The sequence below is a fragment of the Manduca sexta genome, chromosome 9 (genome assembly GCF_014839805.1).
Source record: "Manduca sexta isolate Smith_Timp_Sample1 chromosome 9, JHU_Msex_v1.0, whole genome shotgun sequence".
NCBI lineage: Eukaryota > Metazoa > Arthropoda > Insecta > Lepidoptera > Sphingidae > Manduca > Manduca sexta.
Window position 1 is genome coordinate 9,028,568 of NC_051123.1, and position 66,654 is coordinate 9,095,221.

Genomic DNA, 66,654 nt, shown 5'->3' on the forward strand with positions numbered 1-66,654 from the left:
TATGTGTGTACTCTTTGTGAATTATCGCTTGCTTTAACGGTGAAAGAAAACATCGTGAGGAAACCTGCATACTTCAGAAGTTTTCTATAGGAATTTCGAGGGTGTGTGAAGTCTACCAATCCACACTAGGCCAGCGTGGTGGACTAAGGCCCAATACCTCTCAGTAGTAGAGGAAGCCCGTGCCCAACAGTGGGACAATATATAATACAGGGTTGGTATTATAAAGTTTGTACACTTTTCGTACCTTAGTACTATAGACTGCCGTTTATTTTAACGTGGGCGAAGTCGTAGGCAAACCTACTTTAACAAATATCAAATGTATTTAGTAAGATTCTAGAAATTTTGAATTTACGTAGTTAACGCACTTTTAAATACATAGTTGAAATTAAAAGAATGACGGGACCATACTGATGGTAGATCTCTCATATGAGAGTTAGCCTGGGTACGTAACACCGAAACGGCTATTCCTGCCGCCATGAAGTAGTGTGTAGTCACTGTTGTGTTCCGGTTTGAAGAACATTGCAGCCAGTGTAACTACTGGACATAATAAGACTTAACATCTCATGTCTCAGTATGGCGAGCGTAGTGGAATACCAAACAATACTTTGTAATTCAAGTTGTTGGATGGTGTTTCTACTGTTCAAGAGCGGTCGTATCGCTTACCATCAGCCGAAGGGCAAGCTCGTCTCGTCATTCAAAGCAAAAAAGGGTCTAATCCTGTAAGGCTTCTCTTTAATCTAGAATCAATCAAATTTGGCAAGAAGCGATATCTTACAGCACATATACACAAATACTTTTCTTTTTGGGTTAAGAGAATTTATTTTACTCATTAAGGCGATACCTCAAGGTCCATTTTCATACATTTTGTTTCGGCTTTAATCTGGGTAACTAAACAAGTATTGGCAAGTAAAGAATTTAAATTCACGTCTAGTTAGTGATTAGTTCTCGCAGTTGAAAGAAAAACGTAAAAATAATTAATAATCATGGATATTTCGGCCTTTAAAATTTAATATGACGAAATTTAAAGACAAGATGTCCACTTACAATGAGTGTTAGTAGTTTAAAGCTACTTAAAAACGATAGTTAGCTCAATAAATCTTTACATGTATTTAAGATATTTCTTCCCTTACAATTTTTTTTTCAATTATCTTTTAAAAAATAGCAGTGTAGTAAGTATTTTTAAATATATCAGCTAGGAAATAAATTCAGAAATGTTTAAAAATAAGTTGCCGGCTGGAATCCAGTTTACTGTCTTCTTTTTTTTTAATGAAAATGAAACAAAATCGTATACAATATGGAAGAATTCAAATCAACCAAACAGAAACAACGTTTATTTGCATGATCGCATTCAGTGGGGACTACAAAGCGACCGCTATATTTATCATTGTGACAACCCTAACTGATAAAGTTGACCCTAGTAAATCAAAGACAGATAAATTGGCTATTTATTGAACCAGATATCTTATAACCAAGAAACTTTAATTGAGTTTAATTTTGTTGATATTAACAATACGGTTTTTTTAATTATAACTTATTATGTGCTTGTTAGAAGTAAATTAAATATATTCTCTCAATTATCCTTTTCGTATTTTTTATGTATGTTAAAAATAAGATTTAAAATTTTCCTGTCAGTAAAAATAGAAGACATTTATTCTTGGTTCCACAATTATTTACCTTTCGTGGTTATTGAAATTGTTTACTTAAAAAGACATAGAATAATGTATAATTCAATTTGTGAAAAACACACCACAGACGTTTGTAATAGTGAGTCAGCGACATGTCAAAAACGCGCTGCCAAAATAAATATTATAACGTTTGAGAGTCCACAACTAAGTGTACATTATAAACTAAATAAAAGAATGTGAATTAAGAAGTTGAAAACAACGCTCAATATTTGTGAGTTAAGGAATATTAAAAAAATGAAGCTTTTTATTTTGTTACTTTCTTAAGATTGATTGAGCTAACCATAGTTTTTAATACAAACACTTATTGTAAATGACTAACACCTTTGAACAAAATTTCAAGAAGAAATTCAATGTATTGAACAATTTAAGGAGTCAAGCTTAAAAGCAGACACTCAAGAGCGTGTTCTCAACTGGGTCGGCGCTGGTACATAACTAAAAGGTAGCTCTCTAATTATGTCACATAGAGGTGACGTTAAGTTACCCTCTTCTTTTCCCGTCAATATTATGTTTTTCATGCAGTCGTTTTTCGTAGGCATAACTATATGACGTTTAATATTGCAGTTGTCAGTTTCAACCTGTAACTGTTCCTCCACGTTACCCCCTTGTCATACTCACAACCACATGACGGATAGCATAGAAAATACATAAAACCTTTAGTCGAATCATTTAAAGGAAAATAAACCTAATTTAACCCTTCCTCCCTCCCATACGTCTCATGCTTCCCACTTCTCCTTCGGGTCTCCGTTGTCGCTAAGCCAAGACGCATTCGCAAGGACCTACTGGTGTTGACAACGGGAAAAATTGAGGACTCCCATGGACCGTGCACTAGGGACATTCGGCACTAACAATGCTGAACTCCCTGAGTAATGGATATGGTGGGTACGTTACTGCAAGAAAAAATACCTATAACTATTACACCTAATATTACTTATTATAATTTTCAGCTTCAACTTGTAGCGTGGCAAAACAATGAGTTGGCAATATAACATAAAAACATAAAATTAGAAGCAATCAATATACAGTCATGGTCAAATATAGACGGACGCAATAAAATTATGACTAAACTTAAATGTTTTAACGAAAGGTATTTGCTATTGGTCTTAGTATATGTAGGTGAAAAAAGTCAGGATTGGTCTGTTTTTAATTAGCGAGTTTAGTTTGTTTTTTTGGATAAGCCCTAATTTATTGGATTGACTTTTTTTATTGTGGCTTTTTTGTTTTTTGGGAGTTTTAAATGTCAAAATTTCATTTTTATTCGTAAAAAGGCCAAGAGCTGGAAAAAGTAAGAATTTGGACTGTTTTTAATAATCGAGTTTCGTTTGTTTTATTTTCGGCTACATCCCAATTTAATAAATTTATATCGTAAGAAAATTTACAGATTTTTCTGTTTTTTTTTTTTGGGCAATTGAAATGCCAAAAAATTCAACAAACGAACCACTTCTACAAAATTTTATTTTAATTCGTGAAAAGTCAAGATAGTTTTCCTTACTGCTTCAATATTAGGAATTTTGTCTCTAATTTTTTAATAAATTTGGATTTTCTTAAGTGCAAAAATGAGACAATTACTAACTTCACAAAGTATTGAATTAACTTTAAAAAAAATTAGCTAATTTTCCCTTTTTGCTATGCGTTCTTTTAATTTGACCGTGAATGTATTTACTGGTCTCATAATTGTTGTAAATGATACGTTAAACTACTCTAATGGGACGAATTTAGAATAGCCACTTGGGGGGCGATTGAACGGTTATATTGGGGTCACCGTACCTTACGATACGGCGTTGTGCCGCCCGGATTTGATGTTGATCTTTGGGCGACCGTCGGGCCGAGTCCCTAACCCTATATACAACGCACGGCATATTACCGAATAAACCAAGAGCGGGGGTCAAATATTTTTCGTTATCAATACAGCCCTGGTTTGTAGAAGTTGCGAAAATTCCAATGTCACGGTTTGTGATTATAGTATAAACAGAATAAGTAAATAATCTCTATTATGTAGATAAATGGGGAACTCCAGGATGTACATTATTAAAGAATATTAGCATATTGTTATTTGTCCTTCCATATCCTATATAATAAAACAAGGTCCTCCTACCGCGTCTGTCTGTTTCAACGCGATAAACTTGAAAACTACTGAACGGATTTTCACAAGGTTTACATCAATTGACGGAATACTTAAGGAGGAAGGTTTATATATGATTTATTGAAATGAAATAATTTATTTGAACCTGTAAAATGTTATACATTATTATGATTCTGTCAATATTAACTCTACAACCAGTTCGGAAAGCAGTTCTCACCAGAGAAGAACGGGGAAGAAACTCTGGTGTAGTTCTTTCCAAAATCAGTTTAAGGTATAAATAAGGACATATCGAGAAAGCAAAAGAATAAAATTATTTTTTTATTATTGTTTAGAGCAGTTCATTTATACGCTATCAAAATGGGTAGTCATTTTTTTCCCCATACGAGTGCACAACCCTCTTAGGATTTCGTATTTTGTTGAAATATGATGATGATTGTTGATAATGTTGGAATTTTTTAAGCCGACTGGGGACTTTGTTTTATAATATGTAAGGATAGAATTATATGTAATAAAAATCACATACTGCTGCTGATGGTAGGATATATTTTATATCCGCCTGGATAGCGACCACCACAAGGTGTTAAAACCACCTATAGTGGCCCACGTAAGTGTCGCGTTCCGAGATCAGCCTGTGTATATCCGGTTCCAACAGGCCGGCATAATTGTGTCGACTGCCGAGGGGTAATCATCTCTCGTCAATCGACATTCTATTGGACCCCACTCCATTTACCATCAGGTGCAGTAGGTCACTTTGCCGTGACCGTATAAGACCCATACAGTAGGAGAGGTGGACGTGCTAAGCTGTTTACATACAGGGCGGACTTGTTATAATTTTTATGTTGTACATCACAATCTTACAAAGACAACGGAAACTTGACGTTAGTGTAAACATAAAATATAAGATACATTTGGCAATAAAATAACTGATAAAATACAATGATTTTTTACAGAAAATTTTGTAAACAAAATAAAATATTTGACTAAGATTTACAAATATATTAATTCGTAATAAGTTCCCAAGATATAATTGAAACAGTAATTTTTAAAATATCTCGGCCAAAATCTTATTTTAGTACATATACACATAGTGTCACGCCTCTTTTTTCATAGTTAGGCAGAGGTGAAACACTACAATTATACCAGCTATGTTAAACTCCATAAAATAAGGGTTAATATAAAACAGTACTAATTTAAAATTATCCTATAAATAACGCAAACGTGGTAATACTACATGTTTGATACGGTTCAACAAAATAATTTACTTTTATCACAGATAAGGAAAAGTTATGCAAAAATATGGTTTAATGTACAGAGATATAAGATACTCAAAATGTTTATATAATTTCAAATTGGCGGCATTGTTTATTGAACAATACAGATAAGATAGAGGCCTTACGTGGACAGAGCAAGCTGAGCAAATAAAGATATGAAGACAATAACGCCACGAATTGAAATAATTAGGGTTACGTGTTTTTAAAAGGAGATGTTCAACATATTTTGTCGAAGTGCGTGTGGAGTGGTCGCCCGGATTCGACCGAAAAAAAACCCAATTTGAACTACACTGGTGACCCGATTAATTAGGCTAATTGTTGTTAAGTGTATCCGCAATAGGCCAGCGTGGTGGACTAAAGCCTAATCCCTCTCAGTAGTAGAGGAGGCCCGTGCCCAACAGTGGGCATAATACAGGGCTGTTATTCATCATTTCAGCCGGGAATCGTCCATTGTTGGACATGGGCCTCCGCTATTGAGCGCCACAGGGACCGGTTCTAGGCCGCCCTCATCCATCGGACTCCGGCGAACCTTACCAGGTCGTTGATCTATCATGGGCGCCTGCCTACGCTGCGTTTTCCGGTTCATGGTCGCCACTCCAGAATTTTTCCGCCCCAACGGCCATCAGTTCTACGAGCTATGTCTATGGCTGATATTACATCTTCTAAACCATAAGAGATAGCGGGCTGAAATGATATACTAAAGTAGTGTGACCGAAGAAAAACCCAGTTCTTAAGATAACCATCTGTTTTTTTTGTGTGGTAATGGAAAAATATACTACAGTTTTTTATAGGTTATTTATTATTACTTTTTATAATACGTAGTGATATGTTGCAATTTAATCAAAGGTTATATTATTTAATGAAACCGTCTTTTGAAGATTTTCAAATTATATGAGATTTAAAGGGTTTCGTTATCTAAGTAGTCTTTATTCGCGGCTCAGCTCGCGTTCAAGTCCGTCAACGAAATTAAAAATAGGCTATAGTATTAGGGATAACATAGTTTTTTTATTGAATCAGTTTTTACATAGTTACGAAGAATATTTATTCCATACATACAGAATTTATATCTTTTCAATATTAATGTAGATTATGGCAGATGCCCTAAAAATAAAAAAAAGGCTCCCTTTATATAATGCAACTCCCCCAACAAAACAGCGCGTTAACCATATTTATAGAAAAATACAATACGTATAGAAAAAAAATTAAGCAATTAATTAGTTTTAGTTGAGAATTTTTAAAGCAATCATTCGTAAATCTTTGAATACTCCTAAATCGCCTAAATCCTTAGTACTCCGTAAATCTATGAAACGAATGCTCAAGGTTATTTACTCGGGGAAGCGTCTTAAAACAGTCTACATATAAATATACAAAAAAATAGAAAAAGTACGCCATTATATACGGAATATCGATGCAAATATTACATTCACGCTTGGATAGTATTTATTCTCTCTGCCTTCCGTGTTATCACGTGAATCGGGTATAATATATATAACCATTTCTGGTTCAATTTGGCGGCAAAACATTTTTTTTTTAAATGATATAGTTGGCAAACGAGCCTACGGTTCACTTGAACGTATTGCGCTTCCTAACTTTTTCTAAATTTCTTTCTTTTTTTAAACTTATTGCGCATCCTAACTCAGTTGTGTCACATTTTAAATTATTGTAATATTCTAAATATATTTTGAAAATATATGATGATAAGTGCCTCTCCGCCCCCTTTGAACATCTACAATAGCAGGGGCCTTAGAGATGTGTTGCCAGCCTTTTACGTGGGAATAGGCTATTTTTTTAATACGCCAGGTCGTATCTCTCTATATTGTTATTTTTGTTATAATTGTAATTAACCCAAGCCGAATTATAAGAGAGACCTACTGCGTAGCCAATGTCTATTCAAATGCGCTGGCTAGTTATAGTGAAGATATCGTGTTATCGACAACGAATTAAATCACACTTGACTTTTAGATAACCTTTTTGTGTATTTATTAATATTGGCAAATCATTATATAATAAAACAAACTAAATATTTACTTATCATTACGCTTCTTATTTTTCAAGGGTAGGCAGAGGGCACATATACACTTTTACGGTACAAAATAGGCGAGCGTGTTGACATTTACCGTACACAATCCCAAACCAGGTTTATTTTGAGATCACTTTACTCGGATTGAACCTGAGACAGAACGGCAAAGAAGGTAATGTATACGCAATAGTAATATATCACAAATATCGGACTTTTCATGTTCGCGAATACGAATACAAATATTTCCTTTTTTATTATAGTGATACAAGAATATTCCTTAAACTCAAATTTTACAAGCTGAACGCATAAGTATTCTATATAATAATCCCTCCTTTTTCCTGTGTTTTATTGTGGAATGAGGGATAAAAGTTCTGTAGTGTTGTGTTTATGCGTATATGTGGCCGGCAAAGGGTAGGACTAGGCAATCGCTAGTTGATACGATGGCTGTTAGATATGCTGTTAGCTACAAATGAATTGTATTGGTATTATATAATTATTAAATTTGTTTTAGCCTTTTATTTCACGGTTTTTTGCTATTTTTCTTTTTGTACTTGGCTTGTCGCAACATTAGTTTCATAAGGATTTAGTTTTATAAATAATAAATAAAATAATATCAGCCCTGTATTATATACTTGCCCACTGCTGAGCACGGGCCTCCTCTACTACTGAGAGGGATTAGGCCTTAGTCCACCACGCTGGCCTAGTGCGGATTGGTAGACTTCACACACCTTTGAAATTCCTATAGAGAACTTCTCAGATGTGCAGGTTTCCTCACGATGTTTTCCTTCACCGTTTTATAAATAAATATACATTTTGATCTACAAATATATTCGTGTAAAATTCGCACAATTTGATAAATACGAATATCAAAATAATGCACATATTCACAACCACGAAAATTCTTTACATCACTAATACCCAATACAACTTTGCACCCAAATAGATATCAGATTTGAAAAGCAATTATAATGATAAAAGGTAATAATTCGTATCAACACAATAGCGCACTTATCAAGCAATATAAAATGATAAATATATTTTGATCTTGTCATAATTATGATAACTATCGTAATGGCTATTGATTGATGTTATCAGGTACGTATTATTCGGGTATAAATGCTTAGACAAAAGGTACAAATACTGATGCAGAAATAACCAGACTTGTACGAAGATTCGAGTCGTGCATATCGCCTGCGGGATTGCGACAAGGACTAAGGGAATCATCGAAAAGCACCCGAGAAACGAGCAAAGAATTAGCAGACTATCAGTCCGACATTCGTCAGAGGAAGCCCGTAGCCGTCCCTAATGCGCCGAAGAGGCCCTACGCTGAGTTTTAGTTGGTATGCCGTGCGTTGTATACAGGTTAGGGACTCGGCCCGGCGGTCGCCTGAAGGTCATCATCAAATCCGGGCGGCTCAATGCCGGGTCGTAACGCACGGTGACCCCAACATAACCGCCCAGTCGCCCCCCACGAAGGCTGGGCAGTAGTCATAAGCACTTTCTCCGAGAAACGAAAAAAGGACTACCAGTCCAAGGGTCAGATGACATCACGACGTATGGCAGAAAGAAATGAGGTTCGCTCAGGAGTGAAATGAACGGCGTGATTTATTTATTTATTTATTTCAATTAGAACGGATAAACCAATTACACTAATTAAGTTAATAATAACAATATATAACTATACTAAAAAATGAAACAGATAATAACTACATGAAATATGCGGTATCATGAGTTAATTTCACAATAATGCAAACATTCATACTGGATCACGTTCCAATCAGCCGAAAAAACGTCAAAATCGGGTGCGCTATTAAGAAGAGCATTAAGAGCGTTGAGAGTTCGCGGAATCGGTGATCTAGAACGTGCTACAGTACGGCACCGCGGGACAGCAAACAGATTGTGCGTCCTACTACGACAATACTTGTATGGTACAAAGAGCCTACAGAGCTCGTTATTCAGACCGGGAGCGTCTATTAACCCTCTCAGTACTTTGCACATGGTTGTTATTTGGTCATACCATCTCCTGACTTCAAGGGAGTTGTATCCTAGACATCCCAGTAGGAATTTCGTTGGGTACATGTAAGGATAGTAGGCATAAATACGTTTGTATAAATATCTTAAAAGGCTTTTTGGACCTTCTCAAGCATGAGTGCATAAGTGCTCTCATAGGGATGCCAGACACATGCACTTGCCTCAATTTTGCTGCGAACCAATGCAGAAAAAATGATTTTGATCACACTAATGTTGTGGAAATCACGCGAATTACGAAGCACGAAACCCAAGCGCCGATAACATTCGTGTGTCAATGTTACGACACACGAATGTTATCGGCGCGTTATATAAACGCTACCAATAGCTTTTGTCTTTTTTGATGTATTTCAAAAATTTACCAATCAGAACAAAGGTTTTATTGACGTACTTACAAATAGGTTATTATTGCTTTGAATGATGAGACGAGCTTACTGTTCGCCTGATGAGAGACATGAGATGTAAAGTATTATGTCTAGTAGTTACACTGGCTGCAATGTTCTTCAAACCGGAACACAATAGTGACTGCATACTGCTGATTGGCGGCAGAAGTAGACATTGCGGTAGTACTTACCCAGGCGGACTCTCACATGTGAGACCTACCACAAGTTTTAATTAGTTCATTCTCGAAATCGAATTGAAGACTGAGATTGGGATCCTTTATTAAAATGGATTTTAGAGACGATATTTATATCTAGCAGTGGCTACCGGCATATAATATTTATAGCCTCATTTTTGCAGTAATCATACAATATTATTTATCAGCTAAGTTGGTAAAACCCACTCTGTTATTGGTATGATGACTAGAACCGCTTTTAGTGTAGGGTTTATTGATTTACATGACATGATCTTTAATCAATCATCAGCAAAACGAACATATCGTTCACTAACAATAATACGTGTTGAATGCATTTGGGGCATCGCGCTCTGTCATTTAAATCCGACCCTGATGCCAATTATGTCTTGTTGAAGAGAGATTATAATATGGAAGCGATAATACGTTAATTAAAATGCTGGTTTGATATTATTAATTAGCGATGATACTAAAAGATCTAGATGCAATCTACTTGTAGTGTGCAAACCGTGTTAAGTACGTTATAATATATATAAAAATGAATCCCCATTTTCCTTAGTTACGCCATCACGCGAGAACGGCTGGACCGCTTTCACTATTTTTCGTTGTGTTTGTTATTGTCAGGAAAAGGTTCTTAAGAAAGAAAAAATTCAAAAATTTGCGCGGAAAATTAGAAAATTAAATTTTCCGCGCCAATTTTTTGAATATTTATACTAAATTATTTTTATTTAATTTAATTTTAAAACTTAACGAAAATATTAATTTTATATAACTGTCAGCGATTGACAGAATGCGCGCTGCAAATTCATATAAATAAGACGGGACAACGTCTGTTGGGTCAGCTAGTACGTTATATAATGTACTCCGAACTCTATAAATATAACGTATATTAGAGATTAGGGTATTTGACTCATTTTGTTTATTACTCTTTTAAAATAATTACATCATAGTAATTCGAACAAGAATTATTAAAATACTGTAAAAAGTCATCAAGTTATAAGCCTTTGAATTTCGGTAGAAGGGGTAAGTGTCAAGAAACGAGAAAAGAAACGCAATACGCGCACGTGACGTCATCGAGAATTACAATTTACACGAAAGAATGAGACGAAAGGATATTCTCACTACTTGCTCACTCCTGCACATTACAATATTTGAAATATGAATTTCTACCCCATTTAAGCAATATTTATGCAGTTTCCATAGAATGCTTCTTATTCATGATATTTGCTGTAACATATAAAATAATATACCCAATTCAATAGGAAAATACTCTATTCGGACTGCGCACGCTGCGAGGGATCGTATTTGATAATTGTTTCTGATATAGTGGGGTTTTACACACTAAAGTACACACATACCTTTTGAACGTACCGCCTGAAATTATTGTCTTTCGATATTTATTATCTATAATCGTATATTTATATTGTACAATATGATCTAAGAGAGAAGGTATTAAATATAGTACTGATATTGTTATCTTGGTTATCCGCTATGTTTTCCTACCTCACTCGATTTTATTTATTTACTTTATTATATTTATTTTATTTACTTATAAACTAGGAAAGAAGCCAGAAGACGGGCTAGAAGACGACGAATCCCATGACCTTCCTTTGAATCCGTATTACGCCGCGGTGTTTTCCATGCGAAAATTATTCTCCTATATCATCTATTATCTAGTTTTAATCGTTGTAATATAAGTATTACTAAGGAAATAAAAACTCTTATATCTATCACCGTATAGAGTATAAAATGCTCGGATCTGCTGTTCTGGGGCGGTGGTGTCCAGCAGTGGCGAAGGATGTTTTCCAAAAGGGAATCTGACACATACTACTACTAGTAATATGCTTAAATGCTGTGATAAATCGTTCTAATAATTTGAAATAAATTACGAAAGGGAAGCCGACAGGAATCGGGTTATATGGACCCTTCGTTATTGGTGTCCAGATAAATGAACATTCTTACGGTGCGAATTTTTTAAATCGCATCGCTACTACTTAACGATCGTTAACTTGAGATCGCGCCTGGTAGCCGCGAATTTAGTTCAAAACATGTCAATGTCACGTAAAAATTTATGCTCATTTTTGCAAACATGGCTGGCAGATATTAGCATAGCCAATGTTTGGCGAGTGATGAAATTTCTGGTGCCCGTGTAAATATTAAACATATGTTCTTTATAAAAATTGTTTTAATTGAATATAGCACGAGTTATTATGTTATTTAGCGACTATATTTAAAAAAAAAACTGCATACTAAATTAATGAATCCCTCAGACAGGTACGCAGGAGATATTACAGTGCATAAGTGTGTGCGCAATACGCAGGTGCACTGTTTGTTCCTTCACTCTCATGGTCCGGTGAGACGTCAAGCCGACTTGACCGGAGAGAGATCAGGCGCAGGACCAATGGCTTTACGTGCTTTCCTCGGCACAGGAGTATTACACCACCTTTCTAACCGCAATTAAGTAATTTTTAAGATGGATAAACTCAGTCACACCTTCTGGCTCCACCCGGAATTCAAATCCAAGACCTCAGGGCTATAGTCATAATCTTACTGCTTACGCATTATGACTACGCCATCGATGCAGTCATAGTTCACACTGACTGACTGACCATATAGTGTATAGCCAAACACGGTGATTATAGAAGCATGTAATTTTCTGCACATAACGTAGGCACTAAAAAAAAATTATCCCCTTAGGGCAGCGGTCGGCAACCTTTAGACAAGCGGGGGCCACATGGCAGTAAAATCGGGCAAAGGCAGGGTCAGGGCCGGTCTTAGATATTTGGGATCTTGACCGATTTTAAGGGCCCAGCTGTATTTTTGTTCGTAAAACCATTATTTCTATGATGTCTTTTGAAATCCTGTCGCGGACTTCTAAGCGCCATCCTCCCTATAACCTAGCGCATAGGATGACTACCCCGGACTGGGGCGGGTCGCACTTGTCAAGTCGAAAAATATTTAATTTTTGATTTAATAGAAAATAAAATTTTCTTATGTTTTTTGGTATACATTATTCTATATGCAAACAGTAAATAGTTAGAAAAAGCCCTTTTGTGAAAATTGTATTAAAATAGTTTAACAAATAATACAACTATTGTAATATTGTCTCGATCAGTCGGCCAAAGTGGACGTGCCAATAGTTTTTGTTTTAATTTCTTTTATTTGTTCTGCAATTTGCGTATTCCTTAATTCGACCATATTACAAGTGTTGTGGGTTCAATATACCTTATCAAAGAATTGGAGATTTACCACCTTTCGCTACACGCCGCTAGCTGTGGACCCCCCCGCACCATCGGTAAATCTATGAGGAAAGAGTGCAGCTGCATTTTTTATCTCTCTCCACGCGTCGTGCCAAGTTTAACTAATACTTATCGTCACTGCGTAACCGATCAAGATGAGCGTTCTGCGCTCACCAAAGGCGCTAAATGACGTGTCTACGTTGACTGGCTCACATCCGGACCTTGCCGCATATGAATCTACCTCCTCGGATACAAAAACAACTCTTCGAAAGCGTAAAAAACCCGAATCGAATCATTTAGGAAAAGAAGATTTCTACGAATTTAAAAAGGAAATTATGTCGTTTCTGCAAGAATTTAAAGAAACGAACGACAACTTTATGCAAAACATGAAATTAGAAATAACTGAGTTAAAAGGGCAAATAAGTTCAGTGACCACGACAATTAGTAATTTAACCCAAGAACACACAAACATTAAATCGGAACTATTGGATCTCACCAAATCATTGGATTATTACTCTAACTCTTTCGATGATATAAGGGCTCATACACAATCCCTATCCATGGAAATGAGTCAATTCAAGCATATCGAAGAAGACTTTTCAAGTGTTAAAATTCGCCTTTCTACGATAGAACGTGAACATAACATGCAACAGCAACGAGAGCGTTCACACAATCTTGAGATTACTGGGTTTCCCGAAACGAAGAATGAAAACCTTCATGGGTGTATGCTACTGTTATGTGAAGTCATTGGTATACAAATAAGTGCGGATGATATAGTAGCCATCTACCGTGTTCCTACACGTGTAACAAACGCACAGACCCCCAAAAATATCATAGCAAAAATGAAAACCCAGGCAATTAAGGATTCAGTTATATCTGCAATTCGAAAGAAAAAAGGGCTAACCACCGATGACATTGGAGTAACAAAAAATAACGTTTCGCGACGCATTTATGTAAATGAGCATCTCACTCCTTTTTACAAATTGTTACACAGGAAGACCAGAGAAGCAGCTTCTACTGCTGGATATCAACATGTCTGGATACGAAACGGCAAACTTTTCGTCCGAAAAAAACGACACGTCCCCGTCTATGAGCATACTAGATTACGAAGATTTAAAAAAAGTGAAGTGAACGTAATAATATTTTTCTTTATATTGTGCTTGATATGGAATACAAAATCTGTTTCAAGAGGTGGGCCAAATGCATATAATGTAGTAGTATACAATATTATCTTACAATTCTATTACCTCTTTTATAACATACTAAAGTTTTACTTAAAATCTATGTATATATATGTACTATATATTTGTATATTATCTTTATTTGTACATGATATACCTAAACATAATTTTCGGATGTATTCAAATTCGTTCAGCAATAATTCATCCAGTAAAATACACAAATTAGGCCAAACACACACACATTTTAAGCCACATTATTTCTTACTTTATTGCAATAATGTATTCGTATATACGTGATCGTAACCTTCATTTATTGTATCAAAATGTTCGTGGCCTAAGATCAAAATGCTTACAATTATACAATAACATATTACTACATAATTACGATATATTACTTTTTACTGAAACGTGGCTTCATAAGAATATTATGGATACAGAATTGTGTGACGACAGGTATGACCTCTTTCGTTACGATCGTGACTGTCTATATTCTAACAAAAACGGGGGGTGGAGTAATGGTCTGCACGCGGCGTGAACTTACTGCTGAGTTGTATACGGAATGGCAAGGATCACCCGCAACTGAGTCCATATGTATACGTATACCTGGGCGCATACTTAATTCATCATCAAACCTTTTTATTATAGTAGCATATCTCCCGCCAGACTTGAACGATTTACCGACGCGTTTGGATTGCATTAAATTGAACACACAACATATTATTGATAAATTTCCATCGGACAATATTATTTTAATAGGCGATTTTAATTTAAACTTCATATTGTGGAGTGACAATTATAATTATACGTTGTCTAATTCCAACTCTCGAATGCTTACAGACACAGCCACCTCCTTTGTGGAACATATGTATTTCTTTGGTCTGAATCAGTATAACATAAATAGGAATGCCGACGGCAATACTTTGGATCTGTGTTTTAGTAGTTTACCTTGCACCGTATTACGTAGTACACAACCGTTAATAAAAGAAGATCGTTATCATCCCTCACTAGACATAAGGGTTTTAGATTTACACGTTGTCCCATTCAAAACTAACAAGGAACCTTATTTTAATTTTCACAAATGTGACTTTTCAGCTATGAATAATTATTTAAAATTAACTGATTGGAATGAATTATTGACATGTGACTCTGTTAATGAGGCTGTAGACGCATTTTATACTAAAATACAGTTATGTTTTTCTCTTTTTGTACCCACCTCAAGAGGGTCCAAAAACAAGTCGTTTCCATTTTGGTATAGTCGGGCCTTAATAAAAATTATTAATGAGAAAACAAAATTACATCGAAGATGGAAAAAATTTGGCAATCCTAGGGATTATGACGAGTTCTCCCTGCTTAGAGAGAGACAACATCGCGTACAAAAACTTTGCTTTTCCCAGTTTGTAGATAGCTCGGAAAAGCTTATTAAAGTATCTCCAAAATATTTCTGGAAGTATGTCAAGTCCAAGAGAGGTGGATCTAATTATCCTCAGAAATTTACGTTTAACGACAATACCTACACAGATGGTCATAATATTTGTGCAATATTTAATACATTCTTTAAAAGTGTGTTTATACCGCCAGCTGCGACTGGGTTCATATTACCTTTAGATGAGTACTTATGCACTGATACTCTGTCCCGCATTACAGTAACAGAAGATATGGTGTTAAAAGCACTTCGCTCGCTGGACAGAAGTAAGGGGGCCGGATGCGATGGTATTCCTCCTATATTTCTTGCTTCCTGTGCAGACGGACTCTCATTTCCAATTACAATTCTGTTTGTTAGATCACTCAAAGAGTGTGTATTTCCTACCGTCTGGAAAAAAGCTCAAATTGTACCAATCCATAAAAAAGGATCTAAATCTCTAATCAACAACTACCGTCCTGTATCCGATTCTTAAATGGAGAATAGGCAAATTGATGTGGTCTATACAGACATTGAAAAAGCCTTCGATCGAGTGGACCACAATATACTTCTCCGAAAGTTAGAATATTTGGGCATACATGGAGATCTGTTACGATGGGTTCGTTCTTATTTGACTAACCGTTCTCAAGCAGTAGTGCTGGGTGGATATAGATCTAATTTTGTCACAATTTCCTCTGGAGTTCCTCAAGGGTCGCATCTTGGACCTCTTTTCTATAACGCCTACCTGTTTGACATACATAGTGTTTTTAAAAATGCTCGGTACATCCTATATGCGGATGACAAAAAAATTTATATGAAGGTTGCCTCTGTTACTGAATGTGAGCGTTTACAAGATGACCTCAATAGACTAATTAATTATTACAATCATAACAGAATTTCTATCAGCATTGGAAAATGCCAATGTATTAGCTTCACACGAAAAAGAAACCCTATAATATTTCCCTACCATTTTAACGGAACTTTAATTGAGAGAAATGAAGTAGTGCGTGACCTGGGTGTATATTTTGATAGTAAATTGACAATGTCTACGCATATTGATACGATTATTAGCAAAGCTTACCGTAACCTTGGTTTCCTGATAAGAACTTGCCGTCCGTTTTCTGACCCTGTTAGCTTTAAAATAGTATATTATGCGTACGTACGCAGTGTATTAGAATATGCAAGTCCAGTTTGGTGCCCTAATTATAACACATATATCAATCGTATTGAAAGCATACAAAAGAAATTTGTACGGCATCTCAATTTTGTATGTAAAAAAGCCTCTACAGCAGCTAGCTATGAGAACATTTGTCAAACTTATGGTCTTATTACATTAAAAGAACGTCGCCAAGTACTCGATATGGGTTTTTTATATGATGTTATCCGCAGTCGTCTCGACTGCCCTGAAATTGTTGAACTTATATCTCTAGCAACACCTAAACGCCGCACCCGGCACACACCTTTGCTTCGGGTTCCACCTCATAACACAAATTATGGTAAAAACTCCGTGTTTGCGAGACTACCAAATACTTACAACGAACACTTTTCTTGCATTGACCCTTTTGTAGGGTCAAAACACAGTTTTCTGTGCCATGTAAAACGTCACTTTCAGCCTTCGGATTCCTAATTCTTTAATAATAATATGTTAGTAAATGCTTATGTTTGATTGCCTCTGTGGTGTAGCCGTTAGTGTACGCGGTACGTATGCCACACTGTAATTTTGGAATATTAATTGCGGATCGAACAAAATAATATTATCTTTATTTATTTATTTCTTTTCCACCGTGCTTCTGTTCTCTTCGGTATGATTATGATTATAACAAAAATATTCATTTATTAATACACCTACATGTATGGCAATTTATAGGGAATTTTACTGGTATGTATGTATGTATTTATAATATTTATATATATGTTATATATGGTATGCTTAATCCGTATATACGCATGTTACTATGACATCGTCTATTTATCGTTATATTAATTTGCCCGCCTTTTCTTTCTTTTTTAACTCTCCACAAAAACCGTCTGAAATGTAACTTAAGTTGTAAAATGAGTAATTGTTATTGGCTTTCAAATTTTGTTAAACTGTTATATATATGAAATTGTTAAACAGCTGTTATTACTCTATAAAATAAAAAAAAAAAAAAAAAAAAAAAAAAATGTGCAGGAGCGGGTGCGTAGTGGCATAATCGATTCATCTCTTTCTTTCGCTCGCGTCGTAATTCCTGATGACGTCACTTGCGCATATTGCACCTTTTCTCGATTTGAGTCTTACTCCTTATACTTAAATTCAAAGGCTTATAACTTTTTGATTTTTTACACGATTTTAGCATTCTTTCCGTATTATAATTTATATAACGTAAATATTTGATAAAAGTAATGAACTAAAATGACTCAAACTCAAAAGTGGTTTGCATTCGTCAGTAATTACGTACTTGGCATTAAAGCCAAATATAATATTACATACTACGTTTGACCCCCAAAATTCCCAGCCTACGACCCTGGTAAGGGCGACAGCCTTTTATTCCCTCTGGTTTTGATGTACGAGAGCTACCCGCTCGTAAACGGACAAAGGGACAAACTCATAATGGCGTACATAAAACATTAACAGTGGGATTTGGGTAGCAGTCGCAAAAACAAATCCATTAATGTTATTTTTATACTTTTTAGGGTTCCGTAGATGCAAATTTGTTCACATGTCGCAAAAACATTAAGTTCCTTATTACACTCAAGGGTGATAGTAAACGTTTTCATTTTTTTTCTATCTTTATTTAAGTTTTATTGTTTCTTTTTTCATACGTAAAGTAATCCCACTGCACATGATGGTAAGTGGAGTATAGATGTCGCAGTAGTCAAAGTTGCGTTAATGATGAAATGTGTATTCGTCTGCCAAGTTTGAATTTCCCGCCCTCTAAATTCGCCGCCCGGGGCACGGGCCCTGGCTTGCCCCCCCCCTAGATCCGGGGCTGACTGAGAGTGTTATAAACGTAAGAGTAGACAAATATAATGAGAAAGCTTCGAACTGCTATGCTATCGGGAGCTACACGTGTTATTGTGAATCAACCATAAAAGATAGACATATGCTGTCGTGGGATATGTTTTATATAATTTTAAGGCGAACATTTCCGTCATACATGATTTCTGTGTAGCTTTAACCATTAAGGTTGTACACGCGGCGGAAGCTTAAAAAATGGAGTAACTTCTCCCGTTTTCCCAACATTTCCCTTCACTGCTCTGCTCCTATTAATTGTAGCGTGATGAAAAGTATACTATAACCAGCACAGGAGTATGACAAATAATTGTACCAAGTTTCGTTAAAATCCGTCGAGTAGTTTTTGTTTCTATAACGGTTATACAGACAGACAGACAAAAATTTTACTAATTGCATTTTTGGCATCAGTATCGATCCCTAATCACCCCCTGATAGTTATTTTGGAAATATATTTCATGTACAGAATTGACCTCTCTACAGATTTATTATAAGTATAGATAGAATAGATAGATTATTTTCGAGAAGTATGCCAGGATCGTGCAAGTGGCAATCTATAGTCTCTGCCTACCCCTATGGGCTTAAGGAGTGATACTATATATGTATGTATGTATGTATTATTTCTAGTGGATCTGGCAGACGTTTCCTGCCACAAACTGCATTTTATGTAAACTACCTCCCAGCTTTAAAGTCTCGATAACAGCGCCACCTATCGAGTCCAAAATTATTTTATAATTCAAGCAGGGGCCTTATTCTCTATCCTGCACGTTATTTTGACAGTGCGTAACAAGCACGTAACACAACGCATCATGTTTAGGACTATAGAAATTTGGCTTACAGAATACCATTCCACGCACATTTCTCGAAGATAACATGACACTGCCGCGTTACGCGTTTACACTATCATACAGAATAAGGGCCCTGGAATTAACTAAACATACAAAAAATTTGAAGCTAAGTGTATACGACAGACAAGAATGGCGTAACTTTGTGTCAACCCTCTGACCCGCCGTGGGAACTTAGGACCAGAAGAGAGAGAGAGAGAGAGTGTATACGTAAAATGTTTAAAAAAATGTCACACTAATTGCTAACGTTTCCCGTTGATTTTGCAAAATTATTCATTGATACAAACTTTGTTCTGATAATTAGGAACACAACAGAAAAGCTGACTGGAGCCTTATTCTCTATGATAGTGTAAACTCGTAACGCGGTCGCGTTACGTTATCTTCGTGAAATCAGCGTGGAAAGTATATTCTGTACGCCAATTTCTATTAGGGGTCGCAATACCGGACCATTTTTCAAAACCGGTATTTTCGGTATTGACCTAAAATAAATTCCGGTATTCCGGTATTTTCGGTATTTCCGGTATTTGAAGAAATATTAGAAAAATAGGAAATATACATTTAAGTTAGTAATTAAATGTTAAATTTTAATGACAGCTTAGTGGTTAGTTAAAGGCTGAATGAAAAGAGATTATTTTTGTAAGCCAACGTTCATGCCGTGCCGTTCTGATTTCTGAGAGCTGACTCAAACCTCACCTTCATTCTACCCTTTACCCCCTCCCTGGTTTTATTTTGATTAGAAATGATCGAGTTGACAGGAGAAGGGGCGGAGTCGCTATATATTTACTTAGCGACCTGAATTATAAAACTGTTATATCTTTCTCTGCTTATGCGCAATTTTAGTTTCTTGAGGTTTGGGTTAAGAGAGTGAAAACTTTACTAGGTGTTATTTACTGTCCCCCATCTCTTGACTTATCCAGTCTGGAAACAGTTCTGGATTCTATAGGATCAGAATATGCTCAACACATCATCATGGGTGATTTAAATACTGATCTCCATGCCGGCCACTCTTCCCGATCTCGTAAACTCCTTACTGTCCATGACTCTGCTAAACTGCACGTCCTATTGCTGCAAGCCACCCACCATAACATGGATGGTCACGACACTTGGCTTGACATTATCCTCACCTCTGCTCCTTCCCCTGTTTTCTCCCACGGTCAATTTCCCGCTCCTGGCTTCTCTCACCATGATCTTATCTACATGTCTTACGCCCTAAAACCTCCCAAGTTCCCCTCTAAGATATTGCACTTGCGTAGTTTTGGTCGCATTGATGCGGATAAGCTGAAAGGAGACGCTGCTAACTTTAACTGGAGTCACCTATTGGCAGCACCTCTGTTGACGATAAAGTCGCAATTTTTAACCGCGCTGTCACTTCACTCTTTGATACCCATGCCCCTTTAAAGAAAATTAAATTAAAACGTCCTCCTGCACCATGGATTACACATGGGGTTGGGATGGCAATGAGACGAAGGGATCGGGCTTTTTGCCAGTACAGAAGGGATCGTTCGGAGGAGAACTGGTGCCTTTTTAAGGCTGCAAGAAATCGGTGTAACCAGATGGTACGTAATGCTAAACGCCGACACATTCTCAGTAATATTTCTTCTTCCTTGCCAGCCGGTATCTGAAGATTCCTCGGAACTCTGGGTATTGGCAAAGTTAAAAACATAGATCTCCATCGTGCGACTATTGGTTTGGATGACATTAATCAACATTTCACATCTGTTATTATGATTGATCACCAAACCAGGAGTCGTGCCATGGATTTCTTAGCGGGTCTATCCAGGCCTAACATTAATACTTTTCATTTTTCTTCTGTGCCGTTGGGTGAAATTAGAAAAGTCATCCTGTCTATTAAATGCAATGACAACATCAGTCGTCGCATGATAATCCCTATCCTGGACCAACTTATACCAATAGTGTCCCATATCATTAACGCCTCCCTCAGCACTGGTATCTTTCCGTCTTTGTGGCGGAGAGCTATTGCTATCCCTCTTCCTAAAATTCCTAACCCATCACTTACTAAGCATTTCCGTTCCACATCCATTCTTGCTTTTCTCTCCAAAGTACTCAAGGCATGGGCTCACAAGCAACTGTCTGAGCATGTCCACCGAAACAACCTACTGTGCCCACTCCAGTCTGGCTTCAGGCCTGGCCATACCACTATTACTGCACTCCTCAAAGTGACTGGCGATATTAGGCGGGCATGGAGGATTCCAAAGTCACTGTTTTTGCTTTGGTTGATTTTTCCAACGCCTTCAATACAGTCAGTCACGACATTCTTCTTGCAAACCTCTTACATCTTATAATCTCGCCCAAGGCACTGAATTGGTTCTCGTCATATCTTCAGGGACCCCAACAGTTGGTGCGCCTAGACGATTCTTCGTCTAGCTGGCGTGATATAGACTGTGGCGTCCCTCAAGGCGGCATACTCTCCCCATTATTGTTCTCTATCTTCATAAACCACTTACACAAAATCTTCAATGTGCGTACCATCTGTATGCTGATGACTTGCAAATTTATTGTCAGGAGCAAGTCGATTGTGTGTCCACAGGGTAGATAGAGTAAATAAGGACTTTACTTATATCAAAAATTGGTCCGACACTTTCGGTCTTTCGGTAAACCCCGCGAAATTGCCATGAAATACCAGGTCATTATTGTAGGCAGCTCAAGGCTTTTAAACAGGTTCTATTTTACATCTATTCCCCCTGTTATGTTTCTTAACTTTGTTTATCTGACAGCTTGCTGTTTGTTCAGCTTTGTTAATCTGACAGCCAATTCAAGTTGTATCACAATATTAACCAATTACAACGGCCCTACGTCTACGCACTGCTGCCATGCCGTCAGCACTGAAAAAGAGACTTGTTATCACAGCAATGCTCCGTCCTTAGGTAAATAACATCTATGAATTATGGGAATAGACTTTAAAGAACAAAAAATATTTCTAATATGTTCTAATAAAAATAACAATTACCAGTTAACACCGCTATGCTTAGAACAAAACAAAAGTAGCAATATAGCCATAAGCCATGTATTTTGCTCGCTCTTAATAGAATATACGCCTATACGAATGAAGGAAAATGCAAGCAGCTTAAATTTTTGCGATTTAAAACTCGGGAAATTAATAATTATACACACATTTTGTACTGAATTTTATTTTTATAAAATACCGAAAATCCCGGTTTTTGTAAAATCAATACCGGTATTTTAAAGTTCTGAATTTGGTCCGGTATTCCGGTATTTACGAAATCCGGGATACCGGTTTGCGACCCCTAATTTCTATTGTCTTAAACGCGACGCGATGCGTTACGTGCTTGTTACGCACTGTCAAAATAACGTGTGAGATAGAGAATAAGGACCCTGATTGCTTTTCTGTTGTGTTCTTAGTGGTCGGTCGTTCTCAAGTGATGCTCTTACATATACATGGCAAGTGATTTTTATTCATTCAGACAAATTCATAAATAAAGTCGAAAGAAGATTTAAAGCGGTCGTAAAGTCGCAAAGGATCTTGTCTGCCATAATAATTAGGTGATCCCTCAACCGCATACAAATAAGGCAAGAGAGACTGCAAATTAGTGCTCGAAAAAATGCCGCGCAATTTAGTGATTTGCTCTTGGTTAGAAATTTATTTGTTTTATTGTTTTTTTCGCTCGGTATCGGCCCGGAGTCCGAAATTTGTGTCCTAGAAGTATACTGTTTTTTTGTTAGTGGACTTACGTTAATTGGATAGCACATAAAAATATATTCAATAAAAATATGGACTATAGTTTATTTACCGCAAAATATAGTGTGTGAGCTCTATCTATATCACTCATTTTCAAGACACGAAACGTGGTCTCGTCTGAAAATAAAATGCTATGAAATCAAACTGCCTTTGTCAAAATCATGATAAGCGTATTAACGGTTATAAAATATTTGATTAAACATAGTTTAGACTGCCCTACACCTTACATTTGTAGAGGTTATATTCGTGACACCCTCGCCAAAACTAAGCGTATCGTATACGCGGTACGATTTGAAGATTCGATGCCTGGACAGCAACTTTAGCCGGGCGCGAATATTCGAACAGCAAGAATAAAGGTTCCCGATTTTAACTTATAGCGGCTTATAGGAAGTCGCCACTAGACGACCAGATGGTTGCGTTCCCATATAGAAGAGAAAGATCCGTAGTCACTTCCACTGCCCTCCATAGCAAAGCGGGATATAAAGTAAAATCCATAGATGTTGCACCTGACCGGCCGCGGTTACTCCGGCGGTTCCCAAAGTGGTATTCGAGTATATGCTGCGCGTCGCGCAAATTCTGCTGCCGCAACTCAGAAACAACTAGCGCTATCTATTGTTGTGCATTATCACTACAATTATGTTAATACTTAATCGATTATCTTACAGTTCTAGTGATGTTGACTAGATGGCGGTGTATATTAATATACAAAAATTTGCGGCATGCGTTTTTCACATCAATGTCTATTTTTGTCGCCAAGCAGCAGAGTATTGTCAAAAAACAAACAAAAATAATTTTAGCCTGTCTTTACAAGTTTTTATTTAACTTGCAATGTTTGTTTGTATGTATGTACTACGTATGTATGGTCAGGTTGAATCTTGCAACTGAATTTAAAAGTAGTTACCAACCGTTTGAGATGAAATTTTGCACAAACTTTTAGTTTGGATGACAATGCCTGGTTAGTTAAGTGATGTCATTCTAAATCCAATATGGCGGACGGTCCAAGATGGCGGATTAGTTATTTTCAAGGACTTCTGTACTTATATGAATATCAAATTAAAAGGATTGGTTGAGAAAATATGAGTAAAGTGACATTTCTGTTCAACCTTTCGAGGAGATGATGTACTACTGCCCAGCTCGGTAAAACTTATAATAATAATTATGTATATATATATATATATATATATATATATATATATATATACTGTATTATATACTCTACTACTGAGAGGGATGAGGCCATAGTCCACCATGCTGGCCCAGTGCGAATTGGTAGACTTCAAATACCCTTAAAATTACTATAGAGAACTTCTCAGGTATGCAGGTTTCCTCAAGATGATTTCATTCACTGTTAAAGCATGCGATAATACACAAAGAATACACACATAATTTTAGAAAAGTCAGTGTGTGCCCTTGAGATTTGAAGCTGCGGACAATCGTCTCGGCAGTCCGTTTCACACCTGGTTATCGCCGCTACGATAAGACTTATAGACACCTATAATCAAATTATAACATAAATTCGCCATTGTGACTCAAGTAAGTATGTAACGTTCCGGGATCAGCTGCGTATATTCGGATTTAAACAGATATTTTTTTTGATCTTACCATAAAATACTGTTTTTTTTATAGGTGTGCTATAGTTATTTTACAATTTATTATGAAAAATGCTTATATTTCATCAAAATAGTATTGGCAACCCTACTAGTCACGTTCTCAGATAATTTCAATTTTACAGATATGATTCTTATTGATCAAACTGTTAAGTAATACTGGTGAAATTGTTACATATTTGTATCCAATATGGCGAGAAACTTTTGCTACCAATATGAGTTAAGAATTATTACTTACTAATTGTGTCTCTGCTTACCCCGAGAATGATGGCGTGAACAAGATTACTAAAGATTATGCAGGATGTAATATAAGTTATAAAAAAAATACAAAAGATTACACCAACATTGCGTTACCAGCAACATCGTATTTAAGTAGTCGCCATTACTGTTTGTAATTGAAAAAAAAATACAACACATGCGCCATAAGTGACTTTTAATGAATACTTTGAGCCAGTATTAAAAAATATATAATTTGCAATAATAAGTACATTATTCTAAGAATAATAAAGGATTAATATAAAATACATTACACAGGGGCATTTTGAAATTGCGTTAATAAATGACCACATACTTACAAACAAGGGAATGTCCAAGTTATTTTCAAGAAGATAAGTATTTGGTTTCATTCAGTAACAAAATATCAAAATTACCCTGTATATTTTTTTTTCATCACAACCAGGTAAACGCTAAAGGATTTCACCTAATGTGATCTCAACCCTAACATGCGCTTCTGAAATCATAGACCATGGATCCTGTTGAAATTATACTCAGATAGATCTTGCAAATGGTTTATTCACCAACAACTTTTGAATTGGTACAGATATATAACCATAGAGTATACCTACACAGATAACCACAGACATGGCGTAGGCAACAAAACAGAAAACATTATGCCACAAATATAATATGTTTAATGTTCTTCCAACGGATCTGAACCGTCATGGGCGCCGCCAAGATTAGTATTAGCAAGGTGCATTTGTACATACGCACTTTAATACATATTATAATTTAGGTTTCTTTAAATTCAAATCACGCGGGCTTTTGAAAATGCTTTATCATAAATAAACCTCTTTGGTCGATAGTTCCAATCGTTGCAGATTTATTCAATAAATAATATGACACTATAGCGTCTTACTCATGTTTTCACAATGTCATTTAGTAGATTAAATATTTGGAACACAAAAAAATATGCAAAAACGACAAGTCACCAATCATAAAGCAGTATCATAAAATGATAACCTATTGACTTCGTATCGCCTATTTATTTAATATGAAAGTTAAATATTGCCTTCATGGCGTAATTGTTCGGTACGACTACCGAACAGGTCACGTGTTCGGTCCTCGTGTTGGGTAAATAGTTATTGAGTTTTTCCGCTTAGTATGAATTACTTTGCAGGCTGCAATTTGTGTTCAATATGGCGATAGGCTCGCTCCCTATTACAACATGGGACGGTATGGGACGAAATACACATGAGTTCGTGTAGGTACTAATCGCCGCTCTACTAGAATAAATGGAGCGTATTTGTACGAAGGTCAAAGATGAAATTGCGATCTACTGCTCAGTTAGGGTCATGAATATTCGATGCTCGTCCGGAGTTTGAGACCTTGCCCTATATACACGCCCTTTGGCGCACTAGGAGTATGTCCAATGTAGTTTACAGATATTTTAAAATGAAGATTGTTGATGTCACACTAACTTTTTGGACATCTTGGAGTCACATCATGACTAAAAGCTGAAATGTTAGGACTTGAAAATTATACAAATCGAAGATATCTTTTCAAATAATTTATATTATTTAGTCGCTTTTTGTTTAGTATCCGCTAATATTATTTGATATTGGCGAAATCACTAATAGATAAACGATGGAAGCTGCTATATAAAAGATGTTCTTAATCTTATTAAAAATCATAACGATAACATTGACGTATATTCTACCGATGAAAATTCGTATTTTTGTATTCCAATTTTTTTTAAGTCCTAGAGCTAATGTGTCAAGTAACTGTCCGAATGAAGTCAACCGAGTTGGGTAAAGAAAGGAGTAAACGTTGTACCCTATTGTAAGCACGTTGTGCGCACGGATGAGTGCGAAATTTGTCCTTATTAAAGTTCTTATAGAAGTGTATAACATCAAATTTACTTATAACATGGGTTACAAATATAAAATTCGACGAGTGAATGTCAACCATTGTTGAACACTAATTGAAAAGCGTGTAGATATTTCACTTTTCTTTTCTGAAGAAGATTCCATGGTAAATAAAACAGCGTGGATATTTTTTATGTTAGTAATAGAATTAAATATATCTATATATACAAAATGAATCCCTATTTCCCTTGGTCACGCCATCACACGTGAAGGGCTGGACCGATTTCACTATTTTTTTTCGTTGTGTTTGTTATTGTCAGGAGAAGGTTCTTATGAAAGAAAAAAATGAAAAAAATTGTGCGGAAAATTAGAAAATTTAAGAAAACTTAACGAAAACATTAATTTTATATAACCGTCAATTGTTTGAAATAACTGTCAGCGATTGGCAGAATGCGCACTGTAAATTCATAGTTAAGACAGAACAACGTCTGTCGGGTCAGCTAGTTATTTTATAATCAAAAAGTCTTTTATAGATCTCCGTAAATTTGTATCAATATTGCTGCGCGGTTGATCTCTAGCTGTTTGTTTTTAAACTGAGGTAACTGTACATGTCAATTTTACTGATAACTCAAGATAAACTTGATTTGTGTTTCGAACGGATTCTTCTACATGCGGCATTTTATGCAACATATGTTTTCGTCAATCTTAATATCTTACTGATATCCGAAATGTAAAAACTTGCAAGAATTCGAAACTGAAAGGACTTGGTTGTTCACCACAGTCTTATTTATAAAAAAAATCGCAAAGTTATGCATAGTTAAAATACAAATTTACTCGATCAGATGTAAGTCAAAACCCGCCGTCTTGGCTCTTAATAAGGTTTAAATTCGGAAGCTATTTAAGCAATTCTTAACCACCTCTTTTAGTTAAAACAAGTTTATAAGTAAGTTATTATGTCCCGGTTAACGTAAGGCTGTTTTTATTTCAAAAAAGTGCCTTAATTGCATATTTAGACAGTATACCATAGCTGGATTTTTGATGTCAATGCTGTATATTTATTTAATTAGGTACACCAACATCATACATATCCTTAAGTCTAGAAAACATTGAAAGTAAACAATTGGCGGATATGCGTGCCACTTACATAACGTGACCAGACGTCCCGTTTTTCCGTAATCGGTCCCGGTGTCCCCGCAAAAAACTCGGGGACACAAAAATTGTCCCGTTTTTCGAAACCGTGCGAAAATTTAAGAACCGACCGGGCTGCTACTTGACTACAATGCCTACGAATCTTTTCTATAATGAATAAAATGTGGACATCTCAAAAAACTCAGTTACAGATTCCAGTTTTGAAAACGATGTTGATAACTAAAGTCAATATATTAAAAAAAAAACAGCTGTAATAAAACAAATTTGTTCTTCAGGCAAATATAAATAAAACTTAACATGAATATATTATATAATATTTTAAATTTATAATTATCTAATAATATAATCTTATCTTATTTTAATAATATTATAAATGCAAAAGTTTGTAAAAAGGTTTGGATGTTTTTTATGTTTGTCAGAAGTAAACGCAGAAACAGCTGAACGGATTTGTATAAAATTTTGTATTTAGATCAGGTTTTGTTCTTAATTTTATCTTTATAGTTCGGGAAAACGCGATTCTCCCGAATAATTTTTTTCATTGTTTTTTTTTTATACTTGACGTAAATAAACCGATGTCCCGTTTTGAGACGAAAAATAAATGATCACGTTACACTTACAGGCATACTCAACATTCATTTTATTTGCTATTTTTAAGTGTTCCGTATCGCTAAAAGGAAGCCTAATAAAATTACTTTGTCGTGCTTCTGTCTGTCAAGAAACTTTTTCTCAGAAACGCGTAGAGGTATCAAGTTAAAATTGATATCAAATATACAGGTCTACAGTCTCTTTCAGCTGTGAAGAAATTAAACTTGCAAGTTAAAGCATTGACATAGATGTGTTCCGACTTGATTCTTTAGCCTCATTTAAAAAAAAAAAGTGTATTGCACTTTAGAGTCTAAGCAGGGATACCATCACTAATTACAAATCTGAACAGTATTTTGACTGACTTGTAGTAAACGCAAGCCCATTTCGCATGTAGTGTTCACATCTAGAAGGGCACAATGTTATCCGAACCTGGTTATCGCATGTACTATATATGATTTAAAATTAATATTGTACCGAGTTTTGTGAACCAAAATAAAAAAAAACGTAATATAAATATACGTCGCATATTTTGGGACTAGATAAAGGAACCAAAACCTTACTTCTTTTTAACCTGCAATCATAAAATCTAGCAAGAAGCACTCTCTACCAGTTCATGTAAAGAATAAATCTAATAACCGTAAATATGTGCATTCATATAAAAAAGCGAATATATTATTACTTATTATTTGCCAGTGGTGCATAGATTGTGTCTAGGGTCCCAACGGCATGATAAGTTTACCTTTAACCTAGTTTGTCTTGTGGTTAGAACAATAAAGTTAACGTACAATGTGTGCGAAGTTTGAACGGCACCCTCGGTGCGCAAGACCGACTTCTCACTTATCTGTTTTTATTTACTCTTACTAAAGATTATAAATCTGACAACAGCCGAATTATTTATAACTTCTGATGATATCGGGGTACAGATAAATAAGTTTTCATAATATGTTGCAATATGTTTAATTCCGGGTACACGTTTTGTGAAGAGTTTAATACAAAAATTGTTCAGCCAGTTTTTTTTTAACTATACTATTATATAAAGTTGAAGAGTTTGTTTGTTTGAATGCTCTAATCTGTAGTACTACTGGTTCGAATTGAAAAATTATTTTAGTGTTGGACTGCTCATTTATTGAGGAACGCTATAGGCTATATAACATCACGCTATGACTAATAGGAGCAGGACATCGATGAAAAATGTTACAAAAACTAGGAACATTTATTCCTTTTGAGAGCTTTCGTTGCGTGCGCTACGTATAATGGTTAGTTACGCGAAAATCATGTATGACAGAAAAGGTGAGAATGCTTGACTGTCTCGGTATAAAATTCACGACAATTTGATTTAAAGCATTCAAGAAAACTAAAAAGCTATTGGAAAATTGAATTTGAATTGAAAATGTTAAAGTTTTACAATAATCCTTTAAATAATATCTGTATTTTAAGCGAACAAAGTTGCTGGCAAAAGCAAATTACTTATATATTCACCATTCGATTACTTATGCATTATGTTGGTAGAATGAGATTAATTTCAATTTATCCCAATTAGAAAAAATGTTTACCTGATAATAACTTGCTGAAATCCAAATTTCCATTTTCTAAATGGCTAGAAGAATTATTTTTTTACATTACAACTAATTAGCTTCATTAGGGATTTATTTTTATAAATTTTGTTGATTTTCATCCATTGAGATTTTATCATTTGGCTACATTCCTACACCTAGACGGTATCCTCTGTTGCATGATGTAGCAGACTCATGACACACGAGACAAAATGGCGACAGAGTCAACATGTTGTTTTAAAAGGACAATGACTAATAATTCTAAAACAGTTGCTTTAACTGGATTGAGTAATATTACTTTATTTAATTAATTTAGCAATTTGACAACACGGTACTAAAAAAAGGTAATTATGATAACATGAGAGTTACGCAATATGTATATTAATTATGCCTATATAAAACACGCTTGATAATAACAGAAGCATATCCTACAAATAAAGTTTTGACGATAATCATAATTATGCATGCAAAACAATCTTCGTTAAAAAAGATCACTGCGCGCGTCACTCGCGACTGCACCGCGCACGATGAGCGTCGTCGTACTCGCGCTGTGTGTGACCATCTCCGCTCTGCTGTACTACCTGTCTGTGAGGAAGTTCAGCTACTGGAGGAACAAGAATGTGCCGCATCTCAAACCGCTGCCGCTGCTGGGCAACTATGGCGAATACATTTTAATGAAGAAATATGTCGGCCATGTCACCCAGGAAATGTGTCGTATATTTTCGAAGGAACCTTACTTCGGCGCTTTCTACGGCACGGAGCCGACCCTCGTGGTCCAAGATCCGGAGATCATTAAACTGGTGTTCACTAAGGATTTCTACTATTTCCACAGCAGAGAAATCGCAAAATACACGCCTAATGAAGTGACAACACAAAACCTCTTCTTTACGCAAGGAGACAAATGGAAGGTGGTGCGACAGAACTTAACACCTTTATTCACTTCGGCAAAAATGAAGAATATGTTTTATTTGATAGGAAAATGTGGGCATACATTGGAAAAGTTGTTGGACGAAGAAACAGCGATGTCAGGGGTGGTTGATGCAAAGTCCTTAATGATCAGGTATACGATGGACTGCATCGGCTCTTGCGCGTTTGGCATTGATACCGGTACGATGCAACAGAATCCAGAGAAAAACCCCTTTATACAAATGGGTGACATAATTTTCTCAACTTCGAAGCTAATGGGATTCAAGTTGGTTTTCCGCGCTATTTGGCCGAAAATCTTTTACTCTCTGGGATTGAAGTACTTCCCGACAGATATAGACAAGTTTTTTACCAGTCTTTTGATGGGGGTTTTCGAACAACGAGGCTATAAGCCAACGGCGCGTCACGACTTCGTTGATCTGGTGCTTGCTTTGAAGCAGAACAATCACATCGTCGGAGATGGCTTGAATCCGAAATCCGAGGGAAACAAGAAAATAGAAATTGTGGGGCGTAGGATCGGCACGGAACGCCTTTCCGTCCCCACAATGAGTGCTGGATTGCGTGAAGGGAGGTGGCAATGCCAATTAATAAGGCCCGGGAGGTTTTATAGCGTATATTCACTATTCACACGTAAAATGTTACAATGATCCGGCGGACACACAGTAGCGGCGTACGTTTCGCAGTGCGGCGTGAGCGGTGCAGCATGCACGTCGCTCTCTCCTTTTCTTGCACTGTTTTTCCTGGCTGGAACACTTCAGGGCTTCTTGTTTTCTTCCTTTTCTTGACTCGAACTGACTTGCTGGAACTGGAACTGTCGAATGCCAAAATTGCATTCGCTTATATATAACCCGGCTATCCCGTAGGAGAGCCGCCAAAAAATAGAAACCTTTTGCAGCCTCATTTTCACTTCCTAGCTATCACTATTTTATAAATAAAAGTTGGACCTCTGGAGTCCCCTATGCGAAATTTACACTGTTTTATAGATAAATCAATTACCTATAACTATACACAAAAATAATACGCCTATGTGCGATACGAAAAAAGTTATAACAATAAAACATAAGAAAATTGTCTACAGACGACGCACAAAGGCCTTAAAAACGCTATTTACTTTAATATGAACTTATATACACTACCCATGTTTACGGCATGGGGTAGGCAAAAGCAAAAACTATGTCTATGTAAAGTTTCTACACTGTCACTTCAATATCTCGGTCGTGAGATCGCTTTGTAACGTACCACTAAAAAACAGTCACACACACGTGCGCGGGCGCATTGTCCGTCCCTCTCTGGGTGTGTCGTTTCGCTCGACACACCTACTGCGCATGCGTGAATGCGCCGTCTCGCTCTTTTTGTGTGTGCGTCCTGCACATTCTCCCGCCGTGTATCGCCCAGCGTCCAGGGGGCGATACATTATGTAGACGTGCAGGACGTGCTCGCCGCCGATTGCGGCGCCGCCTCTTCGTTGCCGCCGCCTCGTAGCTCGGGTGCCGCAGGGTGCAGGAGGACGATTTTCTTCACGGGGCGTCGTAGCACGCCTCCTGCGTGGCTACGTCCACCGTGCGCGTCACGCCGTCAGGTCCCGGATGCGTAGCACAGATGCGGCCACGCACCCAAGTGTTTCGTGGGAGCGTCCGTCCACGATGCGCACGACGTCGCCGATGTGTAGCTCTGGTCCCTTGCTGCGGGGCTCCCGCCGGTTGCGGAGCTCGGGAAGGTACTCTCGTAGCCAGCGGGTCCAGAACGCGTCGGCCAGCTGCTGCGACGCTCGAAGGTCGGCATGTGTGCCGTAGCCGTGTTCGGCTGGAAAATTAGGTGCGGCGAGTGGGCCCTGACAGCCCAACAGAAAGTGGTTAGGCGTCAGGGCCTCCGGATCTTCGGGGTTCACCGACACATGAGTCAGTGGGCGGCTGTTGACTGTGAACTCCACCTCGGCGAGTAGCGTCGACAACGTCTCTTCATGTGGCCTCTGCTCGTGAAGCACCGTCGTCAGCGCGGTCTTGACCGACCGCACGAGTCGTTCCCAGGCGCCACCCATGAATGGTGCGCCCGGAGGGATGAAACGCCATCTAATCGCCCTCCGCGACGCCTCTTGTTCGGCGCCAGCGAGGAGGGTGTTGCGCAGCTCCTTTCTGCGCCGTGGAAGTTGGTCCCGTTGTCGGACCAGATCTCGGCAGGGCTCCCCGCGGCGCGCTGTCATGCGCCGCAGAGCCATGATCGCTCCTTGTGTGCTCAGGGAGTGCACCACTTCGAGATGCACCGCCCGCACTGTTAGGCATGTGAAGAGCGACATACCTTTTTTGATTACTCCGGCCCACGGTGACTGTGAGCGGGCCGAAATAGTCCAAACCGGTGTATGTAAACGGCCGGTGATGATGCGCCAGTCGACAGGGAGGCAAGTCTCCCGTTATCGGTTGCGGTGGAGTGGCCGCCCTCTGGCGGCACTTGAAGCAGCTCCTGACCACCGCCTTGACCGTCGGGCGCAGTCGAATGACCCATTTGTGCTGCCGACAGTAATTGACGACGCTCTCCACGCCTGCATGGTGGAGTTGTGTGTGGACATGTTCCACCCACAGTTTCGTCGCCCGATGTTCTCCATCGACGATCGGAGGGTTCTTTGTTGCGGCGCTTACTCCCGTGGCGGCTGAAATTCTGCTGTCGAGGCAAATGAGTTCATTAATAAATGTTATACTTAAAGCGTACAACCTGCTTTCCTTTGACACGGGTTTTCCTTTTTCGAGCGAGCGTAGTTCTTCCTCGAAGGCGGCCTCCTGACTCGCCTTTATGATTATACGCTCGGCCTCTTCCTGCAACTCGGCTGGGAGCGTCACGAATCGCTCTTCCGGTGCTTGCACGACTCGTTTCGCCGCACTTTTCGCGGCTTCGTTGCGCCTCCAATCCGGATTCTCGCTTGCGGCCGCCTTGGTCCTCTTGTAATGGACCGTGTTGACGCGTTGTTTGAAGCGTTGTACTGCTTGTAGTACGCGGGCGGCAGCTCTAACGTAGCGATTCCAATTTGAGAATCGATTCACGTCGGGCAGGACCTCCTTGTACTGTTTCTCCCGACGCTCTGTAACAGTGTTCACTCTTTCCTCACCCGTGTCGGTGCTCAGCTGTGTTTCCTCCGCAGGCCATAGTTCGGGCGGGTCGCGGAGGAACTCTGGTCCGTTGAACCACCTGTGTTCCCGCGTGAAGTTGTCGGGAACGTCGCGCGTAGCGTCGTCGGCAACGTTGTAGCGCGTAGGCACCCATCTCCATTGATTCGCCTGTGTGTGTTCTTCTATCGCGGCGATTCGATGCGCTACGTAGGGCTTGTACGACCTGGCTCCCGTCCTGATCCAGCACAGTGTTGTCTTGCTGTCGGTCCAGTAGGTCGTGGATTCTGGCTGCCTGGAGTGTTCCTGTGTCACACTCGCAGCCATCCGTGCGCCGAGTACAGCTGCCTGTAGTTCAAGCCGTGGTATGGAGGTTAATTTGAGTGGAGCTACCTTTGCCTTGGCCGCCAGTAACGTGACTGTGACTCGTCCGTCGTCGTCCTCGGCGCGCCAGTAGAGCGCGGTCGCGTAGGCTGACTCGCTGGCGTCGGTGAACACGTGGAGTTGGAGTTTTCTCGCTCGGGAGTAGCCGGGATAGCAGCGCGGCACTGTTACGCCGCTGAGTTGCTTCAAATGGGTGAGCCAGTTCACCCAGGCGGCGGACAGTTCGTCGTCGATCGGGTCGTCCCAATCGGTGCCGCGTCGCCACACCTCCTGTAATAGCTGTTTAGCCCGCACAGTTATCGGCGACACCAACCCTAGAGGATCAAACAACGACATTACTATTTTCAATGCTTCTCTCTTCGTGGGTGCTTCTCGCCTCAGTAGGTTCGACGGTATGCGGGCTAAGTCTAGGTTGAATGCCAACCTGTCTTCTTGTGGCCTCCAAATAAGGCCTAGAACTCGTTCAGTCCTTTCTATTTCCACCGCTTCGGTTGTATTGGGCGATTCGCCGAGCGCCTTCAATACCGCGGGCGAGTTACTCGTCCACTTTCTTAATTCAAAATGAGCTTCTCTGTGTATGTTACGCACCTGAGTAGCGATTGTTATCGCCCTGTGTTCATCTTCATAGCTGTCGAGGTAGTCGTCCATGTAGTGTTTCTTCTTGATCGCCTCGACGGCCTCAGGATGCGTGTGTCGGTGTCTCTCCGCGTTGCGATTCATGACGTATATCGCTGTCGCAGGAGAGCATGATGCGCCAAAGATTAATACCTTCATTCGGTACACCTCTGGCGGCCGGCTATCTCGGCGGTTTCCCCGCCAGAGGTAGCGCAGTGCGTCGCGATCTTCCTCGCGTAGTCCCACCTGCATGAACATCTCCGTGATGTCTGCTGTTACGGCGACGGGATGTTCCCGGAATCTCAGTAACACTGCGGGAAGAGGCTGTAACAAACCCGGTCCTGTTAATAATTCTCATTCAAAGTCGTACCTTTTGTTTTGGCTGCTGCGTCGTGTACAACTCGCAATTTGTCGGGCTTCAGAGCGTTCACGACTGCGAAATGCGGCAAGTACCACGTCCTTGTAGCGTGGGACGTGCGTGGCGCTATTTCCGCGTAGCCCTTCTTGACTAGGGCCTCCATTTGCTCTTCATACCTTTCTTTAAGGTCGGGATTCTTGTCCAACTTGTTTTCTATGTTGTGCAGCCTTTTCAGCGTGTTTTCGTAGTTGTTCGGCAATTCCACGCTGTCCGATTTCCACAAGAGGGCCGTCTGATATCTTCCCTCCGGCGATCTCTCCGTATGTTCGTTCAGTATCTTGAGCGCCTTCTCGCCGGGGTCGTTCTTGGGCCTGCGGGGTTCTATAAACAGGTTGTCGGATGTTATAAAATTTCGCAAAAGTTCCTCTGTGCGTTCGTCGGTCGTGGTTTGACCGACGAAATTCACTCTGTGTCCCAGAGTCCGAGTCCGGCTTCCATGTATCACCCAACCGAGCGGCGTGAGTGATGCGACCGGTTGATGTCTCCTACCTGACCGTGTTTTCGTGGCGAGGAGGAGATGCCAGTTATCCTGGCCTATGAGGATTCGGGGTTTCGCCTCTTCCGCTCGTTTAGCGGACAGTAGGCCTTTCAGGTGTCCGCAATCCCGTATCGCTTCGTCCGGGATGCGCTGCGCCGCCAACTGGAGATTGTCGACGGTGCGTGCTTCGATGCGAAGTCGTCCCCGGCTTCCTTCAATGTTAAACTTGACGCGCCGAGAATTGTTGCGTGTCTTCCTCTCCCCGTCGTACGTTGCTATGTGGAGTGGTTCGTCCGGCCCTTCCGCGCCGATGTCTCGAGCGAGTTCGTCGTCGATGAGGCTCACCGTCGATCCGTCGTCGAGTAAGGCGAAGGTGCGAGCCACTCCCGCCGGTCCTGAAATGCACACTGGGGCTATTTTTAAAAAGGACATCTGTGGCATCCATGTTGAGTTCACTGCCTCGTTCGCTGCTTCGCCGGGTGCGTCGGTGATCTTGTTTTTTCGCTCCGAGTGCAGCAAGCGGTGATGTAGATACTCGCACCCGTTGATGTCGCATTTCTTCGGCTTGCATGTGTGTTGTTTGTTCCTGAATTTCAAACATCTGAAACATAATCTGTGCTTCTTTGCGATGTCCCACCGCGCGTCTACGGCGGCGTCGCGGAAGCGAACGCAGTCACTCATCGAGTGCGTTTCTTTGTTACACACACTGCATGTCGACCGTTTATCTGCCACAGTCGTGTGTACCCGCTGTCGGCGTGGCTGTTCGCCGCCGCCGAATCTTGCCGGCGAAGCCTTGTCCGTAATGACTTCAGGCGTCGCGAACGGGCTGCAGAAATCGGCTTCTCTTCTTATGAAGCGACAAAACTTTAATAAATCGGGCTCACCTCTATGCTGTGCGGCGGCGAACTCGTACCACTGTCTTTTCAACGTCGGAGTTAGCTTCTCCATAACTGCCTTAGTTACCTCCGGGTTGTAGAGGTAGAAGGCACAGTCGAGCGCTTGTAGTGTGCCCACGATGTTTTCTATCTTCGTGGCGAATGTGCAGATGTCTCTCGGCGTATCTGTAAGACGGGGTAGCGCGCGTAGGCGCTCTATTTCGGCTAATGCGATTGAGTCCGGGCGCCCAAAGCGCGTTTCCAGACTCTTTAACACGGTGTTCGGGTCGGCGTTGGTTATAAGCAGTCCCTGTACTGCTTCCTTGGCGATGCCCCGAGGCTACGGCGTAGCCGGGACATGTTTTCCAACGTCGTGAAGTGGCTCATGGACTCTATGTAGGCCGCTCTATATGTGAGCCAATCGTGATGATCACCGTTGAACGTAGGCAACTCTGTGTACCTTAAAGGTTGCCTATGCTGTGCGGCTTGCACAGCTTGTGTTATGGCGGACGCGAGTTCTTGATACTCCGTCCTCGGTCGCGATGCGACCAACGCGCCGTCTTGCACTTGTTGCGGGTTCGGCGTTGATTGCGGTTGCTGCGAAGCTGAGTTGTCTCGTAGCCAGGCTGCTACGACGGGCGGCGGTTGCTTCGTAGCGCGGTGTTCGTCGCTCCGTGCGGCGATTACAGGCGGCGGCTGCGTAGCTTGTTGAGTTCGTTGCCACGATGCGGCTTCAATCGTTGGCACTTCAGGCTGCGCAGTCGGGTTCACTGAAAATGGCATAAAACGGACGGATTATTTGTTTCGGGCGTTGTGACGGGATGCGTCGGCGGGTGCACGGCACTGGCTCCCGCCGGTACAGTCGCCGGGTTGTCCCATGATACGGCAGCGATCACTGGGTCCGATGACTGTATAGGGGCTTGCTTTCCCGTCGCAACATCGGTCGGTCGGCTCTCGATCGCGAGTAATTGGCTAGTTTGAACCCAGCTATGTACTCGGCAATCTTGTCCGGCCTCCGTTATGACGGATTCGAGGTCGTCCTCGCTATCCTCCGCCTCGATTTCAGCTAGCTTGGCGGCCGCTAGCTCTATTTTCAGTGCGGTGAGTTCAGCCCTGGCCTGTGCCAGGCGGCGTGCCCTTGAAGCGTGTTTAGTTGACGACGCTGCTTTGCTTCGGGCTCGCTCTTGCGTCGATTGTTCCGTTGCGGCGGCAGGTCGCTCCTCCGCAGCGGTGCAAGGCGCGGCTTCCCGAAGCGTAGCGGTGTGTGTCGCTGCGCTCTCGGCGATTGTTTCTTCGGTTGCTTCAGTTGTTCCGGTGACGGTCGCCGACGTCGCTGTAGCGGACGTCGCTGTCGCCGAAGTCGCTGTCGCCGAAGTCGCTGTCGCCGAAGTTGCTGTAACAGACGCTGATTCCGCCCGCCTCCCGGTGGACCTTGTAACCGGCATCCTTCCCGTTCACGTTAATCCGGCTCGCGAAGGACCAAAATGTGGGGCGTAGGATCGGCACGGAACGCCTTTCCGTCCCCACAATGAGTGCTGGATTGCGTGAAGGGAGGTGGCAATGCCAATTAATAAGGCCCGGGAGGTTTTATAGCGTATATTCACTATTCACACGTAAAATGTTACAATGATCCGGCGGACACACAGTAGCGGCGTACGTTTCGCAGTGCGGCGTGAGCGGTGCAGCATGCACGTCGCTCTCTCCTTTTCTTGCACTGTTTTTCCTGGCTGGAACACTTCAGGGCTTCTTGTTTTCTTCCTTTTCTTGACTCGAACTGACTTGCTGGAACTGGAACTGTCGAATGCCAAAATTGCATTCGCTTATATATAACCCGGCTATCCCGTAGGAGAGCCGCCAAAAATAGAGCCTTTTGCAGCCTCATTTTCACTTCCTAGCTATCACTATTTTATAAATAAAAGTTGGACCTCTGGAGTCCCCTATGCGAAATTTACACTGTTTTTATAGATAAATCAATTACCTATAACTATACACAAAAATAATACGCCTATGTGCGATACGAAAAAAGTTATAACAATAAAACATAAGAAAATTGTCTACAGACGACGCACAAAGGCCTTAAAAACGCTATTTACTTTAATATGAACTTATATACACTACCCATGTTTACGGCATGGGGTAGGCAAAAGCAAAAACTATGTCTATGTAAAGTTTCTACACTGTCACTTCAATATCTCGGTCGTGAGATCGCTTTTGTAACGTACCACTAAAAAACAGTCACACACACGTGCGCGGGCGCATTGTCCGTCCCTCTCTGGGTGTGTCGTTTCGCTCGACACACCTACTGCGCATGCGTGAATGCGCCGTCTCGCTCTTTTCGTGTGTGCGTCCTGCACAGAAATAGAACTCACGGACGACTTGCTCGTGTCACAATGTATTGTCTTCTTCGCTGCTGGATTTGAAACGTCTGCAAGTACTTTAACATGTGCTCTCTATGAGCTTGCGAAAAACAAAGAGGCACAGAGACGAGCTCAGGAGGAAGTGGACGAGTACCTGCGCCGGCGCAACAACAACTTGGTTTATGAGTGCGTGACCGAGCTGCCGTACATTGAGGCGTGCCTGAACGAGACTACGCGGCTGTATCCCGTGCTGCCGGTGCTCACGCGAGAGGTGGTGGAGGACTACACGTTCCCTTCAGGCCTGCAGGTGGACAAAGGCGTGCGCGTGCACTTGCCAGTGTACCACCTGCACCGCCACCCCGAGTACTTCCCCGAGCCCGACGCCTTCCGTCCTGACCGGTTCTATGGGGACGCTAAGGACAATATCACACCCTACACTTTCTTCCCATTTGGCGAGGGTCCGAGACAATGCATTGGTATGAAACTTACTTAACATTATATATCGCCAGTTATTATAGTGTCGTAGATGACGGACATAAAGCGGTACTTTGTATTTCAAAGTTTTGGCTACAGTTACTACTCTAAATAGACAGATTTACCATTAGAATTATAAAAATTATATAATTGTACGGCAGCGATAACCTTGTTGAGTGTGGAACGGACTGCCGACTCCGCAGGTTCAAATCGAATGGGTACACACCGCTAACTTTTCTAAAATTATGTGTGTATTCTTTGTGAATTATCGCTTGCTTTAACGGTGAAAGAAAACTTCGTGAGGAAACCTGAGAAGTTCTCTATAGGAATTCTCAGAGTGGGTGAGGTCTACCAACCCGCACTAGGCTAGCGTGGTGGACTAAGGCCTAATCCCTCTCAGTAATAGAGGAGGCCCGTGCCCAGCAGTGGAATAGTACATATAATAGAGGGTTGATATTATTACTATTATATAATTGTAAAATGTAGGTAGATATTATAACTTTGACTTTTCCGACGAGCAACACCAAGTCCACTCCGTGACAACGAAGGCTGCAAAGTCTTCGAAATGTTGGGAGAAAATTATAAAACACCGCGATATAATACGTAAAATAATTTTATTTCAATGCATTTATGACTCTTCTTGTATTCTGAATGCGTTTAAGCTGTAGAAATTATATATCACAATTGATATATAAACACTAGTTTCCTAGTCTTTGAAATAAATAATCTTACCTTTTCTAAACTAAAAACGTAATTTCAGATTTTACCAAAATTACTGAAATAATAGCGAGGACAAGTCTACAGAATGTTTATGGATTTTAAAAAAAATAATTGAGAGTTTTAATGTATTTCCAGGTTTACGCTTTTCCAAAATGCAGACAACGGTCGCCATGATCACTGTTCTGAAGAAATACAACGTGGAGTTGGCTGAAGGCACACCCACCAAGCTGGATTTCTACCCGTCCACGCTCTTGACGCATCCCAAGATAGCTATGAATTTGAAGCTCGTACCACGCTATGATTGGGAACAGAGAGAGTTCGCTTCGTAAATCCTTCCGTTGTTACATCTATTTGTCGACTGACACGGGATCATCTCTCGTTGTTTTTTTGTATTTAATATGCATTGAGGTTTTTAAATATACTTAAAAAAATAACATTCAAAATAAAGTGAATACTTTAAGTACTAAGTCATTGTATTTATCTAACCAAATATAGGTAGATAAAGTAAAAAACAAAGTGTATTATTTTGCTTTTTTGTCGTTATCGCGTAATCTCCAGTGAAAATGTTTTTATTTATCAAGAGTTACTTGCATAACCAATGTAGATAAAAAATTGTATGAGCTACTGGTGATTCAATGCTAATTGCACTCGATCGTCGATAGAAGAAGTCTCTACATATAACGATAGATTCTACCGATGAGATATTTCCAAAGTTTACACACACTGACGCCTTAGAGTCTACTTCGAAAAACGAAATCCGTAGTTTCGGATGACGGACCGTACATTTTGGTACTACGAAGTGTTACGGTTCCGATGACGGATTCGACGACGGATCCGTAATCGGATTTTGACACTTATGACATTTTTACTTTCGTCGACCGCACTATGAAAACACATTTGACATAAAATACATCGTTTCTTCGTTCGGATCTTAGCGTCAATTTTACGAAAGCTCTAAGCCTTTCGTTTGATTTTCGTTTGGTACTCCAGAGGTTTTAAAATTGCTCAATAACTCCTGTGTGAAGAATTGTTGCGATAGGAAAGTGCGGGGCGAAGTTGGAAGCGTCTCTAACTGCGTAAAACCTTCGTAACATGGAATTTGTAACAACTTATAGGACTTTGCCACCCCTTTTAGAAACCATCTGCGAGGATATAGTTCCACTAATTCCTCCAAAAGAACATATACGGGGAATTGATACTACCACTAAGGTAAGCTACAGAAGAAATATTACTTTCTACCTTTCTCAAGAACCTAGCTGGTATTAGTATTGTAGTATTCTTAACGTCTAAATGATCTTGTTTTTGTTTTTTGATGCATTGTACTAAAATGTATATAATATTTTTCTAATTTCATATTTTGACTGCGCTACATTTTTATTCTAGGAGTTGTTAGGGAGCTGTGGAACTAAGTATAGATGGGTTCATGGCCCAGCAAACAGTCTCTGAGTGCCTCAGGTAAGTGTCTGAGTCAGCCTCATATATTGACTAAATTTATAAAATTTCCACAAAACCGACAAGAAAGGACTCTTATTAAAGAACATTAAGTGAGTTAATAGATATTAATCATTCTTAGAAAGTACCTAAGTATCATCCACATAGCATTAGCCTTTAATTTAAAATAAATTTAAACATTTTATTTACTTAGGTTAAACAAGCCATTAATAATTTCTCATTTTTTTATAAATATGTAATTCCAGGCAAATGTATGTGGGTGCATTGACTGCACCCATATAACCATTAGAAAACTTATGAATTTTATGCCATCCTTTGTACAAAGTGCCTATGGCTTTGAATTTATTAGACTTTAAACATAATATGTTTTCTTGTTTCAGAATCAAATAATTAAACAATTACTAACTCGCTAGAGCTGCTATAACCAACACTGCATCACGCATGGAAGATTAACTACCAAATACTTATATGTTATCGGAAAATAAAACATTATTACAATCATTTTTATATTGGTTTTTTATTTTTTTTTGTTCATTTCTATTAACTCTCTCAGAACCCCCTCCAGTACTTCTTTTTTTTTCAGTTCAGTCAATGCGAAGGACCCGATTAGAGGTCCGCCTGTGTCGCTGGGTGCACTCGTCGTCGTACTCTCCTTAAAACTGTTAGGTGGAATCATAAGAAAAATGTTAATTGTTTATTGTAAACATCCTAACACAGGGTACATAAATATATGGGTTCTTATTCCTACTGGGATGAAAAATAATAAAATTCATAGAAAGATTCAATAAATTTTACCGTAAAAACCATTGTGTATATCGATGGGCAAAACTAATGATTTCTTTAATAGATCAAACCAAGGAATTTACTTGTTATTACACAATAACTGCCTTTACAATGAAAAAGATCATTTGTTTAAAGCGAGTAAATAACATTTTAATAATAAACTTACCAATACAATAAATAATTTTACTTGTAAATTACAATTCCAATTTGCTGTGATTTTCGCCAGTCAACTTGTCAATGTCCATCAATTGTCAAAAATTCTAATATTCCACAGATTAAAACATAATGCAATACTATGCAATAAGACCGTAGATTGCAAAATCAACAAAAATATTTGTTATTTTGTAACTAATAAATATTTAGAGTTATGAAATAATAGTTATATTACAGAAAACCTTATTAGACATCGAATTTATAGGTTTTTTTCACAAGTATATGATAATAGATAAAAATGTACGGTTTTTGAAGATATACATCTCTAATCCGACACAATATTTTCATTCGAACGATTGTTTATGGTTCCAAAAGGAACGATGACGGATACGAAGTAATTTGGTAGTAGGGTTAAATCCGAAGTTCGTCGTTTCTTCGTTTCGGAACGACGTTTCCGTGTTCGTTTTTCGAAGTAGGTCTACTTGTCAATGTCCATCAATTGTCAAAAATTCTAATATTCCACAGATTAAAACATAATGCAATAAAACCGTAGATTGCAAAATCAACAAAAATATTTGTTTTATTGTAACTAATAAATATTTAGAGTTATAAAATAATAGTTATATTACAGAAAACCTAATTAGACATCCAACTTATATGTTTATTTCACAAGAATGTCATATAGGTAGAAATTTACGGTTTTTGAAGATACACTTCTCTAATCCGACACAATATTTCCATTCGAACGATTGTTTATGGTTCCGAAAGTAACGATGACGGATCCGAAGTAATTTGGTAGTAGGGTTAAATCCGAAGTTCGTCGTTTCTTCGTTTCGGAACGACGTTTCGATGTTCGTTTTTCGAAGTAGGGCCTCTTTAGTCTTCGAATGAGTAGGCAGGAGCGTAATTGGATGCATTCACTTTTCGCTGTATTTCGTCCCATGATGTGATAGGGGGCGAGCCTATCGCCATATCAGGCACAAATTCCAGACTCCGGGGTAGTACTGCGTAGAAAACCCAATATCACTTTGCCAGACCCGGGGATCGAATCCGAAACCTCAACACTACAGGCATACCGTAATATAACAACGCCACCAAAGCTTTCAACAGTTTAACAATTGAAAATATTGCCTATCTAATCATGCGAAATTAAAATTATAACATTTTTGATCTGACGATCCATTCGGGTACGATTTCCACTCCCAAAAACAATGAGTGTTTTTAGTGAAAAAATAAATAATTGTTCGACTTATTCGACGGATCATTGAATGCATACCATCATAGTTTTACATTAATACTCGAAACAGCTGTCACTACACACATGAGACTAGGTCTAAAATAAAAGTAACACGATTGCATACATTCATATCAGTAGAGGACTCGCGCACGCCACTCGCGACCGCACCGCGGCAAGATGAGCATCGTCGTACTCGCGCTGTGTGCGACCATCGTCGCTCTGCTGTATTACCTGTCCGTGAAGAACTTTAGCTACTGGAAGAACAAGAATGTGCCGCATCTCAAACCGCTGCCGCTGTTGGGCAACTATAGTGAATACATTCTAATGAAAAAATATATCGGCCATGTGAGCCAAGATATGTGTCGACAATTTCCAAAAGAACCCTACTTCGGCGCGTTCTACGGCACAGAGCCGACCCTCGTGATTCAGGACCCGGAGATCATCAAACTGGTGTTCACTAAGGATTTTTACTATTTTCATAGCAGAGAAAACTCTAAATACACAACCAAGGAAGTGACAACACAGAATCTTTTCTTCAATCATGGTGACACATGGAAGGTGGTACGCCAGAACTTAACACCTTTATTCTCTTCAGCAAAAATGAAGAACATGTTTTATTTGATAGAGAAATGTGGACATAGTTTGGAAAAATTGGCAGATGAAGAAAGAGCGATATCGGAGGTGGTCGAAGTGAAGTCTCTAATGAGCAGGTACACAATGGACTGCATCGGATCTTGTGTTTTTGGTATCGATACAAAGACAATGGAGAAATCTTCAGAAGTCAACCCGTTCGTAGAAATGGGTGACATCATATTTCAAACTTCAAGATTCATGGGATATATGTTAGTGTTCCGTGCTATTTGGCCAAAAATATTTTATGGCTTGGGATTAAAGTACTTCCCGAAAGACATAGACAACTTTTTCAAAAGCCTAATGTTGGGCGTTTTCGAAAGACGGGATCATAAGCCGACATCCCGTCACGACTTCGTTGATTTAGTGCTTGCTTTGAAGCAGAACAGCCACATCATCGGAGACAGCTTAAATCCGAAATCTGCAGGTAACAAGAAAATAGAAGTGGAAGTCACTGATGACCTGCTCGTGGCCCAATGTATTGTGTTTTTTGGTGCCGGGTATGAAACATCCGCAAGTACATTAGCGTGTGCGCTTTATGAGCTTGCAAAAAATCAGGAGGCGCAGAGACGAGCTCAGGAGGAAGTGGACGAGTACTTGTGCCGGCGCAACAACAAGTTAGTGTATGAGTGTGTGACCGAGCTGCCGTATATCGAGGCGTGCCTGAACGAGACTATGCGCCTATATCCGGTGCTGCCGGTGCTCACGCGAGAGGTGGTCGAGGACTATACGTTCCCTTCAGGCCTGCAGGTGGACAAAGGCGTGCGCGTGCACTTGCCGGTGTACCACCTGCACCGCCACCCCGAGTACTTCCCCGAGCCTGACGCCTTTCGTCCTGACCGGTTCTACGGCGCTGCCAAGGAAGACATTAAGCCCTACACGTTCTTCCCATTCGGCGAGGGTCCGAGACAATGCATTGGTAAGTAATTTATCTTATTTTTAGCGTAATTAGTGTTATCGAGAGGATAAGGTGATTTTTAAGGATTATAGATAGATAACCATATTTTTTTGTGTATCAATAATACCCTTGGACGTGCATTTTGGTGATAAAATACACAGAAAAATGGTTTAAATAAGATTTGTTATTAATAAATGAAAATAATCAATTCGGCTGAAGTTAATATTAACTAAGTGTTGCCAATGAGTCACAAAACACATCACGCCTTGACACCCGAAAGGGTAGGCGAATAATATTATAATAATTCTTTGTTTCAGCAGTAATGTGAACAAACATTACAAATAAAGGCATATAGAATGTATATAAAAAAATTGAACTAAAGTGTTTATGAACTGCGGTATTCAAATAAAGCCTTAACTCGTGTTAATGATACCGTTGCTCGCATCTTACAAGACTGAATTAGGTATGGTACAATAATTAATCAAAACGTTAGCGAAATAATGGCATTTTAATACAGTTAGAAACAAATAATAAAAGCAAATGTCGAAACTGAATGAACTTAACATGAATAAACATTTTTTTTGTTTATAAAAAAATATTTACCTCTCCGGTGCAATCTATGTATTTACTTTTTGACCGTTTGTGATAGGAGCTGATAGGAAGTGGAAAAATCCAATTACACTTTATCTGACCTGGGGATTTGAAGCCAGGATCTTAGAGCAAGAAATGAAAATCTATATTTTCGCCCCCCTGTTTAGGGCGCTCTTCTTAGAATGCGTAATGGCGCAAGTATCTAAAATGTTTAGAGCCACTGCAGTTGAGTTTATATTGATTACATAAATAACAAACAATATATTGACAACTCTTTTCCAGCATTCTAAGAAAGCATCCATTTCGCGCCAAAATGAAAACATGGTAAGGCTAATTTACATTTCTATTTATAGGACTGCGATTTTCGAAAATGCAGACGACGGCGGGTCTCATTACCATTTTGAAGAAATACCGAGTGGAGTTAGCTGACGGGACACCCACCAAGCTGGACTTCTATCCCACGACGTTCCTGACAAACACAAGGAATGCGCTTAATTTGAAGTTCATACCGCGCGAAGAATGGCAGCAAAGAGTTTTTGCTCGTTAATTTTAATACCTCTGTACCTGTATGACGATGAATTGTGAATTTATTATAATAAAAAGTTTAATGTTTTTGTTATTAAAATTGTACAAAAATCATGAGTATTTAGTATATTTTTTTATTGTCTGGTAAATATTTGATGTTGATTGGTGTGTGCAAATGTACGCGTATGTCATAGATTCTATAAATTGAAATAAAAACCAATTTGATTGATTACTTGCAATTTTTTTTTATCTTTTAAGTACTCACAAGTGATAAAACTCTGTTCCGTGATATAAAATAATATTTCAAGTGGAAAATTTTGAAACATATTTTGTTTTTAGTATCAGAATATAATATTACATATTATTTTGACCTTATTTTTATTTAATTTTAAACGGTTTTCAAACTTATAAACCACATAATTTCAAATGATTCTGCAAATCGTTCTGATGGTGGTTAGATTTTACATAAATTATGAAAGGGACGCCGGGAGCAATCGGGTTATAGGACCCGTCACAACTGGGCCCTTATTCTGTATGGTAGTGTAAACGCGTAACGCGGCCGTGTCATGTTATCTTCGAGAAATGTGCGTGGAATGGTATTCTGTAAGCCAAATTTCTATAGTCCTAAACATGATGCGTTGTGTTACGTGCTTGTTACGCACTGTCAAAATAATGTGCGGGATAGAGAATAAGGCCCCTGGTTCCTTCTCTTACTATATCGTTTATTGCTTGAGAGTTTTGAATCCGTTTCCAGATTTGATAGTATATTCTCGATCAGTACTTTCTATCTACGGTCTTCAAATATGCTTACAACTTGAGGCAAAAAAAACAACTTTGGAACAACAATTAGATTCCGCTCAGATGACAAGCGTCAGACGCGCGTTAATAACTTCTGTACTAGCTCGCGTTGGCATGTGAAGCCCCGATCAAAATACATTTACTGGTAGTAGGTCTCACATATGTGAGAGTCCGCTTAGGTAGGTACCACCGCAATGTCTATTTCTGCCGCCAAGCACCAGTGTGTAGTCACTGTTGTGTTCCGGTTTGAAGGACATTGTAGTCAGTGTAAATAATGAGACTTTACATCTAATGTCTCAGGATCGCTCATCTAATGTCTCAGTGGAATACCAAACAATACTTTGTGATTCAAGGTATTGGATGGTGTTTTTGCTGTTTATGGGCGGCCGTATCCATCAGGCGAACGGCAACCTTATCTCGTCATTCATAGCAAAAGGCAATAAAAAAAATAACATACAAAATATGTGTAGTTGTAAACGCGCGTGTGAACGAAGTCTTAGCCTGTTATTCCGAAATAGGCAATATTTTCAAAATCTTTCGCTTTCGTAATAAATAAGATGGAAGTAGAAATAAAGGTATTGTATTGAAATATGTATACATTTTTAAAATTTTGTTATACTCTCCCCTTAACACTTTATTTTCGCTTTGGAGCAAATAATAAAAATATAAAAGATATTGTATACATTTTTTTTAACTTAATTTTCAATTACCGCTTTATTATTACGTCAGTAAATAATGAAAAAACAAATTAGTACCAAATATTCAATAATAATGCGTAAGTAACCGCCCATCGGTAACACTATGACGGTTAATCCATTAAACCGATTTTCATGAAATTTGGTAAGTCTGAACCACAAGAAAGGACGTACGATTTCCAAATATTCGTTCCAAACTAAATTCCACACGGACAAAAAAAAGGCCAAAGCCGCGAGCAAAAGGTGAGGGACGTAATATTTTTTACTTGTTTATTACTACAGTAATATTCGACACAATAAAGTCATTTAAAACATTTAAATTCCCGCCTTAAATATATTAAATACCAACTCTTTGATAATCGTGCTTGTCGCTGGTTTCAAGAAAAATAATGTTATTCAAACTGCTAGAATGGTTAGCAACTCCATGTAACATATCTAGTTTTAATTTAATATAAAACGCACTCTTAATAAAATAATGACCTATTTCAAAATTGATAATTTGTGGCAGTCGTCGGACAACTAATTTTTGTTAGCTATCTTTTTTTGAAATTGCCATAAAATTGAGCTTATTAAAGATAAGTAGAAAATTAAACCTATAGCATGAAAAAATAGAAAAAACTAAAAGGTCGCAAACAGAAATTGGATGTTTGACGATTTCCACAAATTGGCAATTTTGGAATGAGTCATTATTTTATTAAGAGTGCGAAAATGTTTGGCTGCATCAAAATGCCTACATTCAGTATTAACTATTAATGAGATAAATTTACTTCTTAATGGCCTCTCAACCGTACATCGTATCAGATTATATATATTATACCTTGTAGTATTTAAATAAAAAAACATTTAAAGCTATGTCTCAAGTATATTTGTTACCTGGGATCTGTATAATTTGGGTATTCTTTAGGCAATGTATGTAATGAGTGGGGCGTTCAAGCAATGTATGAAATATTGAATATTGTCCATAACATACTGGATTTGGGATTACAATTCCTAGGGATTTTATAGAGCGCTTGCTGGTCTATCAGCAATGTATAAAAGAAATCGATTTTTGTATTGATCAATGTAATTATAAAATGACTGGATAAATTAAACAATTTATTATTATAGCATTTTAAACGCCTTCGGCTTACTCTCTGGACTTAAAAAAAGAAAAAGTTATATCCTCAGAACGATAACAAGCATAGAAGGAATCTAAATCATCCGCATATATTTTTCCTTTTTTTTTCAAATAGGCTAAAATCGTTGAAAGAACAAGACAAATATTATGTTGCTAAGATCGGCTTGTCGTCTACCGTGGTCACCTCTATGATGCCGAATAAAAAGCAAATTAATATCAAATGTTACAACTTGTTAACGCGCAAACACAATTTAGTTTCTTTATACTTATGTCAGAAGGAATCGTAACACAATTATTACTTCTGTGCTTGTTCTGGGGTTATATCATAGAAATTGTCAAGTCGGTTAGGTTAGGTTATAAACTGTACATAATTTATCCAGAAATAAAACTTTCCTTGATCTTGTCTTTTATAGACAATATCGGATGCGTATTTTTTATTATATAGAATATCTAGGAAAAGTATAAAATAAATTATATTTAATTATCATTTCATACATTACCTAAATGTTTCAAGTATTCTATACGTTGCCTAGGACATTAGAAAAGAAAACCTTTAGACAATAGTCTAGAATACCGAGTTATACACATGATCGATGACACATTTAAGTATATTAAACGTGTGGAGAGTGCAATGTGTATATAGGTGCTTATTTTTTATATGTCTTGGGCGAGTGTATTGCGCGTCACTTGCGACTGCACCGCGCACGATGAGCGTCGTCGTACTCGCGCTGTGTGTAACCATCTCCGCTCTGCTGTACTACCTGTCTGTGAGGAAGTTCAGCTACTGGAGGAACAAGAATGTGCCGCATCTTAAACCGCTGCCGCTGCTGGGCAACTATGGCGAATACATTTTAATGAAGAAATATGTCGGCCATGTCAGCCAGGAAATGTGTCGTAAATTTTCGAAGGAACCTTATTTCGGCGCATTTTACGGCACGGAGCCGACCCTCGTGATCCAGGACCCGGAGATCATCAAACTGGTGTTCACTAAGGATTTCTACTATTTCCATAGCAGAGAAATCGCAAAATACACGCCTAATGAAGTGACAACACAAAACCTCTTCTTTACGCAAGGAGACAAATGGAAGGTGGTGCGACAGAACTTAACACCTTTATTCACTTCGGCAAAAATGAAGAATATGTTTTATTTGATAGGAAAATGTGGGCATACACTGGAAAAATTTTTGGACGAAGAAACACCGATGTTTGGGATGGTTGAAGCAAAGTCCTTGATGATCAAATATACGATGGACTGCATCGGTTCCTGCGTTTTCGGGATCGAAACAGGCGCGATGGAGATAACCAAACAAAAAAACGTATTCGTTACAATGGGTGAAATAATTTTCAACACTTCAAAATTCCATGGCTACAAGCTGGTGTGCCGTGCCATCTGGCCGAAAATATTTTACGCGTTAGGGTTGAAGTACTATTCTACTGAAATAGATATTTTTTTCAAGAGCCTTTTGATGGGTGTTTTCGAAAAGCGGAATTTTAAGCCGACAGCGCGCCAAGACTTTGTTGATCTAGTGCTTGCTTTGAAGCAGAAAAAACACATCATCGGAGACAGCTTAAATTCGAAGTCTATGGACATCAAGAAGATAGAAATGGAAGTCACCGATGATCTGCTTGTCTCCCAATGTATTGTGTTCTTCGCTGCTGGCTTTGAATCATCCGCAAGTACATTATCGTGTGCTCTATATGAGCTTGCAAAGAACCAGGAAGCGCAAAGACAAGCTCAGGAGGAGGTGGACGAGTACCTGCGCCGGCGCAACAACAAGTTAGTGTATGAGTGCGTGACCGAGCTGCCGTACATCGAGGCGTGCCTGAACGAGACCATGCGGCTGTATCCCGTGCTGCCGGTGATCACGCGAGAGGTGGTCGAGGACTACACGTTCCCTTCGGGCCTGCAGGTGGACAAAGGCGTGCGCGTGCACTTGCCGGTGTACCACCTGCACCGCCGCCCCGAGTACTTCCCCGAACCGGACGCCTTTCATCCTGAACGGTTCTACGGCGACGCCAAAAACGACCTCAAACCCTACACATTCTTCCCGTTCGGCGAGGGACCGAGGCAATGTATCGGTACGTACGTTTTACTTATCTCATTTTTTCTTATGTCCATACTATAATTACACTATTGATTGCCTTGAATAATTTTCAATAACAAAGACAGATTTTTTTTTATAAAATACCATAATAAAATAAAAAATATAATACTTTTTGTTAAGTTTATGCTAGTGAATTATTTCATTATTCATGATGTTTCGCTTGTGGTTGAAATTTTACATTTATTTTCTCGCACGCTTAAGGCAAAGGAATTTTAGGACATAGTTATAATGACCTGGTAATCGATCACAAATACATAATATATTAAGTACTTTAGTAGAGTCAATGCAGCGGGTAAAGGCCAATGATTGTACACTTATTGATAAGCTGATCGATAGTTAAATGTACCAATCTGTAAGTGCACGATGATCTAGTTGGGAATGAAAGGGTCTGCCGAGAATTTAATTAAAAAAACTCAAGGCACACACCTCTCATTTAATTTTCTAAGTTACGTGTGTTTATCAATTATCGTTTGCTTTAAACTTGAAGGATAACATTGTAAATTTATTTAAGCCCGCGGTAGATGATTATCTGTAACCACTAAAAATACACAGTAAAATAAATGATTAAATGCTCCCGTACCTTTTTCCTAGTCATCTTAGTGGTCAATATGTATAAATATGACTTTTAAGTGGGATCCGTCTTGCCTTAATACTTTAACCTGGCTTATGAACAAAAAATGCTTATGTGCTAAAATTAACGTGGAAAATAAGGTTATATATTTTATATATATTTGGAAGAGAATCAAACACAGTATGCTATTCTTAAATATGTCCATCGATTTATATCGAATTTTTTATATCAACTTTACATATGATATAAGAATGGTATTTTTATTATTTAAATGTGCTAATCAATGGACACATTTTATTGATAAGCCGTTACGAGGTTATTATATTCCTGGTGGATAACAGTGCCATATGTGGAATATTTTTAGTATATTCGTCAAAATGAACACTCAATTGTTTTGAGCGCAAGTGAACTTGAGATGATTATTACTAAAGCATCACACAAGTATGAAATGTTCAAATTGTATCTCACGGCTATATCCGCAAAGGGGTTGGCAGTCTAGCACGAAAGCACCGACATTTTGGCGACTACATCCATCCTCCATTGTGATGGAATATGTTTAATTCATAGCTTATCGTTTTTTGTCAAATAAGGTAACATTCGCAAAGTTTTAAGTCTCCACGCGCCACATAAATTTAACGTCTTGGGAGATCATTTGAATTTCGTAAGGTTTTTATTAAAATATTTTCAAATATTTTTTTTTGGTTATTCGCAAATAAATTTATGAATATTTGGTACTAAATGATGAGACGAGGAAGCAGCTTATCTAACTCCCACGCCTAAACCTACCCTCAACTTGTACAAAGTATATTTATACACGTTAAGCATCATAAACCGTATTTTAATACAAATTCGACTTAAAACAAAATAGTTATCCGTTACTATAATTTTCTCCCGAGGTTTCGAAAACTTTGCAGCCTTCGTTGTCACGAGCGGACTAAGGTGTTGGTCATCCGAAAAGTCAAAGTTACAATATCGACCTACATTTTACGATTATATAATTATAATATAAGAATCGCGATAAAATCCGCAAAATAGTTTTGATTTTAATGTCTAATATTCGCGTAAACATAAGAAATAAATATATAGTTACTTCTAGAGTTTACAACACATTTATATCTTTTTAGGTTTACGCTTCTCCAAAATGCAGACGACCGTCGCCATGATCACTGTTCTGAAGAAATACAACGTGGAGTTGGCTGAAGGCACACCCACCAAACTGGAGTTCTGCCCTAGCGCATTCCTAACCCATCCTAACGCAGCGCTGAACTTTAAGTTCATACCACGCGACGGATGGGAACAAAGAGTTTACGTAAAATAATTATCAAAATTTATGTTTTTTTTATTACAATTAAATGGCTAAAAGCATGCCGTTCGCCTGATGGTCAATGATACGCCCGCTCTTAAACAGTAACAACATCATATAGAATTTTAAGTTAATAAGTACTGTGTGGCACTGTTCTTGTCGCTTAGTGACAAGTCGTTAAGTATCATAATGGGTAGTATTTACGCTGGCTACAGAGATTCAACTATATGTTAATTAACTGGCTACAATATAATTTAAAGCGGAACATAATAGTGCCGTGCAAAGCGCAAAATCGGTATGTCAGGGAAACCCTGTTTCTAGATAATCGAAGTTTTGTAACTATAGTTTTATAGTTATGTATGTATGTAAAACCGAGATAGAGAAACTCTTTTAAGGTTTTTTTTTCAAGTTCTAAATAGGATATCGTTGTTTAGGTAAGTTCATTGGATGGGTATTACTTTAAGCTATCTGACGACATAAAAATCAAGATTTTATTTTATTTTGAGATACCGCTTTTGAGCTTAGCATGGCAGTACAGTGATTGCACACTATTACTTCGCGATAGAAATAAATAATACAGTAACCAAACGGCCTCTCGCATACGAGTGACTTACCACCAGTAAGGTGTTAAAACCCGCCATAGTGGCTCACGTAAGTGTGTCGCATTCCGGGATCTACCTGTGTATATCTGCTTCCAACAGGCCGGCATAATTGTCGACTGTCAACGGCAACTCTCGTCAGTCGAAATTCTATTAAACCCTATTCCACTTACCATCCGGTACAGTGGGGTCACATTAAATGAACATGTATATCTTAGAGACATCTAAATATATATAACTCAAAGGTGACTGACTGACTGACAGTGATCTATCAACGCACAGCCCAAACCACTGGACGGATCGGGCTGAAATTTGGCATGCAGGTAGATGTTATGACGTAGGCATCCTCTAAGAAAGGATTTTCATAAATTCTACCCCTAAGGGGATAAAATAGGGGATGATGAAAGTTTGTATAAATCTTCTTAGATTTTCGACAGATTGAACTGAAATTAAAGATTGGAGCTACTATGATGAAGACGTTCGCTTAAATAGTATTTTGATTAATTCAACCCCCACGGGGATAAAATTAGTTTGAACCTTTCAGTACCGGGAAAATATGTAGCAAGACTTTTTTCATAGAGTGGACTTTTATCCCGAAAAACTCCTTCACACAGGCGAAGCCGCGAGCAATTAACTTATAAAGTGTGTACCTGCACAAGTTCCTTATACTTAAAACTAGCATTTGCCTACGGCTCCATCTTAGTGAAATTGTTTTTCCGTGATAAAAAGATGCCAATAGCGTCTGTGGTTATGTAACTTCCTATTAGTAAAGGCATTTTCAAAATCGGTCCAGTAGTTCCAGACAAGCCTTCACACACCTATAAACTATTCTTTATTATATTTTTTTTTTCCCAAATGATTCAAGTTCATATATTTAATTATCGAAATGGGTGTAGAATTTGTGTCTCACATAGGGTGAGGTGGGGGGACTATTTGATACGTAATTGGTCCCCCCATTATTATTATGAGTATAGAAAAATAACTAAGGGTTTCGGACGCCTAGAGTGCCCACCTAAAAGTCCGGTATGTTTGTATAAGCCTTGCCAAGCTAACAAACGTAGGGTCATGTAAAAAAACAATATAAATTAAATTTTTTTTTTTTTTTTTTTTTTTTTTTGTAATGGGCGGCCTTATCGCTACAAGCGATCTCTTCCAGGCAACCTTTGTATGGAAAGAAACAAAAAGCACAAGTATAGACAGCGGTGTACAACAAGAAGAAACAAAAAGAAAATAATAAATAAATCCTAATACTTATATAAAATATGAAAATATACTAATATATATATATATATGAATTAATAAATTAAAATGGTGTTATTTTGCACTATGTTTTGGAGAGGTAGTGGATTTTAACTAGTTTTTTAAACGTAATTAAAGATTTGGCTTGTTTTATTTTTAGCGGCAGGGCATTCCAAAGACGGATCGCTTGTACAGTAAAAGATCGGTCATAGAAGTTAGCGGTATGTGCGGGTGTCTTAAGAAGAAAGGTGTGGGAAGAACGCAGAGATCGAGAGTGGGAGTGATGCAAGAATTCAAAACGCTCTTTGAGATATTGTGGGGAAGTAGGGTTAAATAGGATATTAAATAACAAAGTCAGAATGTGCATATTCCGGCGAAAACGGAATATGCACATTCCGTTATATTATAATAAAATATTATTTTATTATTATCAATATAATAATACCATTTATCATTATACATGCACTCCTGACCCTTTTAGATAAGTCCATTTTAAGTCACCTATGTTTGCAATTACGACTCACTTTGGGTACCTACTTTTATTATGATACTAGCTTTTGCTCGCGGCTTCGCCCGCGTGAAAGAATTTTTAAAGTCCCGCTATATATTTTCCCGTGATAGAAAGTAGCCTATAACTTTCTCTGCGTCAACAATCTGCATATACGGCTGGGGTCTTCGTTTTATAACATATTTTTAAAAAAATTTTTAAGAGGAACAATTTCGTCATACATATTTGTTGCATAACTTTAACTGTTTACGCAGAACACGCAATATAATCTCTGAGAAGTTATAAATATTCCCCGTTTTTGCAACATTTTTCATTACTGCTCCGCTTCTTTTGATCATAGCGTGATGATATATAGCCTATAGCCTTCCTAGATAAGTGAGCTATCCAAGACTAAAATAATGTTTCAGTTCGAACGAAACTACCTCCCCACCAATTTTACCCAAATCGGTTCATCCGTTCTTGAGTTATAAATAGTGTAACTAACACAACTTTCTTTTATATATATAGATAGATAAGAGGCAAACAGGCATACGATTCACCTTATTGTAAGTGATTACCGTCGTCCATAAACATCTACAGTACTAGGGAGCATAGAGATGGCTCGGGGGTATCTAGAGAATTCTACCACGGCATATTCTTCCTGTGGTAGGTGGCGACTAAGACTTATAGAGAGTCGTGTGGCGTGCTCGCTCGACTATAGCGACTTCGATGTGGACGAAAATGCGGGTAGTCGATCTCCCGATGTAGATGCCAAAGGCGTTCTTTAGCGTACGGAGGCATTTCAATCCCCTAAATCAGAGGAAGAACCTTCCCGCGCAGCTATCTTACTGCAACAAGATACCACGGGGCCGTCCAGCATGCGCCGAAGGAGCCCACTGCGGGTTTTGGTTGGTATGCCGGTATAGGGTATAGGAGTTAGAAACTGTTCTATACTTGCTCAGATGATCCTATACTCCCCAGTATATATGTCCATACATATAAAGATGATCGAATAAATATAATATAATAATAATAATATCAGCCCTGTATTATATACTGTCCCACTGTTGGGCACGGGCCTCCTCTACTGCCGAGAGGGAATAGGCCTTAGTCCATCACGGTTTCCTCACGATGTTTTCCTTCACCGTTAAAGCAAGCGATAATTCACAAAGAATACACACATATTTTTTTAGAAAAGTCAGAGGTGTGTGCTCTTGGGATTTGATCCTGCGGACATTCGTCTCGGCAGTCCATTCCACAACTAACTAGGCTATCGCCGCTTTTCAATCGAATAAATATCCTATCTCTATTCTGCCTCCTCTCCTTAACCGTCTTTAAAAAAGGAGGGGGTTCTCAATTTGATTTTAATTGCCCTTTATTCGCATGCAATGAGTTAGCGATCATGCTTTTAAAAGCATGATGTACAAATACTGGCTTAGTTTTACGACCTGCCACCAAGATAATTTAGTTCCGAGCGAACGAACCTTTTATTTATAACATGCATGGTAAAGTGACCCCTTTTCACCTGATGGTAAGTGGAGTGTGGTCCAAAAGAATGTCGACTGACGAGAGATGATTATCCCTCGGCAGTTGACGCAACTATTTGCAGATAACATTCATAATCGCATAAGTGACCTTACGAGATATCTACATATATGTACACATTATAAAGACAGTCCCCTTTTCTGTCTGTTTAACTGTTATCGAATTTCTCAAAATACTACTCAACGGATTTTTATGAAATTTGTTATGGAGATACTTTAAGATTCTGGGAAAAATTTTGCGGGACTTTTATTCCGGAAAATGCGAGCGAAGCCGCAAGCAAAAGCCAGTTGTTAAAAAAAGAGCAAAACTCAAATACGTGTGGAATCTTTACTAACTAATTATAGAATTAAGTTCAGGCACCTGCATCAAGAATGTTATTTACTTAATCCTTTATTTGACTTCTGCATACACTTAGGAACAAGTATATGTGAGTAAGGATCTGTTATATTATGAGACGTTAATGTATTCCGATGTATTTTGAGGTTTAGTATGTCTTGCAATACTACTTTTTTTTGATTATTGCTGCACAAACCCGACAATACAATTTTACTTAATTCTATTCACACTCTGCTACTTATTTATATATATGTATGTCTTAAAGTAGTGTAAACGGCGTATATTACATTTAGGGCTGCCATCCGTCCGGGACTTCCCGGATTTGTCCTAGTTTGAAGGGCGTCCAAGAGACGTCTGGCAGGTGTTTTCAAAAATTATCCGGGTCCGGGGAAATCCAATTTTATTATAAATTTTATTATTTAACAATACCTGTCCTGTAGGTACTGTCTCACTGTTGGGTATGGGCTTCTGTTGAGATTTATGCGAATCCACGCTTTCCTAGTGCTTTTTTTTAATCCGTTTGTGGATTGCTTTAAGAAATCCGCACCCGGTCTAAAAAAAAAATACGATTATTATGACAAACAAATAATGGTGTTGTGGTACAGTACTCGGTAGCAAAATTTCACAATTCAGGCAACAGAAAAAATACAACACTCGGCAGTAATATTAGAAAGAGGTCATTTATAAACTTCTGCTTCGAAAAGCATCGTCTCCGTTTTCATTTGTTATTTTGTTGATTGTTTTTCTAACTCTCAACTTCTAATATTTACTGCCGAGTGCCGAGTACTCTATCTCAGAAGTCCTTTGTATTTTTTTATAAGTCTCGAATCACGTAACAATAACACCATGTTTATGCTCAGTTTACGAACCTATGCCAGTAGGCACTTATATCGAGCGCTTAAATAAAAATTTTGTTTGCAACTTGCAAAACCACTCATTGGTTACAAAATATACTGTCAAAATATATAAGAACGTAAAGTTTATATGCCTTGATGTATACTGATAAAGAAATTATGTCGACGCTGCGATACTGTTTTAATAAAGTGATTTTAATTAAGCTGTAATATACCTTCTTAATCGAGTCCTTTCACAGGGCCTTATTTTTCACGATAATGGAAACTCGTAACTCGGCCGTGTTACGTTATCTTCATGAAATTATCGTGGAATGGTATGCATTCTGTATGTTAATTTTATCTTGAAAAATGTATTATTATAATTTTCTTTGGTATGTACGATAATTAAATAAGAATAAGAAATTAGAGACAAGTGAGTGTGATTCTCAAAAAAATGTATAGAGTAAATGAGAATACGACAGAATAGGATCAAAGAGAATTGTAATAGAATAGGATAAATAATAAAATAGATATTGTCTTAAAGAGGAAATTATAACCAGAAAATTGTGAATAAAAGTATGTTAAGTGGAGTAACTTAAGTATAACGCTAACTTTAAGATATAAAAGATAATAAAACACATAAAAAACAAAGCAAAAAGCACAAGATGAAAGAAAAAACACGCTACGTGGCATCTGTGCTGTCCAAACCAACGACAGACTTCGGAGCAAGAACCCATCAATCGGGATAAGAGGGTAAAAGGTATTCTCAATAATCTGTTTATTTGGTTAACCCTTTTGCGGGTTATATAAACAAAAGTTAATAATAAAATATTGCTGATAAATTCAAATGAACAATGGTAGAGTAAAATTTGTACTACGCAAATCAATTTTAAACTTTGAATTTGAATTTGGACCTCATGTAAGAACTCGATTGTAAACCGTTTAACACTTTTCGTAACCTATATAACGTCAGCCCTTATTATATACTGTCCCACTGCTGGGCACGGACCTCCTCTAGTACTGAGAGGGATTAGGCCTTAGTCCACCACGCTGACCTGGTACGGATTGATAGATTTCACACACCCTCAAAATTCCCATACAGAATTTTTCAGGTATGCAGGTTTCCTCACGATGTATTCTTTCACCGTAAAAGCAAGCGGTATTTCACAAAGAATACACACATAATTTTAGAAAATTCAGAGGTGTATGCCCTTGGGATTTGAACCTGTGGACATTCGTTTTGGTAATCCGTTCCATGCCCAACCAGGCTATCGTAACCTAAACTGATAAAAATAACCTGGCCCAGACCTAGAAGGTAACCTTTTCGGTCCGTTCTTCGGGGTAACCACTCGGTTTTTACTCCATGTACTTACTACTAGCGGCGAATGAGCGAACGATACATTATAGTGTTCGTATTGTACAATTAACAATTTGTATATTAACGCCTGTAATAAATATTATAGCAATTGCTTTAGTATGCGTAATAACTTCTAAGGTAGCACAGGAGTAAACGTAATACACACTCTACCAATGTATAGCTAAAGGACACGTCCACTTTTTAACCGATATCAAAAAAAGGAGGAGGTACTCAATCCGACTGTATTTTTTTTATTTTCACTAGGCACCGACTCGAAAATTAGTAACCAGTATTGTGGTAATGTTGAATATTTTTTTGGTTTTTAGTGTTTTTTTAAGACGGTATAGTTATTTGTTATTTTTTTTGTATGGGCGATGGTTCTTTTTTTCGAACAAATTCCATCCAACCTCAAACATATTGGATAATAAAATGGCAGAAATGTGCAGCTTGGAATCATAAAAAGACTAATTTTAGACCCCTGTATTTATGAGAAAAATAAAAAATAATTGAATTGGCAGAGTAACTCGGAAACATTGATTCGTCAAAAGAGGTGGAATGAGTAATTAACTAGAATTTTGTTTTTTAATATAGCTGTCAATTATTACTTATCATGCGCGAATACAAAGGGAAAATAAATAAAAGAAAGGTAATTCGCGTTTGTTTTTGCGGATGCATTCCAATGTAGCATATATATTTCGAAAACGTTGATTTTTGGCTACAATAAAACTAACGTCTTTAAAATTAAATTATTAATTTAAATAAGCTCCTTTTTAAAATTCCATCCAAATATAATATATAAATTATCTCGCTTAAAACTTTGTCGAATAAAAATCAGTTTTATATGTGTAACAATGCGCCTCACAAGAAGTTAAGTACAAATAAAATTTAAGGAGTAAGAACTAATATTCTAAATTCTAATTTTCTATAATGTTTTGATGTTTGTTAAAAGTATATTGATATAGATGGCGACTTTTCACACGGACAAAGCCGCATGCAATATCTAGTTAAAAATAAAAGTGTACCAACCGGTATGCTTGTTTAAAAAACGCAAATAACTAAATAAAATAATGTTTGTGATATACAACTATTAAAGCCGTGGCGACATTACCCATTAGGGTGAGCCGCTCGGTCGCCCGTCGCGCGATTTGTGCCGGCCCAGTGCGCCGCAACGCACTGTCGCTTCGCTGAAGATTGCGCCACTGTTCATTAAATAGTTTACGTAGAGGTAAAAGTAACTTACATACTATGTTATACTGTAGTTTATTTTTTAAACAAAAGGTCTAAAAAGGGTTGTTTGATTACAAAAGTTGTCCATAACTGAAGCAACTGTCATGGACAGTACGAGAATCATGAGGTAGTATGACCAAATGAAGCCCGGTTTCTTATAAGAATCACCATTAAATGTTTTGTTTTTTAAGTATTGTAATTTGTAATGCAAAAATACTACATTATTTCTTAGTAATTTCATTAATAAATTTTATAATATATAGTAATATGTTGTAATTTAATCAAAGATTTTTATATTCTTCCGTGAAACGATTTTATGCGGACTTTATACTTAGGTGGGCCTTCAAGGTTTCTTTCACCTTACAACTTTGAAATGCAAAGCTCTACATGGCGCTGTTCTGCGCTCGTCATACTGATAATAGATATTAACTTTCAGGCATTATTTATTTATTTGCACTTCATATACAACAAAATATGTGTATAGGCGGACTTAATGCCATAGGCATTCTCTCCTAGTCAACCTTAGGGTGGAGCAGAGATAAACAAGGTAGGTGCATCTAAGAAATCTGTTGCGGTAAGCAAATACAACAGTAGATATAACTAATACGATATTATTCTCTTACAATACTGCAGCTCTGAGCAGCAAAAGTAAAGAACGCGATGGTATCTTGCCAGACACTCTCGTATATCAGAGAGGAGACCATACTAGAGCCTATAATATTAAAATCCCAGAGTATTGGCAGCACATTGCGTTTGTCTCTTTCTACAGAATGTACATTTTGTGAAGATATTAGTATCCATTACCTATGTGGTTTTGTGTAACAAATTTACAAGATGGCAACAATGTGATATCTACATGACATGAAGTAAATAAACGTGCCCATTAAAGCTTTTATTTTTCTTGATTTTGGAGCTGTTTTCCTTTTTTTTCTTTTTGTGTATCATGTACGGTAATATGTATAAACCAGTTTACACATTAAACTGGTTTTGAAAAAAACCAACACTAGAGTTTCTTGCCCGTTCTTCTCAAGTGAGAACTACTTAACGAACTGGTGGTAAAGTTAGAATAATAATAATATCTGCCCTGTATTATATACTTGCCCACTGCTGAGCACGGGCCTCCTCTACTACTGAGAGGTAAAGTTAGTATTGACGGAATCTAAATGATGTATAGTAAATGTTTACAGGTTGAAATGAATTATTTCATTTCATTTCATTTTCACGACGTGATAATAATTTAAAAAGTTATGTTCATTTTCTGCAATTTCTATCTTAAAACTGCTTTCCTGAACATTTTTTTTTATAAATCCTATTACTATTTAACTTTCGATGTATAAAATAACCTGATACGTCTGCGCAGCGCCTTAAACCATAATAATAGGAACATTATTATTCCTACAATTGTCACAGATATAGTAAAAACCCTGACATGTACTACTTAGGAAACGGAACTAAACTTGGTCCAAGTTGACAATGCATTTATGTATTTGTATCAATATATTCATACGACCTCACACATGTCAATATCATCATGGCGACCTCATAAACGCTGTGACCTCGGCCACCGCCTGGCCTAGACAGATTGGCAGACAAATGGTAATCTATAATAAAATAATTCTATCTGTTAAGCTTTAGGCCGTTATTTAATTTGTTAAAAAAAACAAATTAATAACAAACAAAGGCATAACACAGAACACAATCATTATAAAGAATACTTAAGCACTAAATTACATTAAGACTAGATTGTATTCCTTAAACCTAGTCCCTAATTGAAATTATACAACAGAAGCGACTCTACAAAAAACAATTAACAATATAAATATCTGCTTATACTTAATTGAACTTAAAAAAACAAACCGTGGAAATTGACCAATTAGAATTGTTTTTTTACAGTCACGGCAAAGCACCACACTGCACCTGATGGTAAGTGGAGTGAGGTCCAATAGAACGTTGACTGACGAGAGATGATTACCCCTCGACAGTCGACACAATTATGCCGGCCTGTTGGAACCATATATACACAGGCTGATCCCGGAATACGACACACGTACGTGGGCCACTATTGCAGGTTTTAGAAACTTGTGTACGGTAGTCTCTATAAAAAAAAATTTTTTTCGTCCTTACAAATGACGTATTATAATTCGTTTATTGTAGGGATTGAATCGTAGATTAAAATTGAGATTGCTTATTAAAAACGGACGTAAACCATGGGTTTGGATGATATGTATAGTGGAGTAAGCTTGAATTTCAATATTAAGGGATATAGGCTATACAAAAGGACTCTACGGTGAAGCCGTGAGCAAAAGTTAGTCAATAAACATTATGATGCATATTAAAAAGTTCTTAGTTCTGACCAATCAACTCTTTAATAAATCTTTGGCTACAGAATGCTGATATTTTGCAGAGATATTTCTTTTATGATGTACAAAAGGAACAAGGAAGAATATTTCAAAATTTAATCAAATGGAGAAGGGTTCAAAGTTTTTATAGAGAAACAATATAAGTTAGATATTAAAGACCATTGCAAGTGGAGTCGCGAGCAATCTTAATGGTATAACTATGAAAAGTCTTATAATTAATTTCAACTCTCTGACGACATTGCATTTATCAGAATAAAGAAGAAAGAACCCCGTGAAGGACTCTTTAAGAGTGCCGCCTTTTCCTACACAAGGTTTCTGTAACTACAATATTGTCTGACGATTTTAAAGCTATCATTTTTCTCACAGGCGCGAGGTTCATGACTTATTAATATTATTCCATCTAAAACTTTATAAACAATCCTCGCCGAAGTCATTATTCGCCATAGGCTTTAGCTCATTCCAAATGCAACAATACTACCAATTGGCGTATTAAAATAAGATCCCCAGGAAAAAGGAGCATCAAATTCTAACGCTTAGGGCATCTGAATTCCTAAAGCAGTCATATAAATTAGTAAATTAATTTTTGACTGCTTCGACCTATATTAATTTAAAGACGTCGAAAGAGGCAATATTAACAACTTTGACTTCGGGTCTATACACAATATATATGCCATATACTGCCGCGTTAAGCGCAAAAGCGCTATGTCAGGGAAACCTTATTTCGCCATAATCGAAGTTTTGTAAATATATACAGTTTTGTATGTAAAACTGAGATAGAGAAAAAAACTTTTAAGGTTTTTTTTAACAAGTTCTAAACAAGATACAGTTATTTAGGTACGTTCATTGGATGGGTATTGCTTTAAGCTATCTGACGACATAAAAATCATGATTTTGTTTTTTTTGAGATACCGCTTTTGAGCTTAGCAGAGCAGTATAGGTGTAGACATTGTTTAGTATTTTAGCCAATATTACTAAATGCCAAAGAAATGTGTTACGTCGTTAGTCATTTCTACACTCGGTACAATCATCAGAGACATATTGGTCTTGTCTATGAATACGTCATCAAAATTCACGTCATAGTTTAAAATCGAATTATACTTTTTTTCTTTTATACACTGTAAATAATACCTACCTGATTTTGAAAGAGCAACACTACAGTTTCTTGCGAGTTCTTTGGCAAAAACTGCTTTCCGAATAAGAGCCAGAGTAACATTATGTGGAATCTAAATATGTTTAACATTTCATTAGTTGACTGCCTCGTTGACATAGTTGTATTACGGTACGCCTGCAGTGTTAAGGTCTCGGATTCGATCCTCGAGTCCGGTAAAGTGACTGGAATTTTCTACTCAGTATCAGCCCGGAGTCTGGAATTTGTGTTTCGAAAGCTGATAGACTTGCCCTATACCAGGTCATGGGAATGAAAATGCATGGGGAAAAGTAGTTGCGCCAGTTGCGCCTCTACCTACCCTTCAGGTATTAAAGGCGTGAGCGTATTCTATTAGTTTTTTGTCATATGGAACACCGTAGGTATTATAGACCATGATTAATCGATATAAAGGTGAATACGATTAAACACCATACCTTAAGAATTCTAGAAATACCACACGACATTAATAATAATAATAATAATAACAGCCCTGTATTATATACTTGTCCACTGCTGAGCACGGGCCTCCTCTACTACTGAGAGGGATTAGGCCTTAGTCCACCACGCTGGCCTAGTGCGGATTGGTAGACTTCACACACCTTCGAAATTCGTATAGAGAACTTCTCAGACGTGCAGGTTTCCTCACGATGTTTTCCTTCACCGTTAAAGCGAACGATAAATTCACAAAGAATACACACATGATTTTTAGAAAAGTCAGAGGTGTGTGCCCTTGGGATTTGAACCTGCGGACATTCGTCTTGGCAGTCCGTTCCTCACCCAACTAGGCTATCGCCGCTTATTATCATTATTACCGCTTATTATTACCACGACATTGTAATTTGTAAATATACGTGCAAGACAATTTACATTTAGCTATAATCAATTAGATATTTTATTATACAGGTTTATTTTGACATTGCCTGAACGAAACCACATAAAAACAATTAAACTTTTGGTATCCAGGTGAGATGCTTTGTATTTGTCACAGGGTGGAGAACTTAAAAAGCAGCCCAGGATCTGGGGGAAGAGCCAGAGCCCGTGCCCCGGACGGCGAATTTAGAGGGCGGCAAATTCAAACTTGGCAGACGAATACACAACTTATCATTAACGCAACTTTGACTACTGCGACATCCAGTATATAACACACATAAATTATTTCCCGCGGAGCGCGAAATGATGATGATGATGACAAAAGTAAAAATATAGGTGGTTGGGGGCGGCATTATCCAGATTTTGCCCCGCCTTCAAAAAATTCAAGATGCGGGGCTGAAAGAAAGTCACTAGTCTGGATCAATGTTCGAACCTGGGGTTCGGGGCCGAAATGCATTGCATTACTTAGATATATCGTTGTTATGCTGCTCACCCAAACAATACACAGGCCGTATTATAGAAGGATATATTTTATATCCGCCTGGATAGCGACCACCGTACACAAGGTGTTAAAACCTGCCATAGTGGCCCAAGCTTGTCGCGTTCCGGATCAGCCTGTGTATATCCGGTTCCAATAGGCAGGGATAAGTGTCGACTGTCTAAGGGTGATAATTTCTCGTCAGTCGACATTTTATTGATCCCACTCCACTTACCATTAGCTGCAGTGGGTCAATTTGACGTGCGCGCATAAAGAAATAATAAATCAATGAACCTTTCAATGGGATTTCAAGTAGATATTTGATGTATTGAACTGTTTAATAAACAAAGCTTAAGTGGTAGTATAAAACTTGTTATATTTAATTTAACTAAACGCATAATTAGTCATTATTTCAACGGAAATAGATTAAAGGACGTCAAATTGACTTTGAAACCAATATGTTGGATATATTTAATGATTTATAAAGGAAGTTGTATTGCGGATATCGTTCGTACATTCGAGTATACTATTGTGATGAATTATTTATTTGTACCTTGAATTAAAGTTAATTTTTATATATGGTCGGTTGGTGAGTGGCGAGATCAGTCCGTTTGAGTTATATGTACTCATACTGCAGAGCCACTACGTTTTGCCATGTCTTCCGTCCCATGATGTGATAAGCAATAAATCTGAGTAAAAGGCACATGTCAATAAAAACAAAGTCCTTCCTAGTTTGGTTTTTAGATGTAAGCTTATTTAAGTCATCTATAGGTGGAGACCTATTGTCGGAAAATTGTTTAGAATGTAATATTGTATAAAAGTAAAATTAGTCTACAAGTATAAAATGAAATAAATAAAATAAGGTAGAATGTAAATCTCGTAATGCGAAGTAATGACACTGGTACAATGTCCTAAAAAACGAAACAGCGGTATACGGACAAATTTACATTTCTACCTACACGAAGCCG

The 66,654-nt window shown here is 38.3% G+C and overlaps 3 protein-coding genes and 2 long non-coding RNA genes across 5 annotated transcripts; 4 read left to right on the forward strand and 1 right to left on the reverse strand.

The window, feature by feature from the left end:
* Positions 1-30,503: 30,503 nt before the first annotated feature.
* LOC115452943 (cytochrome P450 6B4-like) lies at positions 30,504-40,817 on the forward strand. Its single transcript, XM_037436834.1, has 3 exons — positions 30,504-31,434; positions 39,158-39,632; positions 40,486-40,817. Exons 1-3 carry the CDS (start codon positions 30,538-30,540, stop codon positions 40,677-40,679), a joined length of 1,566 nt encoding a protein of 521 aa, XP_037292731.1. The 5' UTR covers positions 30,504-30,537; the 3' UTR covers positions 40,680-40,817.
* Positions 40,818-41,525: 708 nt separating this feature from the next.
* On the forward strand, positions 41,526-42,280 carry LOC119188830. Its single transcript, XR_005112128.1, has 3 exons — positions 41,526-41,559; positions 41,734-41,805; positions 42,183-42,280. It is a non-coding gene; the product is annotated as an uncharacterized LOC119188830 (long non-coding RNA).
* Positions 42,281-42,355: 75 nt separating this feature from the next.
* On the reverse strand, positions 42,356-43,179 carry LOC119188829. Its single transcript, XR_005112127.1, has 2 exons — positions 42,752-43,179; positions 42,356-42,461 (listed from the first exon to the last, which is right to left on the reverse strand). It is a non-coding gene; the product is annotated as an uncharacterized LOC119188829 (long non-coding RNA).
* An 810-nt stretch (positions 43,180-43,989) lies between these two features.
* Positions 43,990-46,851, forward strand: LOC115454718 (cytochrome P450 6B2). Its single transcript, XM_030183438.2, has 2 exons — positions 43,990-45,524; positions 46,448-46,851. Exons 1-2 carry the CDS (start codon positions 44,153-44,155, stop codon positions 46,639-46,641), a joined length of 1,566 nt encoding a protein of 521 aa, XP_030039298.2. The 5' UTR covers positions 43,990-44,152; the 3' UTR covers positions 46,642-46,851.
* A 3,052-nt stretch (positions 46,852-49,903) lies between these two features.
* Positions 49,904-53,236, forward strand: LOC115453762 (cytochrome P450 6B4). Its single transcript, XM_030182485.2, has 2 exons — positions 49,904-51,308; positions 53,030-53,236. The coding sequence occupies exons 1-2, from the start codon at positions 49,937-49,939 to the stop codon at positions 53,221-53,223; spliced, it is 1,566 nt and encodes a 521-aa protein (XP_030038345.2). The 5' UTR covers positions 49,904-49,936; the 3' UTR covers positions 53,224-53,236.
* The last annotated feature ends 13,418 nt before the right edge of the window (positions 53,237-66,654 follow it).

What these genes read in the sequence shown, in the direction of transcription:
- LOC115452943 (XM_037436834.1), top strand. Translation starts at nt 30,538, where the DNA reads ATGAGCGTCGTCGTACTCGCGCTGTGTGTGACCATCTCCGCTCTGCTG. An exon ending in AGGGAAACAAGAAAATAGAA is followed by an intron (nt 31,435 to 39,157) that starts ATTGTGGGGCGT and finishes TCCTGCACAGAA; the next exon opens with ATAGAACTCACGGACGACTT. An exon ending in GGGTCCGAGACAATGCATTG is followed by an intron (nt 39,633 to 40,485) that starts GTATGAAACTTA and finishes ATGTATTTCCAG; the next exon opens with GTTTACGCTTTTCCAAAATG.
- LOC115454718 (XM_030183438.2), top strand. Translation starts at nt 44,153, where the DNA reads ATGAGCATCGTCGTACTCGCGCTGTGTGCGACCATCGTCGCTCTGCTG. An exon ending in GGGTCCGAGACAATGCATTG is followed by an intron (nt 45,525 to 46,447) that starts GTAAGTAATTTA and finishes TTCTATTTATAG; the next exon opens with GACTGCGATTTTCGAAAATG.
- LOC115453762 (XM_030182485.2), top strand. Translation starts at nt 49,937, where the DNA reads ATGAGCGTCGTCGTACTCGCGCTGTGTGTAACCATCTCCGCTCTGCTG. An exon ending in GGGACCGAGGCAATGTATCG is followed by an intron (nt 51,309 to 53,029) that starts GTACGTACGTTT and finishes ATATCTTTTTAG; the next exon opens with GTTTACGCTTCTCCAAAATG.